This window comes from Pyxicephalus adspersus, chromosome 3 (assembly GCF_032062135.1).
Source record: "Pyxicephalus adspersus chromosome 3, UCB_Pads_2.0, whole genome shotgun sequence".
Lineage (NCBI taxonomy): Eukaryota > Metazoa > Chordata > Amphibia > Anura > Pyxicephalidae > Pyxicephalus > Pyxicephalus adspersus.
In genome coordinates this window covers 98,632,472-98,704,306 of record NC_092860.1, presented here as the reverse complement: position 1 = coordinate 98,704,306, position 71,835 = coordinate 98,632,472, and the positions used below count along the sequence as shown (strand labels likewise).

Here is a 71,835-nt window from a genome sequence, read left to right as displayed (position 1 = left end):
GACGTGGACAGTCGCAAGGTGGACGGCGGTGAAGCAGGTCCCCTGGGAGTTGCTGATGGGGCAAAAGGTGAAGTATACGTTTGTTTTGAGGGCCCTTTGGGGGCACACCTCGCCCAGGAGGTGCGGGACAAAATATGGAAAGGGGAGTATGTGGAAATCTTTTCATTGTTGCCGGTGGAGCGCTTTGGTGCGCGTGAGTTAAAACTTGGGGAGAGTAGGCGACCGGGGGAGGAAAAAGGGTTGTGGCGTCAGATTCCACGTACTTTTCAGAACTGGTTGCAGGCGTTTGCGATCATGGCAAGTATTGTGGGTGAACGGGCACCGGAACATTGTTCGGCGCTGTTCTGCTATCTGGACGCTATTAGTGAGGCTCATCGTGTCTATGGTGGGGTCGCCTGGCTTAGGTACGATGAGCAATTTAGGCAACGAAAAGCCATGCGGCCAGGTATGCGTTGGGATCATCGGGACATTAGCCTCTGGATGCGGCTGATGACATCGGCTCGATTTGGGACGCAGTCGTTTCCAGGAGCTGCCGGGGGCACAGGAGCCGCGGGACCCTTGGCAGGTAAGCGTAGGGGGCTCTGTTGGTTGTTCAACGAAAGCACCTGCCGTTTTGGTGCTGGATGTCGGTTCAAGCATGAGTGTTCCTTTTGTGGGGGGGCCCATTCAGGAGCGAGATGTTTGTCCAAAGGGCGGGGTCGCCTTGCCGAGCCTTCAAGTAAAAGGGAGGACGCCGGTGAGGCTGGAAAAAATGCTGCATTTTCTAGGTAGGTATCCAAACAGGGGGGCAGCGAAGTGTTTGGAGGAGGGGTTCGCAGGGGGGTTTAGGATTCCTTGTGAGTTGGAATCCGTTCCTAGAAGGACTAAGAATTTGCGGTCGGCTTTGGCGCATCCAGGTGTGGTTGCGGCAAAGTTGGCGAAGGAGGTTCACTTGGGTAGGATGGCAGGTCCGTTTTTGGAACCCCCTTTGGAGAATTTGGTTATTTCCCCATTTGGGGTAGTTCCAAAGCGAGAGCCACACCAGTTTCGTATGATTCATCATTTGTCTTACCCAAGAGGGGGGTCGGTCAATGATGGGATTGATGCAGAGTTGTGCAGAGTGGCCTATACGTCCTTTGACGTGGCGGTGGCTTTGGTACAAAAGGCAGGAAAAGGGTGTTTGATGGCGAAGGCGGATATAGAATCGGCGTTTCGCCTGTTGCCGGTGCATCTGGATAGTTTTCATTTGTTAGGTTGTGTATGGCAGGGGCAGTTTTTTGTTGACAAATGCTTACCCATGGGTTGTTTGCTGTCCTGTTCATTGTTTGAAACCTTTAGCACCTTTCTTGAATGGGTGGTACGGGAGGTGTCGGGCATTAAGTCGATCATCCATTATTTGGATGATTTTTTGTGTGTGGGGCCCAAGGGGTCTTCAGATTGCGCGGCTTTGTTAGGTACTTTGGAGCAAGTTACTGGTTCATTTGGCGTTCCCTTGGTACACGAAAAAACGGTAGGCCCAGTGTCTGCCCTTTGTTTTCTGGGGATAGTAGTGGACTCTGAAAGAATGAAGTGTAGAATCCCGGAAGATAAGTTGGACGACTTGAAGAGGTTAGTGGTGGGGGCATGTGGCTTGAAGAAGATTAGATTGCAGGAGTTGCAGTCTTTGCTAGGAAAATTGAATTTTGCATGCCGCATCATGCCCATGGGCAGGATTTTTTGTCGCCGATTGGCAGCGGCCACAGCTGGGGTTCGGGGGCCAGGGCATTTTGTGCGGCTGACGCAAATTTTAAAGAGAGATTTGCGGGTGTGGCTACAATTTTTGGCATCTTATAACGGACGGTCGCTATGGATGGAGCCTATGGTGGACAATGGGGTTTTGAACCTGGTTACAGATGCTTCGGGGGCTCACGGTTATGGGGCTTACTTTGCGGGTAGGTGGAGTGCGGGGGAATGGCCCAGGGACTGGCAGGAGCGGGGGTGGTGCATGAATTTAGTTTTATTGGAACTGTTTCCTATTGTGGTGGCCCTGGATTTGTGGGGGGGATTGCTGGAAAACAGGAAGGTACGTTTCCATTGCGACAACATGGGCGTGGTGGACGTTATTAATAATAACACTGCGTCTTCCAGTGATCTGCTTATTGCAATATTTGGTGTTGTTGTGCTTGCAGCGGAATATTTATGTGCGGGCTGTTCACGTTCCAGGGTGCGAGAATGTAATTGCTGACTCACTTTCTCGATTTCAGTGGTCTCGTTTTCGGGAGGTGGCGCCGGAGGCCGAGGAGTTCGGGACCCCATGTCCGGACAGACTGTGGATGGTGGCCTTGGGGTCCTTGCAGGTTTGATACAGCGGTCGGTGGCTCTTGGTACTTGGCGTGCGTATGTATTAACGTGGCGGGAGTGGTTCCGTTTTTTACAAAACGAAGGGGAGGGTTTGGACCCAAAAGGGGGTGTGACAACGGTTCTGGTGTTTTTGTTACAGAATTTTCAAACAGGAGTCTCGGGCGGCACAATGAGTAAAAAATTGGCAGCCTTGGCCTTCTTGTTTAAGCTGATGGGGTGGGAGGATGGGACTAAATGTTTTTTGGTTCGGCAGGCTATGCGGGGCTACCGAAAAGAGTGGGGGCACAAGGATTCCAGGCGGCCGGTGTCCGTGGAAATGTTAGGTGAGTTGTATCAAGCCGTGGGAGTTGTTTGTGTTAGTTCCTTTGAGATCATTTTATTTCGGACTGTTTTTGTTCTGACATTTTTTGCGGCCTTGCGGGTGGGGGAAGTGGTATGTCCCTGCAAGTCCCGAGTGGGGGGGCTCGGGTTAGGGGATGTGCAAGTGCATGCGAGCAGAGTGCTCCTTTGGGTTCGGAGGTCCAAAACGGATCAACGGGGTAGAGGGGTGCGATTGGAATTGGGGGCCTTGCAAGGGGCTGAGTTATGCCCGGTTCGGGTGGTGGGTGAATATTTACGGGTTCGCCCTAGGGGGGATGGTCCATTTTTCATTCATGCGGATGGGTCATTCCTGACGAAATTTCAATTTGGGGCGGTGTTTAAGAAGTACGTGCGGGCTACAGGTCGGAACGCGGGTGAGTATTCTTCCCACTCCTTTAGGATCGGGGCGGCCACGGAGGCTGCTAGGTGGGGGCTGAGCCCAGAGGTCATCAAATGGATTGGTCGATGGGAATCCCATCGTTTTCGGCTGTATATCAGGCCGGGGTTGCTCTGAGGGGGGGGGGGGTGTTTGTGTGGGCATGTTAATTCTTTGGCTTGTACATGCGTATTTGGTGGGCTGGATCGTTTTTCTTTATGTTACAGGAGCTGTGCCGTGCTTGATCTGGATTCTGGGCTATTCGTTTGTGTATTGGGGTGCCAGGAGGGCGGATGTGGCCAGGATCTGTTGGATAGGTATTCCGGGCATGCAATGGAGGAGGGTGGTCCTGGAGGTTTCCAGATTTGCAGCATTGGATAGACCTCCCAATGTTCTGCTTATTCATGCAGGGGGGAATGACCTGGGAGCGCGGCCCATGAGAGAATTAATCAAGGACATAAAATTTGATTGTTTGCGGTTGAGGGAGGCGTTCCCGGGCATGGTACTGGTGTGGTCCGATATGGTGGCTAGGTTGACTTGGCGCAATGGTCGGTCCGTGGACAGATTGAATAGGGCGCGCATAAAGGTTAACAAAGAGGTCAAAAGGTTTCTGGTGCGTATTGGGGGATTGGTTGCGAGGCATTGGGAATTGGAGTCGGAGCCTGGGCTCTTCTTGCGGGGCGACGGTGTTCATTTGAATGCGGTGGGCACAGATCTCTGGCTATTGAGTTTGCAGGACGGTGTGCAGCGGGCGCTGAGGGTGTGGCGGCGCTTGCAAACATAAGGTTTTATGTTTGCCGCTGGTGGCGGGGTTTTTTGGTACTAGGTCCATGTAGGGGTTAATGTTAAAGGGGGGTAGGGCCTATCAGGGGGAGGGCTCGGATTCGTTAGTGGTGGTCCTGCACGACACTTGGTTGTTGTGGGGGCTAGGTGTAAAAAGGGGGTACCCGCTAAATTGTCCCTGAGGCGGCGTAACTGCGGCTGGGGGCCTGGTTAGTGGGCGGAAGGTTTTTTGGAAAAAGTTTTATGAGGGGAGCAATGGTTACATGGACCTAAAGAAAAGAAAAGGACTGGCGTTAATGTTTTTTGTTTAATGTTTGTACATGTGTTAATATGAAAAGATTGTTATTATATTTATGGTTAATAAAATGAGCTGCTGTGGCCGATTTAACCCAACTAAATGGTGTGGTCTCCTTAATGGGAAGGCTTGGTTGGGTTGGAGGGATAGCAGTTCATGGCTTCCTATACGGTGCCCTAGTCATGAGTTTCTGCACATGTTCATGAAAGACACATCTGGTTTGCATGCAGCTGATGGCTACTTTTAAGTTAAATTCCCATGGAAAGGCTGCATACACAATGCTTACAAGTTTAAATGTGAACTGTGTGATTTGCCAAAAGAGTTCAGTCCAGCCAGTCTTGTGATCAAGACTGAACAGAACAGTCAGGTCTGCTATCTCACCATTACGTTTCAGCAATTCAGCTTGGTCAGCGCCTTGCCCCTAGCTTGATTCTACAATAAAACGGCAGAAACTCGGCAAGTTTCTGTTTTCATGACTTATACATCTGGTGAATAAATCTACCGGTATTTAGTGTTACTATACCATTTGCAGCCCTCCAAATTATTTCAAGTTTTATATTTTACTTTGTAAATTCTTTTACTCTGGGCTTGCTTATCTACAAGTTGGGTTTGATGAATATTGTTTTACCTGAAATCTTTTCCACTGGTATCCTCTTTATATGGTTACTTTTTTACCATTTAGCTTGATTGTCATTATTCTATTGTTGTGCCTATTATTGTTATTTTGTCTTATCCTTACTTTTCTGCATGTTTCTTTTTTTATGTATATCATTAAAAATCCTCAATAAAAGTATAATTAAAAAAATAGTTCAGTGTTATGGTTTTGTTTTAAAAAAAGCCATAATTTCTTAAACACGCAAGATTTTTCTATTCACAAATTAAAACACAGGATGTACATACCAAAAGGGTTATAATGGGGCAGATGCAGCGTTTGCTGGGGTTTTTAGGGTTTTTTTGTGCCAGGTGACCACATTACCATACTTGATATTATGTCACCTGTATTGTAGTAGAAAGAAGGGACAACTCATCAATAACAAATGTGGTATTCACATATCGGTGTGTTTATTTTAAGTAAACTTAAATGAGCAATGTTGTGCTAAATGTGGAGCTGAAAAGAACAATTCAATGTTCAATAATAGGTTATGATTCTTGTAATGGGTACGAGGGGTACGGCCCATGTTTACCAGTTATTAGTGTTGTGTTTACTATCATCCAGTAAATCTGATCTTTGTAGATAGTTTGCAAGAATTGTGTCATCCACATCCCTATTGAAGATTGTGTAGTGTATAAAACATGTCCGGTCATTACTATTACTTTTACTAAGAGCAGAGAGCCAGCTTTTTATGAAATATGTTTTCAATAGGATCTGCTTTCTTCTACCAAGCTTGAAGGCATTAGATTGCTGAACAAACAGCTCAAGACATAGACACGTTTAAAAGAAGGTTTAAGCCATTCTATTCCTTTATATGCGAACCATCACGGCTGGAGTCTGCAAAGAGCCAACACAATCCCAAACCTATACCAGATGTACATCTAAAATAGCAAAGGGGAAGCCTAAGCAACTAAGCTTTTCCTTTGATGCAGTATAATCCATTTTATTGATAGCTGATGATTGAAACATTGGACAGTGCAAACGGTAACTTTAGAGTTGTGTTAAACCAATAGCACTTTCAGCATAAGTCTTTCTATTAAATATATGGCAATACATATAAGTACAGCCAATTACAACCTAGGAGTTATAGAATTAGGAAAGTGAATATGTGCTTTGTATGCATTTGTATGCTTATTTAGAGATTAGTATAATAACTAAAGGCAGGAGCCTGTGTGTACTGAAATATCTTTTGGCAGATCCCTTTTAACAGTTTAAGTTACTGCTTGTGGTTACGCACAGTCAGCAATACATGATGCATTGCTGCAAATTATATGTATATAAAACATAAATAATTCAAATCCTTTCTATGACTGTGGTCTTCATTCAGCGACTTTCCATTTGTCTTAGTAAGGCAACAGGGATGTAGAAACCTACATTATGTGAACCTTATTATGTGAATTATGAGATCTGTTGTATTCCTGTGTACTCAGCAAAAATACTGGGCCTTTCTTCATGGTTTTTAGAGAAAGACCTGCAGTATATTCTGTGGGTGCCAAATTAATATATGCTCATGTATTGTTTTCTCAGGTTTTTTTTTATTTTGAAAGAAGTTTTTAATATGATGATGAGGTTCAATCCTTTCCCAATCTAATGCTAAAAATAAAATTGGTTGGGATACTATTAGAGGTACTTGCAGCAGGTTGCTCCATGCAGTCACTATATGTCTAGTGATGTGCCTGATGTAATTACCATATCTATAGTAATGAGTCCAATGCGGTTGGCACATTCACTGAATGCACCAAGAATTTATCATGCCCCTTGAAAGTTGCCCTATACTGGTTTTCATTTGTCTGGTGGAGTTCTTGTTGTCTCTTTCCTAGAAGGGTGACCTATGACATTCCTTGTTCATGGCAGAGTGGTGTATTTGGTTGTGAAGCACACATTGGGGTGATCCACATTGTCCCAGTAGGTGTACATACCCCTTGCGGATTTTCCCGACTTGCATTCTTCCAGTTTCATGTACAGATTGACAGACTATTAGACACCTAATATTGTCTCTGCTATAAAAGTCATATCACATGTATGGGTGGGCACAAAGCATGTTTACGTTATTGATAGGACTACAAGTGTCCTCTAATTGTTTAATGATTACATTAACTCATTAATAATAATGAGTGCACCCCATAGTAAATCCCACTCAGTTAAAAAGTGTCAATAATATAGCAGTTCAGCTTTTTTCAGCTCCCTGAACTAAAAGAGACCTATTCTGGTAAGGTTAAGATTTAAAATCATGTTTTTAACCTTGCATGGATGAATACCAGAAGGCTACAAGTACCAGAGGCTACAATACCTTTCCTATAGAATACCAGAAGGCTACAATACCTTTCCTATAGAATTGCTGCCTGCAAATCTCTCCAGTGCCCATCCTTTCATCCGGCTGAACGTAGTTCAACTTAGTGTGATCCTCTCCTTCTGCAGAGATCAAGTGACAAACACAAAAGGTTTTCATTACGCGATCAGCATTAAAGTTAGCCAGGAGCAGCATTTTCTTCAGGAAAACAATCCATTATCTCACATTATGGCCCTGATTTATTAAAGTTCCCCAGGGCTGGAGAGAATACACTTTCACCAGTGAAGCTGAGTAACTGAGCAAACCTGGAACGAATTTCCTAAAATCAAGCTATTTGTTAGCAAATGTTTTCAATCCTGGGCCAGATCCATTCTAGGTTTGCTGGATCAACCAGCTTCACTGATGAAAGTGTATTTTCTCCGGCCACTTTTACATCCCATCCTTAACATGGGCATGAATAATACTTGAAAGGCTCCAACAAAGCTGATCAAAGCTGTCTGCAAACTTCACTTCACTGGTGTTTAAAACCTTGCTGTTCCCATTGTTGTTATAAAAGTTAAAAACTGCATATACAAGATCTAAAATACAAAATTTTCAGTCTTCCTTATTCCTATGAAAAAACACAGCATGCTGCATTTATAAAACAAACCTCTGCTTGTACAGGAATAATGTGATTGTAAAATGAATTGAAGTGCATGTCCATGGGGTGACGTATGTCTGTTTGTAAAGCTTTTTTTGAGCAGGAACGTGACAGCATGGAAAACACTGGCTATTAAAATGATAACAAAACACATGTAAAATGTATAAAAAACACATTACCCTACATCATACATGTGTTAAAATATATGTAAAAGCATGCAGACATTGTGCATAAAGCCATAATAATGTGAATTTTTTTTAGCTTTGTTGGACAAATAGTTTAATGCTTTTTTCAGTAACCTAAACTGGTGTTTTAAAGGTTTCTAGCTCTAATGTATCTTGTCTGCTAGAAATGCAAGAAAATTGTTTTTCCTGTGTGAGTATCCCTATGATTTAATGTTTTATGTCAAGTGATAGTCATAAAAGCTGTAATTTATGAAGTTGAATCAAGCATGCTTTGGCTAAAGTACATATACAGACAAGTTTAAAAAAACACCCTTTAGTTCACTCATGTATTCATTTAAAAATTATAATATCAAGTTTTCTATTCAGGCAGTGTAATTACCTGAGCTATTACTTTGTACAGAGTTGCTATAACCCAGTAGAAAGTTAAAATAAGGCTTCTGGTGGGTGTATCTAGATTGTAAGCTCTTTAGGACAGGGTCCCCTCCATCTGTCCCACTCTCTGTATTCGTCTGTCATTTGCAACTCCAATTTATTGTGCAGCGCTGCATAATATGTTGGCGCTATATAAATCCTGTTCATTATTATTATTATTAATAATAATAATAATAATAATAATAATATCTACTGTGCAGAGAAGGGTGCAGCATTTAGGTTGGATGTCATTAGAGTGGGCATGATCACAAAAGCACCTTTCACACTTGAGGTGGAAAACCACATTGTTAGCTGCTCCCAGGTGCACTGCTCCTGCTGCCATTTACCCAGAAGTGGCGTTACACAACGCAGGTTAACACATTTGCACGCTTTGCTGTTGCGTTTGCAGTGGTGACAACCCCACCCCAACTGCAATGGCATCCACATGCACAATATGGTTCCCAACCACTTCTATTTGGTTGAAAAGGAAAGGTTAAAAGCCTGACAGAGCTTGCAGTACAACCCTGTGGTCAACCACAAGTCTGAAATAGGGCTGAGTTAACAGAAGTGCATCATCCAGGTGCCATGCAGCACGGCTGGGGTCAGTGGATGAAAAACACGCATGTCACTTTACATGTTTTTTAGTTTTTTTATAAGTACTGAGTAGATAAACAATTGACTTTTTTTCCTTTTTCCATCAATTTTTGCATTTCACTCCTGTTGTCCTCTTCTAGCCCTTTCTGCCACCTCCTGCCTACATGCACTTGCTACAGAGACTGTTGCATATATTGCTTATGGCAAGTGTCATCATTATTGACAATGGAATACCATGTTTGTGCAATAATTGTTGGCTTTGCTGCTTTTAGACTTCACTGGAAGCACATGTGACAAGGTGACACTAAAGGAGAGCAATTTGGAGACAGGGACGGGTGTAGTCACTCGATATCACAAAGTGCCTAAACAAGAAAATGTAAAAAAAGGTTAAAAATGTATTTTGAAATTAAATGAACGTAATAAATCTTATGAGATTTTCTTGATTAGCTTTACACCTACTTTACCTCAGAATTGTCTCGCTTTACCTTGTTATGTCCAGACAACTTTTTAGGTAGTAACGTTTCTAGTAGAAGGCATGATATTATCCAAGGAACTGAGATAATCTTATAACTTTATGATGCATATATTTATAACATCATACAATAATTAGCAGGATTTCCAGCACTTGGATGAGAACACGATTTGTCAGTTGCTAAGCAGCCGAGGTTACATCTTTTATCACCTCCTATAACAAGAACATGGATTGTTTAGTAAGTATGACACATAAACATTTTTTCTATTTTACCAAAAACAATATAAAGTATTTGACATTTAGTTTAAAAGAAAATTACTTACAGACTACACAGTTTATAATTATTTCTTGGTATATGTGCCACATATTGTAAAATACATTGTTGTAATGGCAGAAATAATAGAAATTTACGTACATTTATGCACATTCTCTGAACTTTTATTCCCAATGCTGGTAATTCCAAGGTCGTCTCTCACAATCATTTATACACAATATAACAGTACAGTTATAAATGTTGTAGTATGGCTATGTGTGTTTTGACACGTGATGAGGTTGTGGTGTGAATAATGCTTCCTTACACCTGGGAACTGCAGCCTTAGTAGAGATGCTATATGAAGGAGTGATGTGAAAGATATCCACTCACTCCCTAATGACTCCATGTTAGAGTAAACATTTAAAAAATCATTAGGAACAAAAATAAAATAAGCTCATTTCCTGGTATTTGATGGTCCCTAGGCACCAGTGAATTTACTGCCTAATAGCTGTACAGTATATCTGAAGAGTAACAACAAGGCTCTGCTGTCTCTAAATATTAGTCCAATAAGAATTGGAGTACTGCCCAGGTCACTGCAGTGCTCCTCATTGTTCTCCTTGTTGAAAGCTCTGATTTGGGGGAGCAAAGCTCTGCTTACCCCAACATGAGAGTCCCCACACAAAGACACAGTGCAGAACAAGGCATGGTAAATCAAGCTCAAGCTTAGTTTAGCTGCCCTTTAAGTTGTTATTTTCCTATGTGCCTTGTCTTTGATAAATGTATATTTATTTTCTCTGTGTCCACATCTTCTTTTCAGTGGTGGTTAGAGGACTAGTGTTTTGGCAGCAGGGTTGTTAAGTGGGGAATATTACTGCACAGTATGCACAGAGAAAACAATCTGGTTGCACCATATTTTTACATTTGGTGTGGTAATTTAGTTCATCTTTAAGTAATTATGAACTTATCGCTGAGTAAATATCTCTTAGATTGTAAGCTCTTCTGGGCAGGGTTATCTCCTCCATTATAACTGTCTGTCATTTGTAACCGCTATTTCTTAAAAAAGTATATATCTATCTATCTGGACTTTGGTAATGAAATAATTGCACACCTAAATATCTCTTCTGGACTGTGAACAGCATTAATTTCCAGTAAAATGGCGCCACCTGATGGTGTTTTGTATAAATGTTTCTGTTGACACAGAAGAATTGGAACAGAAATGCCTTTGTAAAACAGCGAGTGGAGAGCCATCTTGGTTCTTTAAGCTCATCACTCTATAATCTATGATTAAAGACAGGGATTCAAATGCAGTTAAAGAAACTTCAGCCCTTGCTAGTATGCATTGTGAGGTAAAAGTCTCTCAAAACATGTCCCATGTGGCAACATAAGTACATAAGTACTCATTTCCAAAATAGAATAGCATTTGGGTGACCAAATGGTGCTGCACTGTTGGCAGTGCTGTAATGAGGGCTTGATGTCTGTTTCCCCAACACTCACTAGGAATAAAATTGAGAGAAAATCCATACAAAAATGTCAGGTTTATTTCATAATAAAGTTATTTATTTGGAAAACATGATAAAAATATATCTTTATAAATAACCATATAAATACAACTCTTAAATGAGAAATTATTTGTAAAAGTGTTTAGATTTCATTCACGTCCCTTTTCCTAATCTTGTCTTCAGAAAGTTGGGGAATGAGATGGAAGAACTCCAGGAGGTTCAGCAACAGTCCCCTGTCAAAAGGATTGAAGAAATGTCCACTTTCATCCATGAGGTACGAGTACTTCTTCAAATTCATTCTCTCATTGGTTGTGATGTTCACAGCTGCCATATATAGCTGTTGATATACAAAGAAATAAGAGCGGTGGTTTATTTCTTCTGTTCAGATGCAAGAGAATGTGGTATGAAGGTCACATTTATCTCAAATGTTTATTGACCAAAGTTACCCCTAAAGTTTATGTGCAGCCAAAACTTATTTAAGGGCTTCAAAATTTAGGCATTTTACAAGATGTGAGGCAAACACTTCAACACAAAACAGAAATATTATATTTTAGTAGAGTTCTTTCGAATAGAAAATAATCTGTTTTATTTTTCTGTCTGGGGAAATAAAAGCCCCCAGTTGTTTGACTTGTATATTCAATTATTATTTAACAACACATCCAATCTATCTAAAACTGATGGGAACCCACAAAATCTTTCTCCTTAGATTTGCTTCCAATCCGATCATTTTATCAGATCAGAAATCAGATTGGGAATAATCTGCTGTCTCCTAAATCTCTGCAATGCAAGCAGATTATGGCTGGTGGGAGGCTCTGGTATAGTACTATATATACATTTCTTTAAAAACAGGAAGCTTTTATAATGTCCTCATGTGATGCTAACTCTCAATAAACTAAAATCCAAGGCGTGAAAAGGGCTGGAAAGGGTCAGTAAGGCTGGGGAGTAAAGAGCTAGATGATACTTTATATCCATCAGCCAGACCTGCTGCTATTTCTAATGCACATATGGGCCGGAATTAATAAGGTTCTTTAATGCTGGAGATGATAGACTATCAAAAGTGAATATGATGATCCAGAAAACCTGGAATGAATCCTAGAATATCACCCAGGTTCTCCTCTGACAGTCGTTCTTGCCCAGTTTTGGAGAGCACCAATAAATCAGACCCTAGGAGAAGATGACTGTGTGCAGTAGAATCAAAGTAAATTCAATACAGGAGAAAAAAAGGAAACAACTGTGCAATACTACTGATTCTGTTTCTATTACATGTTGACTTTGACACTACAAATTGCATCACCAACTTTTGTTATATAAATGGAAGTGCATACTGTAATTTTAGCAAAACAAGTTAAGACAGATTGCACCTCCACCCAGCCCCAAAAGACTCAGTCTTCTGTAAACTTGCGAGCTGTGTAATCATGTAGTAGTTTTTTTGTAAAATGTAATATGTGCTAGCTTTCTACCATTAAACCAACCATTTCTATCATTAAATAAATTGAATGCACCACGCATTTTACTCCTGCCATTGAACACCTTCCTCAGTGTGACAATGCTGCTCCTACAGTATCTTATTTCAGAAGCAGTTCTGCCAACCCAAGAATAAAAGGGTGACATGTAGTAGTTAAACTTGATGGACCTACAGTTAGGTCCATAAATATTTGGACAGACAACTTTTTTTCTAATTTTGGTTTTGTACTTTACCACAATTAATTTTTAATGAAACAACTCAGGTGCAGTTGAACTGCAGACTTTTATCTTTAATTCAGTGGGTTGAACAAAAAGATTGCCTTTTTTTATATAATCACGTCATTTCAGGGGCTCAAACGTAATTGGGGAAATTAAAAAGCTGAAAATAAAATGTTCATTTCTAATGCTTGGTTGAGAACCCTTTGCTGGCAATGACAGCCTGTAGTCTTGAACTCATGGACATCGCCAGATGCTGGGTTTCCTCCTTTTTAATGCTCTGCCAGGCCTTTACTGCAGCGGCTTTCAGTTGCTGTTTGTGGGCCTTTCTGTCCGTTCATTTAAAATGAATTGTGTTAATGTACAGAACCAAAATTAGAAAAAAGTTGTCTCTGTCCAAATATTTATGGACCTAACTGTATTAGTCTTTTTTCAACCTGACATGTAACTACGTAACTGACTTACTATGTAGTTTTTCTGCTACTTTCACTACTTTAACTGACAGCAGTACTGTCATTCCTGTGCAGGCAGCTGTGGGTCATACTAAAATGTGCATGACTCTCCGCTAAAAATTAGATTAAAATGAGTTTAAAATGCACTAAAAAGCACCCAGCATGTCTGCATATACAATTTTGTTCTAGAACTCTGCTTTAATGAATTCCTGTATTTTAGGATGGGATTGGTTCAGGTCTTGAGGTATGAACATTATCCTGGTAGTGAGTAAATGTTTATATGTAGCTATGGAGTAACATAAAATATAACAGAAAATAACAGAGATGGATATACATGCAGGAGACTACTATTAAGGTAGTAAACGTAGGAGAGCCAAATATATATATTTAGCAAATCTTTATGGGAAAGTAGTTCATTGCTTTTTTCAAAAAGAAAAATAAACAGCCGAGAACAAGATTTCAAGCTTTTAAAGATGGAAGAGACTCTATTTCTAAGGAGAGAATCTAACATACACCAGAGAGTCTCTGGTGAAGAAACAATCACTGCTGATAAAAACATATAAATATGGAAGATTCTCTACCAGAAAATGTTTCATGAATGTCAGATTCACTACTTTATTCAATTAACTCTCCTGACAAACAGTTTTTTTTTGCTCGCTATCGGCTCTTCCCCTTGTTAATTTGTGTACAGTTTCAAAGCATGGAAAGCATGGGCAGGACTTGTAAAATATACTTTGGCTTTTTTGTGCTGCTTTCCACAAACTAAACAATCCTTTAAAGTTTGGTAAAATTTTAGTGATTATAAGATTTTTCGGTGCCAAAGTTGTAAATCTGACTACTTACACATTGTCCAGTCATCATAGCAGAAACAAATCCAACCACGCAGAGGAACAAAAAGCCCATTCCAATTAGCAGGCTGCGACCTTCAATATATAGCCAATCCCAACACAGGTAGACTCCGGTAAAGCAGCTGATGCACATACTCAACAAAAACCCAACAAAAAATGTCCTGTAAAGTAAATATGAATTAGGATAAATAAATAATATAATACAAACACATTTATTAAGGACTGAAGTATTTGATCTTATCAGTTTAGAAATCCAAGGGCTCCCCCAATATTCTGTAACATAGAAGCCAATAGACAACACACCACAATTCCCATGGAGGTATATTGTGGTGTGTTTGGACAGGCATTAAAAACTAGTAAAGCACATGTATTACCAAATGCATAATGTGAGTGTGCCCCTAAAATAAACCTCTTATGAGCAAAATAAGGAGTCTGCTTTTGCTGAATTCCTTAATAGCATACATGTTTCTCATTTGTATTGTTGTAAGAGGATCAGCAAGACAGTCAAGCAGCTAGCATCTTAAAAAGGATAAGATTTTCTCATTGCAGGTTCCTATTAGGATGCTATAGCTATATATTTTAAAATGATTTATTTATTTATTTATTATCCTTCAAACCACTGCAATAAGTTACAGGATATAAAAGGAGCACCATTACAACCAATCATAAATATTTCTCATACATAAAAGCAATCAGTGTCAATCTAATGTAATGCTACAACACTTGCTATGGTATCATTGCTTTCCTTACTGAACAATATGAAGTCTTTTATTTTTATGCATTAATCAGTTCATGTAAAATGTTTTTGAAGCTATTGTTCATGTATATACAGTAATGGATAATTGCATGCTTTATCAGTGATTCTCACAGGACTACAAGAAATGTCTTGCAATGTAGTTCTCTAGGCTATGTAAGATAAGTACTTCCTGTTTCTTATAATGAGTACGCAATACTGTGATTGGGAAATCAATGTAAAACATTAGGGGCTCTATTTAAAAAACATGGAATCAGACATACCTTCAAACATTTCCTCTTGGGAATCTTTCAGGTCCATGTGTCCTAATGGCAGTAATTGATTCCCACCAATGTTTGAGGGAATGTCAGATTCCCTGTTTAAAAATAGAGCCCTAAGCATATATTGTCATATCCATATCCATGAATGTATACTGCAAAAAAAACAAAATACAGCAAACCTATTGCGGTGTCCCACATCATTGTAGACATAAGGACAATAATGGTCAAAATGTGCAACACAACGGTTAGTGACACGACAGTGCTTGGAACGAAGAGGTTTCACAAGATGACAAGTATGGCAGAGTCTGCTCAGGGGGTTTTTACCATTTTTCCAGTCATTAAAATTGATAGCCTATTGGAAAAAAAAATAAAACAGTATTAGATATTAAAAAATATTTAGTATGTTAAAAGTGAAACTTTTCATGTAGATAGATAATGGCCATTTGATCAAATAATTTTAACATAAAAACCAAACTCTAGGCAGAAATATTTGTGTTTTATTTTGCAAATAGTGAGTAACTGTAGATCTGCAGTTTTTAATGCTGTATTCGTCTCCACTGATGGACGGTTTCCTCTCACTTCCTGCCCCAGATGCTTTGCACCAATAAATAAAATAAGTGTGCTTGGCTTATTTTTTACCTCTCTCTTGCAGGCATCCTCCTCTTTCTGCAGCTAAAGGCATTACACACTTCATTGCCTGTCCTGTCATAGGTGTCTGATGTACTAATCAGGGCCAGCAGTCCTACATTCTATATAATGGCTAAGCACCCCACACTCTGGATTATTGGACAGCCTCTGCGAGGACCATCCAATAAAGGGGTGAAGAAATAGGTTAAGTTTTGTGCCGATTCCCTCCCCCCAAAGGAGGGGAAGAAAAGGATTCCCCAATGCGGGGGGTGTCACTGTATGAAACATTTAATGGCCCAGAGGTGTCCTTTGAGGTTAACATTCAGTTTTTATGCAAAGTAGATATAAAATACTCTTTTATCCTGATTGGTACAACTTGTATGATAGGGTTAGTTATTACGAATAAATGTATGAGCTTATCATGGTCAAGCTTTGTTGAAACTCCAATCATGAGGAGGTCACAGACCAAGCCAGTGTGACTCTCAAACAATTTACAAATTGACACTGAATGATCACTGTAGCAAGCTCCTGCAGCAACGACTGAAAGCGAAAGCCAATCCTAATAGCAGCTGGTAAACATCTTACAGCTTATCAATTTCCTCACTGGGCTCAATGTTGGTAAATTGCTCATTTTTGTAATTTAGAAATATACTTTGTTGTAGACAGTTGCTACCGTGTTTAAGTGCTCTAAACCCGAATGCTCTGTGAATTGACAATTTGTTTTATTTTTAATTCATTTTGGAACTGACTGCACTCCACACGTTACACTAAATTTCTAAGCTGTTATGTGTATCATATGCATGTCCCACTCCTGCCCATCATATGAACAGTTACCAATTTGAAAGTGTCCAGATACATGTGACAGTCTTTCATATGAGGTATGAATATCTGGAAGGTAAGGTCCTAAATGCCTACAGGGAAAGATGGCATAAGCCTAAAATCTCCTAAAAATTCAACAAGTATATTTATTGTTGATATAATTCTGGCATGGTCCTTACATACATCCTCTACACGGGTCAGTTATAAGCATTTATGTGTCTTATATATTGTAGTGAGCTTCTGGAGGTTTAGGCTAAGAATACAGTACCTGCCTGACAGCATTGTTATATTCTTCAGTGCCCCGTAAAAGGAATCCCGGATCCATGAGAGATGCTTTTAAGAAAAAGAACCACATCAATACATTGCAGAGCAGGAATGTGATATGCCATTCCCAGAGAGCATAATATGAGACAGGCATGATCTGTGGAGAGAAAGACAAGAGAGTGTTTAGTCAGCAATACACAATGGTTAAGTAACAGAAAATCAGCATGAGATTTCTATTCAATAAACGATACATATGTTAGTAAGGTGTGAGCACAACAGAAATGAGAATAATACACTATGGACAAGGATAAAGCTTTATTAATAAATACAGGCAAACAGTTCACACAAGTTATTTCACTAGCCAAAATTGTAATCATGGTATAGCCAACTTTCAGATCCACACAGACTGTTGGGCAGTACAGCTTTATCACTGACCCACCTCCACTTGCTGAAGTGGACCAGGCAGCAGGATTTGACTTAGGTCACAGGATCTAGGTTTATTATTATTTTAATTAATAATAGTATTAATATAGCGTCAAAATAATATGCAGTGCTGTACATTAAATAGGGGTTGCAAATGACAGACAGATACAGACAGTGACCCAGGAGGAGGAGTGGACCCTGCCGAGAAGTGCATATCTTTTAGGTTAGGTGTAGCTGCTGTGTGCAGTTGTCTGTTTTGCAGAGTGCACTACAAAAGATCTTGGTGGGGTTGTTCCTGACTGGGCAAAGCAAAACTAATTTTTTTTCTCGACCAGACCTACATTATCTATTGTTTATAATCTAGGTAACTACACAACAAATAAAAGGAATATACAGGTAAAGGACCTTTACCTGTATATTAACAAGTAGATGGTAGATTAGTTATCTGTAATTTTGTATTGCATATGATTCTATCAATTTACCTTAAAAAAGTAAGTTGGGTAACCCCACAGAAACAGATTGCCATAAAAGAAGAGTAGAGGTCCTTTAGATTTTCCTGGACGGCCAAACAACCATGTACTACAAAGTAAAACAGATATTGCATGAAACAATGAAACAAAAAAAAACACAATTTAGAGAATGGTTGCTACCTCATCCCTTTAACACTGAACATGTATAAGGTTCTGTGGACAGGTGACAATTATATTTACTCAGTGCCTTACTGGTTTAACTAGGGGACATAATCATGTGATTTGTTTTAAACAGATGAGGTGATAACCATATCTTAGCATGATATTGAAGTAAGCAGTAGTATAGTGGCTATGTGGATTGAGCACATCTTGTAGCATTTGCTGTCCTGAGTGCAGAAAATCTGTATCAAATTTATATGTTCACCCAGAACTAAATGATTGACATTCAAAACTACTCTAGGTGAGTATATGTTTCTATAAAGTTATGGTAAGTGTATTTGACTATATGGTTTAGGATAAACAGAATAATGTTAATATCTGAGGAACCTATATAGTTATAGGAACCTAGTTTTTATTACTATTCAGATTATTATGATTGACCATTCAGATAATTATGTTTGACCATTTAGAAACAAGGGTACCCATTACTTCTAAAAGGTTGCTTTACAGTACAGAATTTCCACAGCAAGTCATGCCAGTGTTCTCCCCAGCCCCTAATAGCTGGGCGCACCGCCCAGCACTTTTCAGTAACCACCCGGCTGTTTTTTGGGTGGTTACTGAGTAGTTGTCACAATACAGGGGTTGCCACCCACATACAATTTCCTCCCACCCTGCTTAAAATATTTTCTGGGTTGACCACTGCATGCTAAAGGTAATATCTAAAATGGTGAAAATAACAGGACTTTAAGAGCCAAGGCCATGTCTGTGTAATCATCTATGGGAAAACATTAAAATTGAAGAAATCACCTCCAATTAAACTTAGCATGTAGATTCTTTGACTGTATTATAGTATTCTGCAGAAATGAGACTATTTCTTTGGATTTCCGACCCTTAGCTAGCCGTAATGGAGTGTTCCTGTTGTGATCTTCAGCTTCCAGCTCCACCCCATCCTGTAAATAGAAAACAACAAATCCATGAAAGCCCCCATATGTGCTTCTTTCTGGACAGCACAATTGGGATTGAGATTTACATTCTGTTTTGAAGCTTTGGTTTTGCTAGATTGCCAGCGGAGCGAAATCCAAAATCACTAGCAATGCATTTAAATATTTTTTGTTTACATTATGCTTTTGTAAGTGGCATGTTGAACTGAAGTACCTGGATTACTGTAAACAACCCAATGTTAATAGCTGGCAAAGTTCCAGGGAGATTGGTGTTGATATTTCTTAGGATTGTAAATACAATGAGGAAACTGCAAAAATTCTAGGCGTAGTACTGCAGGTGACATTTAAATATCCTATATTCAGGTAAGTTTTAGGAACTGTGTAATTGTAAGGGGTCATATATAAACAGGAATAAGGAATCTTTAAGCCATGTAACTGATACACTACCCTTTTTAGCTTTACTTACTTGTCCGCATAGCAACTGGACAGTAGGGAGATTTCCACTTAATACTGCTAAGTGTAATGGAATCTGCAAGAAAAGAAGTTTACTTTTATTAGTAGTTTTTAGGTTTTATGGTGAAAATTCTAAATAAACACTGTCATTAACAAATCAGACATCTGAATGACCAAGAATAAGACTTAGCGTCAAGAGAGAACAGGGCCTAATATTTACTTGTAGGATCATCAAGGCCCCATGCTTTGTCTAAGCTTAGGACCCAGGTGTTCAGTGGGGGTCTTCTGACATCTATTACAAATAATTACAGATGTCCTAAAATGACTGAACTTTAAGACAAGGCCAGATTCACTTGACATTGTCTGCAAAACACTCAGTTGATGAGTTTTAAAACAATACTAATTTGTAAGTATATAAAATACAAAGAACTGAATGTAAAAATATTGCATAATCCCAGTAAGAGGCTTCTGGATGCAGTGTGTACACAATGCACACAATTGAAAATATTTAAATGCATACTCGAATATACTCTGTTGTCTATTACTGAAGTATATCCAGTGGAAGATGTAATAGTGAAAATACTACTTATTATGTAAAACAGTCTCTTTAGAACACACTTTCAAATTATGTGCCTAAAAGACTACCTAAAAAAACTACCTATGAAAGCTAATAGTGGAAAGAAACTGAGGTCCACTAAATTTACCTTATTCTGGTATAAAACTAAGTATAGATAGATCTGGAGGTCTCTCACTGGACTGTGTTGTTTAAATTGACTGCTAAAAGGCTGCCTGTATATTAGTCCATGAGCTTGTGTATGGGAGAACTACAAAAGGGTTGTGCAGCTCACTGTCACACAGGTAACACTAAGCTCAGATGACTGAAAAAGATTATGTACAAAGAGCATTGCAATAAGTCTTCCAGTTGATAGAATAAAATAAAAACTCTGATCCCAGATTCCAGTTATTTTAGTACCCCTCACAGGTCGGCTAGGGGTAATTTAACTCAAATTTACCATTTCTGTTTCTGTGTAAATGTCTCTAGTAGTTTACAGTACCAAGTGTAAAGGCTCTCAGGGTGTATCCATAATATTATGGACTGCATTGACATCACATACAAGACATAATTAATATTAATATAAAATATTTATAAATATATGTTAATAAAAATAAAAAGCCATTTACTTTTTCAGAGATGATTAAAAAAAAATCAAATACAACAAAACTGCCCTTACATGACAGTCTAAACAAGTCCCAAACCAAGTTACTATTAAGATGCCTCTTAAAGTAAATTTTAAAAAACACAACTGTTCCCAGACACTACAGCTTTTATTATAAATAAGTTGCTAAAAGACTACTAGACAAGAAAAGATGCCGAAAATATGCAGAACTAGGGCAGCACGGTGGCTCAGGGGTTAGCACTCTAGGGGTCAGCCTTTGCAGCGCTAGGTCCCAGGTTCGATCCCCAGCCAGGACATTATCTGCATGGAGTTTGCAGGTTCTCCCCGTGTCTGCGTGGGTTTCCTCCGGGTACTCCGGTTTCTTCCCACATCCCAAAAACATGCAGTTAGGTTAACTGACTTCTCCCTAACAATTGACCTTAGACTATAATAATCACATATGACTATGGTAGGGACATTAGATTGTGAGCTCCTTTGAGGGACAGTTAGTGACACGACTATGTACAGTGCTGCGTAATATGATGGCGCTATATAAATACTGTATAATAATAATAAAATGCAGAAGGAAACATAATGGACGCAGGAACATTTTCCTTTTTAAAAAAAAAATCAGTATCAGGGTCCTTTTTAAATGAAACAATTAAACTCTCTGCAGTAAAGATTGATAGCCGGAGACCATGTAATCTAACCCTTCAGGGAACTGGAACTGTGTTTTATTTAGATTTAAACGTGAATTAGTAATGCTTAAAAGTGTTCTAGTGATAAATGTCACATGCAGAGTATACATATGGCATTAGAAAATGTTAAGATGTCTTTCCATTTAGCATGCTGTTAGTGTACATTCATCTCCCGGGGAGGGGGTCTGCTGTATATAACAGGCAACAGTAATGATAATGCATTACATCTATATGTGTTGAAATAATTGCTAAGAATATCCAGGAATTTGAAAGAGTTCTATAGGGCTGTAATATTCTCCACATTGTTTGCACTTTGTTAACTCTTTACATACATGTAGTATATGTGTAGACTATAATTGTAATATACGAATAAGAGGGTTGTGTGAACAGGTACTTTTGCAGAGTGTTTATAGTTTGCATTTATTGTATTAGTGTGTGCTTTAGCATGGATCTGGTATAGAATGCAAAACTAGCTATCTATTTATTGTTACATCTAATGCCATCATTAGCCTAAATTATCCTAATTAATTAACATTTTCACTGAATGGATACATGTAACATCACCTCATACCACTGGAGTGGAGAATAAGGAGTACTGCCAACATCCTGAAACATGGTCCACAGGATAATCGTTCTCAGATCTTTTTTTAGTAATGGTTATAAACAGATGTCACCACTTTGCAACTTTACTTCCGACTATCACTTTACAGCAAACAGTTAGATGTACAGGAGGTACTGAGGATATTTGATTACCTGGGCATATCTTTCCCCATACAACATCTTTCTAATAAAGTTCCATATATCAGTATGCTGCATAATTCACACATAGCCTTAGTCTTCATTTAAATTTTGGTTTATCATAGCTGTGTCTTCATTTAAATTACAACAGACCTGTACAGGCAATTTAGCATTTTCCAGACGTGTAGTGTCTCCAATAATACTGAACTGGAGAGAACTCAGTACACAGTGCTCAGTACATAAAATACTGTTAGCTTTGGGTACTGGGTATTCAGTACTGACTTGGTGTACAAAGTAATTTTTAATGTGTAGCTTTGTCTATTTAATTCTATTTAGTAATATATTTATGATAAAAGAGCAGGTCATGCAAACCCTGCAATAGCTGGTATGTGGGGAAAAAATAGGACTAACCTAGAAGAGACATTGACACAACACAAATTTGTACAGTAAATGCAGTGCCCTTGTCAGTTGTAGACACAAAATAAATACAATACCACAAATAAAAGTCAAAAGTCTCTGTTTAGTAACCATATTGGTGAAAAACACAAATATTAGGCAATAGGATTCCACTCATTTACCAACATTATACATTTACTTTTCTTGGAATAGCCCACAAATTATCATTCTAGTTCTGGTTAGAATAAACTGACAGCATCTGTAAATCTTAAAAATCCTACTGTATGTCTGGGTTATGTAGTATATTTCCCTCTTTAGTCCATGGAATGTGCAGATTTAGCATGCAGCAGTAAATAAAATAAACATTTTATACGCTTTAAAGAACTTTTTGTTTTAGGTGCATTCCAGCTTTTTTTTAGTGTTTTTTTCATTGCATAACAATGTATAAAAAAGCATAGTGATCATTTTTGTGGTTACAAGCATATCTGAAAGCTAGCTGGATTTTTTATACAGTAAATTCCCATGACAGTGACATTTTTATTCAGGGACAAGTCTTGTCGCCTAATGTTAGATAAAATGATTTATGGGTTCAATGTGTTTTTTGCACAGTGGGAGGGTATTCTGACAATCACATAATAACATTTATTGTCCTTTGATTTTGAGTAAAAACAACATTTTTTCATCCTCTCTTGCCTCCTACCCAAAAAAAGAACACCACTCAGCTACTTAGTTACATCAACATGACAGCTGCAGCCACATTTGTGCTGCAATCAGAAATGTAAGCTGTACCTGCACAATGATCCCAGGTGGGCTTAAATGTTGTCATAGGCCTAGTTTCTTCTTCCCAGCACAACTATATACAAATCTGTATAGGGGGATCCAGGGATAAAAAACAAATGCAGTAAAAAAATATCTTTTTTTTTTAAATACCAGTCTACCTGAAAATGCTTTTCGTAGTTTTGGGTAGAAACTTGCAGGTGCAAGGAAGTTATCTTTCCATTTACATTTTTAATAATGTTACTACAGGAATCTGTCTTACCTGACCAAAGTTGTCAGTCTGTCCGGGGTTACAACCTGAGTTTATTAGCAGATGAGACAATTCACAGTGACCTGTAAATGAATAAAATAATAAATTATTACTAATAATTATATTTGTGTGTTGTGTGCATGAAGAACTGTTTTACTTAGTTTGAAACAGATTGGAGAAATGTTAGAATCTCTACATCAGTCACTGTGAGATCGATAATGGAGTATGCAACCTGTGAGTCAAGGAAATGCAGATTATGTGACAGGTTATTCAGACAGTTTTCTTCCAATATCCAATAGAGTATGGCCAATAGGCCATATCAATAACTACTGTTAGCCCTATAAAGGCACCATAATATTCAAAATATGAATATTTCAAATTCTCTATAATTCTTTCATTACCTGACAAGTTAATTTTTTTATAGGGAACAGCAAATATTTAACAAATTTCATATGCCAGTGATTTGCTTTATCTGCTGCTATAATTCACTTTTCAAGGATCCCATTTGCTGGTTTGCTAGTTTCATAAACTTTTCTTTGTTTGTTTGCTAAAACATTGTTTTACAGTTTGTTTTTATTGAAATAAACCAGTCTGGCACCACAAATATAGGGACTGATATTCACCTAGGATGAGCTCTAAGGAGACCAAAAACTGATTTCCCCCACAAGCAAATGTAGATGCTCATCTCCTATTTCAATTCTGCATTCTCAACACACAGTGGGGTTGTTGTAACAATTTACACATAATATAGCTGCTAGGACTCACACAGTCTACCATTAATATACATTAGAAAGAATCCTTACATTTATCGAACGAATCCTATTTTAAACAGATTTTGTCACAAACAGAGATCCAAATTACTCGGGAATGAATGTCCTACAAATGGGTTAAACGCTAAGGAACTTACCAAAGTTCCCTAGCTTGCTGTGACCCTGAAACACACTGGTACAGGCAGCCATAGAGCGATAAACCAAAATTTCAGACAATCTTAGTCACCAAATGCTGAAGTTCGGACAGCACCATAGTGGTGCATTGCTTGAATGAGTACACCTTTAAGTGCACCATTTTGGAGAGTTGTCCCCTGGCAGGTCATGGCACTGGTGGGTACAGAAGCATTAGGTGTGACTTTGTATAATTTAGTGCTAAGGCTGCATATTACAGAATAAGTAACATTAAGATACATTTAAAAGATAAATGGTTCAGATAAATATAAACCATTAAATACTTGCTAAAGTTTTTATGGGAATGCATAGTAGTCCAAGAATACCAAAATGATCGGTGTACATCGGAACTTTTTTCACCACTCTAAACTGAATTTAAATAAATTTGCAGTGTCAGTATACAAAGACATTTCCTCATCTTATTTGTGTAATTATATATACCCTAGACTGTGTATTTGACAATTCTTACATTTGAATTTTAAGTCTGTGAATTTACTTGGACTAAAGTCCGTGGTTCTGTTTTTTTTCATATATGACTGACTGATTCATTTTAGGAAAGTTCATTTTTCTTTTCCTCTGAGAGTTGCTCAGCTGCTGGCAGAAACAAGAGAACTATATATGGTAAGTTGATGGTAAATTTACTGCCTTCTAACCAGCACATATTTAGAATATCACTAGAAAAGAACAAATTATATGCCATCAAACCCTGTACATTGTCAGGAAATAAACAGTAAGTATGATATGGGATAACCTTATCCTGCCAGAGAAATATGGTTTTAGTTAAATAGTTTGTGGGCAGAACAAAATTTTCTTCCACTACAAATACACTGTGAAGCCCACACAAACCAAAGCATTTTTAGAACTCTTTCCAGCTATCATTTTGTCTTCCCATAAGACAGGTGTCAGGCAGAAAAAGTAAGGCAAAATCTCCTGAACAAGGACAAAGGAAACAATAAAAGCAGTTTTAGTAGTGTGGAATGGGTAAACACTGTTGTCATGTATCTCCTTAGAGATATTACTTGTGTCTAAGCTGATCTCCAAAAACATTGCCTTTTTTCTTGAATATTTACTGAAAAATGTTAGTGTACCTCTTGGTAAGCTAATGTGGCTAGATACCCCTGTAACACCTCATAGCTGTATATGTGTGGTGTGTGATCTAAAGCACTGCTGTCTCTGAATCCACGTTCTAGGTGATTTAGAGTGGGATTTGGTGATGTTATTACTTTGCCGCTCACTGTTCTTCTTGTTGGATGCTCTCACCTCAAAAAAAGCAACACCCTGCCCCTACCAGGATGATTAAAACAGAGAAACTGTGTGGAACAAGGCATAGCAAGTCAGTGATGATTAAAGGATCTCCAGCTGGGTGACCACTGGCAATACTGGTAATCCTCCAGAGCACAAGGGTCTATGGCAAATAATGCAATCTGGAATGAGAAAAGTGATGGTTTGCTTTATGGTGTCCATAAAGACCTTCCATACCATTCCATACCATACAGACGTCCATTTACCATGGCCTATACAAGAAATATTTTTTTCTGGATTTGCAATGGCTTTAAAAAATTATATGAAAATGAAAAACAGGTTTGTACATTATTATGATTTTCACACAGTTCCTACATATAAGCACCCATATACATTAGATAGCAGCCAAATCTGATGAAGATTGGGCCAGTCACATCTCAGACTCAGAGTCCTCAGACATCATGAACTAACCATATACTGTATTTGTGAAGTTTCAGCAAACTTTATTCCAGGACCTCACTGTTAGGTGTCTCTATGTGAGAATTCAACATACAGCAGTTTAAAGCTCAGCAGATGTCTGAAAAACCAGATCCCTTTGTCATCTAAGAACTAAATGGTACAACTTTGCATTGATTCTTGTAGGTTGTTTGGAACTATGGAGTAAAACAATTAAATTATTTAGGTATATGTCTGATTATGGGTTTAAAGACTTTGAGTGATGTGGCAAGGGGGAGTGCCAACCCCCCAGAGCTTTACATGTTAATATCATTGTTATGATTATTTTTCTTTCTAAAGTTTTTATTTTTTGTACTTTTGAACTGCCATCTACATAATTTCCTTAAGAAGCTTTTTGAAGTTTGATATAAGATTTATATATGCTGGCAGACTAATCAAACATAAGGTCGCTATGAAGGAAATATGAGTATATGTATTCTCATATTTTTATCCCTCACAGAATATATTAGAGTATATGATGTTTTTTTATACCTCTCCAGATATGTATCCACATATAGTGAAAAACTGAAATGAACATACACCCTGATGGGGCAATATGTTTCAATCTATTATCGGTTTTAATATGTTTGTTAAATAAATTATAATTTTGCAAGTATTACTTATTTATTCATTTGTGCCATTCTTAAGATCCTGGTAATTTGTGGGTTTGCCACTTTTTCTGTGTGAGTATGGGGTATGATACAGGAGCAAAGTTGTTATTTCCTTTGTAAGGCAGATCAGATCAACACTTGAATTGCTTATTAGTTGATTGATTTATTATAACTGTTTTCTTTGTGTTACTTTTTTATTTTGCAACTTCCCGGTACTTGGAATTTGTAATTTACTGAATCAAATATGGTAAAAGAATAGTGTATTTAAAAATATTGGTGTGAGAGGATGTTTTGATTTAATAGTGTTAATTAAATAGTAATATATATTTATCTTTAACTAATATGACTTAGATTTACATGTATGCATTTATCCAGAAACTTTATCCTTTTCTCACAACAGCATAATGATATCAATAATATACCAACTACACATGCCTAAAGCCCATGCACTTCATATCCCCAGCACTTCTAAGGTTTCATTGTGCTTCTTGTCCTTACTTTCATGTGACTGCAGCTAAATCAGTATTTTCATCACTGATGTGACTATATTGTATCTGTTACTTTCTATGTACATTGTTCCCATGGTGCTGATAGGAGGGTTAAAAGAAAAATTAAGTAGAACAAAAAACATACATACTCATCAGTTCAAAATAATTATACACAAACACACTATTCAAAGGTGTGATTATAAATCATAGGAGGCCATACGAAAAGTTGTAATGGGGTTCCTGGTTGATCTGTCTCTGTGGCATCTGGCATTTTTAGCTGTGACAATACTTTCATTGATTTCAATGTAAAATATACCTAAATAAAGGACAGGTAGCAGAAGAGTTAAACATAGTCCACACACTACTATGGACCAGTGCTACACATATAAATAATTGAAATAGTAGCTCTATGTATATTACCACTGATTTTCCAGAGACACTTTTAAGCAATTAATTTCAGCCTTGGAAGTAAGTGGGGATAATAGGCCAGTATAGTGACAGGCACTGCTTTTCAGGGACATGACTGAACTGGCTGTCCAGAAATTATTCTTGATCTTAGGTATTATGCACTACAAAAAGATTCTAGCAGTGACTGTCTCCTCTTATTATAACATTAAGCAGGCGTCACTCCTTTAATTCGTCAAAGAGTAACCATTATTATGACCCCATGCAAGTGCAGCAGGCACTTAAGAAGCATACAAGTAAGCAGATCCATAAGAACTTTGTTGTAACATATATTCTTTTTTTCTGGGGGGGGGGCGGTGGTGGAGGGGGTGTGGAAGTGTGTGGATTGTACCAGAGGATTTCTCAGTATTGGCACAGAGTTCCGTGGCAAGGAACACAGGAGAAGGTGTATGTGTCCTGTCTTATCCTGTCTTATTATACAGGTACAATATGCCTTGCTTCACTTTTCTACAGTGTTTTGTTGTATCTGCCTGGAGTTCCACTTTAATCCTGTGGAAATCTCTATAGACTTTAGCATAGTTTGTTCTATTGTTCATGTAAATGCTAACATAGAATATTTAGGAACCAGCTTTAAAATCAATAACTAAAAGCTGAACAAGTGCATCACTGACTGACAGCAAGATGCACTAATTGATTTTTGGTTACTAAATTACCGTAAAGGAGCTCCATCTAAAACTGATATGTCAGACAACATTATGGGCTCCTCTAGGCATTTGTACAATCTATTTAGTGTGTGAGGAGTCAGATATGTCTTCACATGTTTGCTGTGATTTTCCAGAAATCAAACCATATCATACCATAGGTTTGCTACACATTCAGATGGGAACTAAGATTACCACATTTATAAGGAATATAAGAAAAAATGAGTTTGGTTAAAAAAAAAAAGAACACTGTTACACAAATCACCAGTGTTATTACAAAATATATTTTATGGTCTATAGAGGTACTAGACTACTTATAACTCATACACAAGGACTTCCACATATTTAACCAATGGTTATTTAACATTAACAATAACATTATTAAATCTTTGCCACAAAACTCACATGTATTAGGAATGCCCTGCTTCCACCATGCCTACTAATCAATGACTCACTATTTGGAATGGCGCACTTTCTTCAGTCCAAAGAATTCCAATTTAAAAGGACATCCAGGGCCTCCAGATCAAATATTATAGATAAATAATAATAATTAGAATGATGCTCATATAATGAGTGGGAAACCCTGAGTTAAGCAGGACATCCTTGCTGTAATTTTTTTATTGCCATTACCTAAAATGTATTAAAATGACATCACGTAACATCCAGCTCTGAATTTGACTAAAATGAATGCAACACATATTTGTAAAGCCCAGATCCCATTTTATGCTAAGCAAATTTAAATATTTTTTTAATAGTATTAAAAGTATTTAAAAGTATTATTTAAATAAATGCATTGATTGTAACTTACCTTTAAATGCTGCCCAATGCAGTGCTGTGTCTCCTTCTAAGTCACATAAATCTACTTTTGCACCTTTTCCAATGAGGTAGCAGCAAAGTGCGGTTTGTCCATATTGTGCAGCTGTGATTAAAGGAGTGCAGCCTTTCTGATCTTCCACGTCCAATGAAACTCCTGCCTTCACAAGCAGGTCCACAACAGCAATGCACCCATTAACCGCAGCCCAGTGAATGGGGTGCTGACCGGATTCAGATTGGCTTGGTAGGTTCACTGGTCCCTTACAGTCCACAAAGAGTCCTATCAGCTCTGCAGATCCAGCCAGAGCAGCCCAATGAACTGGTGTGTGCCCCTTTTCATCATAATTTCCCAAAACTGAAGGACCTTCTTCATTAATAAACTGCTGGCATTTCTTTATATCACTGCAATACAAAGAAGCAAAATATAAAGTATAAAGTTCCTGTTAACATTTTATTTGTTTGTGATTACATTGCAGAGCTTTTCCCCTGCTTCCTGCCCGTATTTAACCAGTACAAGAAATGGGGATGAGTGTGACTGGAACATAGTTGTATAGTTAGTCAGGTTGTAGGCAAAAAACTCTGGTATAATCCAACAGGGGCAAAAACTCTCTGATTCCATGAGGCAATGAGATGTTTCCTGGATCAACAGTCTCTGTTATCTTTAATTTAAAACGGTAATACCCAGTTATATTCTGTGCTTTTAGAAAAGCATCCAGCAATCTGTAGAACTTTTTCCTGAGAGTGAGTGAGAGTGAAGAATCCCTTCCTTATCCGTAGATTACATTTATTTTCCTCCAGACCCAAAGAGTCCCCTCTTGTCCTTTGTAATGTCCTTAAAGTGGCAATTCAAGAAGAGAGTTCTCTATATGAACCATTTATATATTTATATATAAATAGGAGGCCTTAAACAAAAGTTTCAACCCTTCCTCACACCAGCAATGTGGTTGATTTACAGGTGGAATATAGGCCATTACCTCACCTGCACCAATTGAACAGACTATACTTTATGTACCAGTTGGAGAAACGTTGCTAAATCTCCCTAACAGGGACACTTGTGGCAATGAAATCTAGAAGAAGCTTTAAACCTTCCCTGCCTCCTTCTCTAGTGAAATAATTACTTATAGTGTACAGTGTTATTCAATCTAGCAGGTACACGGCTTCACATAGAAGCCCACCTAAAAAGCAGACATGTTACAGACTATTAAAAATAATTGCAACTGAAAGCATCATCTATAATTTCAAACAAAATACAAAAAGCAACAATTTACTTAGCCTAAGATGTTTCTGACTATATTATCATGAATTGTAGCTGAGTATTGAAACAGAATATATGTTCCAAGTATGAAATGAACATACCAGGTACAGCAGTAAATCCCATACCAATATATCCAAAATAAATGACAGCCAACTCTCTTTTCCCTTTCTCTCCATTTACTTTTTCTATTTCCTGCAGCTAAATATTCCATATTCTTACTCAGAAAGTGGTCTATGGATTTGTACTGACAGGGAAATCCTGTGTTCATAGATATATACCATATATTTTCTAAAAGGGGAAAGATTTATGTTGGCCAAGAGAACCTAAGCTTGTTTAAAAAGTCAAATCATGAAAAAATATGTTCTTTTTCCATTTCTCCAAGTCCACACCTACAGGCTTTACAGTGGACTTTTAGTTCTGCTGTAAAACTCAGCGAGCAGACAGGTATTTAATGCAGAAAGAAAGGTAATGCCCCTTCTACAATACCATCAAATTCTTACCCGCCTGTTTGCTGCATATCCTGGTCTCACTATTTTCTTATTCAGACAGTTCTAGATTTAGATAGTTTAGATAGTTATGCTTTAAAACTTACTAGACTGTATTAGGCTATACTTGCACAACAGTATCCCAATGCCTTTGTGCATGCAATGTATGTTTTATGGTGTGCTACATCCCAAAAAAGGGTTGGATATGGTTGTTAGTGTGATGAGGTGTGTGTTGGGGTGTCTCATTGTGAACAGAACCTCAAAACATAAAAAACAAACACTAACACATTAGGATTTGTGGTCCACTAGAATCCACAATCAAATGAAAGTGATATGAGGATATGTTGGAGAGAGGACGTATGCCTGAACACCTGGAAAATTATAAATATTACACAGACCTTATATAGCGATGACAAATTATGCAGCACTGTACAAAGTCCATAGTCATGTCACTTGTTATCCCTCAAAGGGGGTCACAATCTAATGTCCTTACCAGTCATATATATTATTAACATAGTCTAAGGTCAATTTTTGGGGGAAGCCAAATAACCTAACTGCATGTTTTTGAAATGTGGGAGGAAACCCGTACAAACACAGGGAGAACCTTCAAACTCCATGCAGATAATATCCTGGCAGAGATTTGAACCTGGGATCTAGTGCTACAAAGGCCAGAGTGCTCACCACTGCTGCCCATGACATTCATGACATTGCATGTGGTGATTCTTGCAATGGACCACCTTGGTGTAAATGAGCCCCTTAGCTTGTGCTCAGATTCAAGCTGTCATTGCCCTGGTGCAATTTAGGAACATGTGATAAGTAGCTATGGGTATGATCTCTCCTGTTATTTTCCTTTTTTAAATAATACACCCCTTCCTTCTAATGATTATCTTCAGATCTAAAAATGTCAGGAAAAGGGAGCATTCTTGTTTTCCTGGTAACATGGAGACATTTGGTGTGCACCATTCTTTTTTTTTGTTGTTTAAAAGTTTTTATTGAAATTTTCAAATAAAGTAAACAATAACATTACACAACAAATTTGCAAAGAATAACTGGAAGAGAAAAAAAATAAAAAAAGAAAGGGTGGAAGGGGTGAGTAGGGGGTTCAAAACAAAAGAATAAGAGCGCCTACTTGTTTGATTCCTATCCAGAACATGAATGGGAATGGAGGCCCATAGTATTTATCAAGGATAAACCATAAATGCCTATTGTAGACACTGGTTTACCTCTATTGTGGAATTACAAATTATTGTGATGTGTACAGGGAGCGTTAATGTGCATCTAAAACCAAAACATTTTTATTTCCAAGAGAATACGTAGAAAACATCTACAGCTATAATTATCTACACCTATCATTTTTTAATGTACTGACTTAAAGCTACATAGTGTGTTAGTGCATTCAATGAAATACATGGGAGAGAAAGGCCAAGTGGACGTATCATAGGAGAAATGATAACACTACACACATGTACAGAAATAAATACTTGGCTTTCATATGTCACAATATTCAGCCAGGCAAGGTTGTTGAACAAAATATTATTGCAGAAATTAACAGATGACAATCTATGGGGAGTTACAACCTGTTAGCCCAGATATGGACACATTTGTTGGGACAGTTACAGCTCATAATGATGAGTTTTTATAGTAGGAGGTCATTATGGATCATTATGGATTTCACGGTGGTGGGGGAGGGTGAGCTTCCGTCTAAGTGCTTTTCTGGTATAGAAAACTGCATACGAAGTAATTTTTGCATCGCCATTTGCAAATACTTTAAGTATGATAAGAACAGAGACATCTGGCATGAATTCCTATCTTATAGTCACAGGAACAGGTGCCCCCATCAGAGGATGTTTTGCTCTTATGAAAACTTATTTGTCGTAGTGGTAATATTCATCAGAACACACAGAGGGGTGAATCTCCCTATTGGGAACACACAAATATAGACCTGACAGGTGGTCGAACCTTTCCCTACTGTATCCAAAATTAAAAGGAAAACACATACCCTGCAGCATGCAATAGTACACTTTACACTGGTCAGCTTGAGAAGAGAAAATGGTAAAACCTGCAATAAAGAATGTATGAAGGTTATACACACACACAGTATGTGTTTACTATTTGTAAAACCTGGTGTTACTATTTATATTGTTAGGAAATACTTAGCAGTAGTAGTAGTTGTAGGATAAATTCCTGGCTGCACTTAGTACACATTAGTTGAAAGGAAGATGAGGACTTATTTATTGTACAGCAAAGTATACCATGCTTACCATTCCTTCACTGCCTGGAATATATGTGCTGCACTCCTACCCATGTGGACTGTGTGCCCCTCAGCTCCTAGATGGGCAGTGCCTGGGTGCTTCTGTGCTCTCTGGGTTCTGTGTGAAGTAGGTTCTGTGAGTCCAGTGGGTTCTGTAGATCCTATCTACTCTCTGTGATCTGTGTTTTGTGATCTCTGGGTTCTGTGTGTCTTGAGCTCTGTAAGTTCTGTTGGTCCTGTGCTCTTAGTTCTGTGGGTCCTGTGCTCTGTGCTTCTGTGCTCTGGATTCTGTGCTCTGAGCTATGTGGTTCTGTGCTCTGAGTTCTGTGGGTCTGTGCTCTGAGCTATGTGGTTCTGTAATTCTGTGCTCTGAGCTATGTGGTTCTGTAATTCTGTGCTCTGAGTCCTGTGCACTGTAAGTTCTGTTCTCTGTGGTTCTGTAATTCTGTGCTCTAAGTTCTGTGGTTCTGTAATTCTGTGCTCTTAGTTCTGTGGGTCCTGTGCTCTGTGCTTCTGTGCTCTGGATTCTGTGCTTCTGTGCTCTGAGCTATGTGGTTCTGTAATTCTGTGCTCTGAGTTCTGTAATTCTGTGCTCTGAGTCCTGTGCACTGTAAGTTCTGTTCTCTGTGGTTCTGTAATTCTGTGCTCCGAGTTCTGTGGTTCTGTGCTCTGAGTTCTGTGCTCTGAATCATGTGCTCTGTAAGTTCTGTGCTGCGTGTGTTCTGTGGTTCCGGTGCTCTGTGGGTTCTGTAGGTCCAGTGTCCTGTATGCTCTTTAGGTGCAGTGCTGCGTGTGTTCTGTGGGTGCTGCGTGTGTTCTGTGGTTCCGGTGCTCTGTGGGTTCTGTAGGTCCTGTATGCTCTTTAGGTGCAGTGCTGCGTGTGTTCTGTGGCTCCGGTGCTGTGTGGGTCCAGTGTTGTGTATATTCGGTGCTCCCCTCACACAGCACTTCCTGCAGTTGGCCCGGCTTCTGTGTGAGCTCCGGGTTGCTCTGTATTAGTATTGCGGGAAGTTAGTATAGAAGTGTATGGGGTGAGCTGTCCGAGCAGAATCTCCCGGGGAGATGATCACATAGCAACACTAACAGCTCCCATATAACTATATACAAGACATGGGGCTGCATTGTGTGCAGCTCCCACCCTGTTATTATATAGAACAATGCAAACACACACAACGCGTCATTCATTCTCCTGTAATGTACATTCACCTTATAGGTAAAATCACAGCATGACATTGATGGCTTCTCCTGATGCTTGTCATATTAACCCCCTGACAACCCTGCATATCATGGGTGAATGACAGGATTACAGCCAGGCAACTAGCATTGTGAAAAAGCAATGACAACCGAATTATTTGACTGAACACTGATTCTATTATTATTATTATTTTCTTAGGTGATACATGAAGCAAGATGACACTATTCTAGATCAGGCATGGTGCACAATGTACATTTCTTGTATAATAGGGTATTTCAATCAATGAATCCCATGACAGATTATATATATAACTTCTCCCAAAGAATATAAACATTCCCACCAAAGAAATGAATGAAATATTTAACAAGGCTGTGAGAAATGCAACTTGGAGGTGCCAACCCAGGACAAAAATATCTGGTTTGCATATGCTTGGCCTTTAAATATTCAACTGTAAGAAAATTCTATAGGGCGACTTCAAAGTCCTATGGCCACACATACAATGTATTATACAATGACAACACACATACTGCAATTGTATCTTAGTTATTCGTACATTTATATAGCACTGACATCTTCCGTAGTGCTGAACAACACTCATAGTCATGTCACTAAATGTCACACAACCTGACATCCCTCACATTGTCCCTCATAGTTATAAATCATTACTATAATCTAATGCCAATTTAGATATATTTAACATATTTGTTTGGAACATACAGGAAAACTCATATAAACATGGAGAGAACATATTAACACCATTCAGTGTCTTGGACTGACTGTTGTAGACTCTGGGGCAGTGAGACCAGAGTTCTCATCACCAAGCCACCATGCCATTCATCTATGGCTTCTCCTATGTTCCCAATCATTGACAGAGCTAGAAGGGCGGCAAAGTAAAAAAAACATTACAAAGCTCATAGTCCAGTGGTGGTTGTCGAAGGGGTTTACCTGGAAAACAACAACTGGAATATTAGAATATTTCTTTCTTTACATGCTGATGACACCCATCGATTTCCTGGTCTACATATCAGGCTAGATGAGGAGTCCAACACATAAGTTTGCAAAAAGTTTGTATTTACTTTCACAGGTTAGACCATTTAGTAAATTTATTAAAAATAAAAAAACTAAAATTTCCCATTTTATGAAGTATTTTGTTGAAGCTCCTTTGGCAGCAATTATAGCCTTGAGTCTTTTTGATTACGATTTAACAAGCTTTGTACACCTGGATTGGGGGTTTCTTAACATTCTTTTTTGCAAATCTTCTCAGGCCCAGTTAGGTTGGATGGGGTCTGTCGGTGGACAGCTATTTTTAGGTCTCTGCAGAGATGTTTCATAGGATTTAAGTCATTTCTCTTGATGGGCTATTCTAGGATATTAACAGAGTTGTCACTAAGCCTCTCCTCCTCTTCCCTTTGTAGTTTGAGTCATTGTCCTGTTGGAAGGTCAACCATCAGCCTACTCTAAGCTCCAAAGCACTGGGGAAAAGGTTTTCTTTGAGGTTATCTCTGTACTTTGCTCCATTTAGCGTTCCCCCAACCCTGATCAGTCTGACAGTCCCTGCTGCTGAAGAACACCCCCACAGCAGGATGCTGCCACCACCATGCTTCACTGTTAGAATGATCTTGGGCAGGTATTGAACTGTGCCTAGTTTCCTCCAGACATAATGTTTAGAATTGAGGCCAAACAGTTCAAATTTGTTTCTTCTTACCAGAGAATCTTGTTCATCACAGTAGGGTGAACTCCAAATGGGCATTCTAATGTTTTGCACTGAGGAGAGGCTTCCATCTAGTCACTCTCCCAGATCAGTGGAAGGATGCGGTTATGGTTGTCCTGTCCTATGTTAGTCCGATCTCCACACAGGATCTCAGGAGTTCAGTCAGGGTGACCATTGAATTCTTCGTAACTTCTCTCTCCAAGGCTTTTAATTGCTCAGCTTGGAAGGGCAGACAGCTCTTGGAAGAGTCCTGGTTATGCCAAACTGCCAAATTTGAGAATTTTAGAGGCCCCTGTGTCCTTGGGAACCTTCAGTGCAGCAGAATTTTTTGTAGCCTTCCTCAGTTCTGTGCTTTGCAGCAATCCTGTTCTTGATCTCTGCAGGCAGTACCCATAACCTTATGGCTTGGTTTTTGCTCTGGTATGCATTGTCAGCTAGGCCTTCTATGGAGAGGTGTGAGCCTTTATGTGTGCCTTTTCAAATCATGTCTGATTAATTTAATTTACCACAAGTGGACTCCAATAAAAGGAGCAGAAACATCTCAGCAGTGATCAAGTTGAAGCGTTGTTGCAAAAGATCTGAATACTTATGTAAATGTGATATTTCAGACTTTTTTTTAAACATTTAAAAAAAAATCTGTTTTTTGTCATTTTAGGATGAATGTAAATTAATGAGATCAAAAGAATATAAACAATGTAACTTTAGGCTGCAACATAACAAAACTGAAAAAAGTGAAGGGGTCTGAATACTTTCTGATGGTTACATGTACATAGAATAGGGAATGGTTAAATTGTTCTGCATTTGTGCCATCTGTGTCTTATTTTGAGAGATTTCTCATTATTTCCTTCCTACAAACAAAACAGAAAGGGGTAGGAAATGCTTCAAAGTGAGGCTAATCCCCTCTTGACAGTTGTATGTTACATAAAGCAGCAAAAATTGTTAATGGTTGTAAAAATGGGTGCATTGTCATGATAAAGCCTAGCAAGTGTCAGGGCCGGCAAAAGTAGCCCCATGAAGTGTCCAGGCCAGCAATAATAAGCCTTTATCATAACCCCCCAATAAGTGTCAGGGTCAGGAATGCTAATGCCTTGCCATACCCCATATTAGTGACCGGGCAATCAATAACCCCCCCCCCTCCACACACCTGTCAGGGTCAGAAAAAATAGTGCCCTGACAAAAACCAAAGTTTTTTTTGTTAAGGTCAGTCATAAACTCCGCCCGTGTTTGGGCCAGCATTGATATCCCCCTTGCCATAACTCATAGTAAGTATCAGGACCAGCAATAACCCCAGCAAGTACCATGGTTATGAATAATAATCCCCAAATAAGTCTCGGGGCCAATAATGATAATGATTATGTTTCCATAACCCTAAGTAATTGCCAAGGCCAAAAAAAAAAACAGACAAAAAAACAACCAACCATAGTCCCCAGTAAGGGTCATGGTCAAGAACACAAGAACAAAGACACCCTTCTATAACCCTCATAAGAGTCAGGCCCAGCGATGTCATTTCCCTTATAAAACACACAGTAAATGTCAGGGACATCAATAACCCCATCATATGTCATGGGCACCAATGCAAAATTCCCACCATAGCCCCCAGTGTCAGGGCCAGCAATAACCCTAGGTTTTAAGGTGGCTTCCCTAGCAGTGTGGTAAACTGTACTGTATTGAAAAATTTCCCCACCACTCTGCTATAGAATTGGAGTTGGTCTGGCGGTAGCATAGGCATTGCTTCCCTCTGTCACCTGCACACCCAGATCCTGCAGGCATTTGCATCTGATCGTGGCTGTTCCCACCGCAGTGGGTGAGTGGGCTCTAGGTTGTGTGACTAAGTGAGGGTGGGAAATCTCTAAAAAATGTGGGGACCAAGGAGAGTTCACAAAAGTCAAGAAGAAGGAACTGCAGCTTTAATACTGTTTTTTTAGTTTATTAAAAGTTCAATACAGCAAAACAGTTCTGTGATTGGAGGAGAGCATGCCATGTGACATGCTGTCCTCTGCACATGGAGACCCCCTGCTCTGTCCACCATATCTGTGGTCCGTATAAAGTACAGGCAAGCCATATATTACATATTTATAACATACTTCTGATAAAAATATTATCCAGACCTGATTATATGTTTGAATGTACAAAGTTGCTACAAATTTTATTCTCCTGTAGATCACAAAAACTACATTGTAAAGCATCCTAAAGGCTTGAATAATGCCGGTAACGTGAAAGATGAATGGATGTAGGGGTGAGAGTGCCATCTAGTGTAAAAGATATGCACTGCAGACACTGGACATAAAGCTATATAGCAATGAGGATTCCATAGATAAAAAGTATCCCTTGCCAAGCCAAAAAGAAAAAAAAATACATCTATTGGAATGGGCACATCCTTTTTTTTCCCCTCCTGTAACGTTCTTCATTGATCATGTCATTCTGGCAGAAGTTTTGTCCAACAGATCAAGTTGTTCAGCAAAACTATCTGTTAAAGGGTCAGGAAAAAAAACTAATGTGCTTTCCCAGGAAGTTTTATGCATATGACCAAAAGTCATGTAGCTGCATTTGCAAATACTTTTTAAGTACTCAGATTAAGAAATCTGCCTTTACTGTGTCTTTCCTGATCTGCAAACAAAGTTCTTAAAGTGTACCTAAACTCAGAAATGTCACTTTACATAAAAGCGTAGACAACCCTTTTATGTTAGGAAAAAATTCTGTTTGTTTTTTTTTTAATGTGCAACACCCCTTTTGCAGCACCGCCCCTAATTCTTGATCGCCTAGGCGATTGAGAATGAATAGGCGCACAAAGCCTCCCAGGATACAGGGGCATCTCGGGCATGTGCAGAAGGAGCCTTTTCGCACAAAGAGAAACATTTGCCAATCTCACGCACGCGCAGTGAGATCGGCAAGTTTTTTTCCCCATCCTACGTTACCCATTCTAACTCCTAGGTCGGGTGAGGTAAGATGAAGAACCTGGGAGAAGTGACGAAGATAAGCGGGAAGCGGGACCTGATGCAAGACCCCCCCGTATGGATCAGACTGCCCTGGGGGATTTAAGGTAAGTATATATATTTTTTTTAGTTTAGTTCAGTTTAGTTCTTTTTTAAGGCAGACGAAATATCATTTTTAAAACAATCCTCTCAAACACCATATGTCATTTTTACACTGGTTAGAGCCAGTGTTGTGTTTACAATTCATTCTTATCTATAGTTTATCATTCTTATTTAAGGGTTCCACACTTTTAATTATTAAAAATTCAAATCAGAAAAAATAGAGCATGCTTTTTTTGTGTTCAAAGATGATGATTTCTGTTTAACAAGCTCCAGTACTCCAAGCTCCATAACTCTACCATTGATCGATTTCCTGGGAAAGAGGAGATGGTTAGCTGATTTCTCCCAGCTGCCTCTACAACACAATCCTAATATATTCTGCTGGTGAGTTCATTCTCATTAGGTGAACAATATAAATATGCCCCCACACAGTCCCTGCTAGTGAGCACAATGAACCTAAAATACATTTAAAGGCTCCTGTGTGTAAGTCCAAACAGGTCTCAAATCTACTGCTACTGGCCACTTTGTGAAGCAAAAGACTAAAAAAAGTAATTATTGTAATTACTACAATTTTAGCCCCTTGTGGTCGAATGTAAAGCAGCCCTTGAAAGGTTGAGGGGTAACACCATTAGTGAAAATGTTACGGTAGCGGTCAATTGCAGTAAAGAAAAATATGACAAAGTTCCTTCTGCAGAATGTGCAGATTAAAGGCCAGATATCATATTATATTGCAATAAAATACAACTTTTTAGTGCAGGTCCTTCATGCATATTTTGCTGCTTTTTATTGAATGTAAACACCTGCTGCCGAGATCTGTGAAAAAATACTTTATCTTCAAGTTCCGTCCCCAAGCTGTATATATATATATATATATATATTGATGAGCACCTGTCTGCCAGAGTGCAGTACACATGATGGCACAGTATAATACCAAAGGTATTGCAGAGGCTCAGTCATGCTCATTGGGAAAGTGAATCCAGTGACTTCTGTGAATTGTTGCAGTGGCTATTAAGACTATTATGTGTCTATTTATATACAATCACATAAGAGATAATCACAGAAGTGACAATCACATAACAGATCACAGTGGCGATCTAAACTGCTGAACAGAAGATTCATTACCTTAAATGGGGATCTGGAACAGAATGAAATAAAGTAAGTTTTGCCTGGATCAGCTTTAATAATTTTATGTTTTATGTGATTTTCACTGATTATAATAGAAACAAAATATATGTTGCTATATAAGGAATAAAAATAATAAAAAATTTTGTTCAAGCTGTTTCGCACCTCTTAGAAATACAAGCTCGCCTTTTTAAATGAACCTGAGGACCAGGTAAAGAAGTTGGTGCCTGCAGCAAAGCAAGGGAGTTTAGTTTTACTTTTAACATTGGGAAGTAAATTTTAAATGATGTGGGTTTGGATGGATGTTTTATTTTTTAGCTTGTTTTTTAAAAATAATTGTTTTTGCCAGCAATAGATTTACTTTACAAAACACTGAATTGATAGTTATGCTTATTTCCTCTGCCATGTAAAATGATTCTATTTCAGTAAATCAAAAGGGAAGTATTTTTTCAAGGAGTTTGTATTTAGATTGCAATGCTATTATTTTTTTCCTTTCTGTTGATCCCTAATCAGGACTGTAATATAATATGATTAGATCTTACCTACTAACTGTCATTAATTGGATTCCAGTAGCTAAATGAATCAAACAGAAACATAATCAGTAGTGAAAGTGAGGTCAAAGGTTAATAAACTAACCAGATGAAAGTCACTTCCCAGATGCTACAAAAGAACTTTGTTTTGCATCTATGATGGTAGTACTGAGTGCTCGACATGTTGTATAACTCAAAGGAAAACATTATTATCAGGGGGAGTTTGCACATCAAAGTACAAGTCCTAAATAAAGGTTTTACCACATTGGAAATGTTGAAATGTCTTTTTTGTTACTTACTAAGTAACTTAGGGCTACTTGTCCTGCCTTTATTGCTCCCCCACACACATACACAAATCTCTACAGATTTACTCTAATATTCTAAATGTTTTACAATAAAAATACGCAAACTAACTGATTGCATAAGTATACAATAAATATATTTTCTAGATGCACCTTTGGATATAATTACAGCCTTGACTCTGTGTTGACTCTATGTAGTTTCAGCTACAAATATCATGTTAGACCTGGACTATGACCTAACCATTTCAGGACATTTTTGTTCTTGATCTATTTACGTGTAGTTTTGTCTTTATGCTTAGGATTAGAAGAAAAATCATCACCTAATCTCAGGTTTCTTGCAGAATTGATTAAATGTTTCTCCAGGGTTTTCCTGCATTTTATATTAATTCTACTCTTACAAGTCTTTCAGTGCGTGCTTCAGAGAAGCATTCCCACAGCATGATGCTGCCACCACCATGCTTTATTGTGGAGATTGTATGTTTATTATGATGGCTTAAACATAGCATTCAGTCTGAGGGCCAAAAAGATTTATTATGTTCTCATCAGAACCTTTTTTTCCAGCTACCTTTACAGACTTCTGGCACGCTGCAAGATGTCATGTGAGTATAAAGTATTGTTGGCTTTTTATGTAACTCGACCATAAGGAACTGGTGAGTCATCACAATAAACTGTTATATGTTCAATTGTTCCCTTCTCAGCCATTTAGGCTCTTGGTGGCCTCCTTCACTAGTTTTCTTCTTGCACAGTTACTAATTTTAAAAGAACTGTCTATCCTTGCAACGTTTATTAATTTGTTTTTATATAGCATTGACATATTACCCAGCACTTTACAAAGTCCATAGTCACATCACTACCTCTCCCTCAAAGGGGCTCACAATCTGATCCCCCTACCATAGTGATATGTCATTAACACAGTCTAAGGCCAATTTTGAGGGGAAGTTAATCAAGCTAACTGAATGTTTTTGCTATGAAACCTGAGTTCTTGGATAAAACTCACATAAACACAGGGAAAAGAGCCAAACTGCTTCCGGATATGTGCAGGCCGAGATTCAAAGCTCTGCAAAGGAAGAAGTGCTAGCCACTGAGATAACCAAACTGCCTACAGTGCTTTACTTTTCATTTTCAGCTGCCACTTTTTCCATTTCTTACTGTTGAAATGAGAATTTTACATACACTTTGGGAGAATTCTTTACATTCACCTTGTACCCCCTGCACAGGTTTTTTACTAACAAACTGTAAATTTGGCATATCATTTAGGACATCTACTTTGTTCAGGACAAAATCAATTTCTTCCAACAATGTTTACAAGTGGGTTATTTACTTTGAAAGATTGGGAAAATCAAGAGAAATCAGCCAAGACTGTGGACCTCCACAAATGCTTGGACATAATTTCTAAGCACTGGAAAGTTTTAGAGTTATCTGTTCAAACAATGATATACAAGTATAGTATATATGAAATAAATAAAAATGTATTTTGACATCAAAAACCAAAAATCAATCCCAGAACAGTAGAAAAGGACCCTGTGAAGATGCTGGAGGAAACAGATAGACAAGTATCTATACCCACAGTAAAACTAGTCCTATATCAGCATTACCTAAAATACTGCTCACCAAGGAAGAAGCCACTGCTCCAAAACTGCTAAAAAAAAAGTCCAGACTGTTGTTTGCAATGGCACATGGGAACAAAGATCTTACCTTCCTAGAGAAATGTCTGATGAATCCAAGATTGAACTATTGACCATAATGGCCATTGTTATGTTTAATGGAAAAAGGATGAGGTTTACAAACCAGAGGATACCATCCCAATTGTCAAGCATGGGGGTGGAAGCATCATGTTGTGGGATTGTTTTCTTACAGGAGGAACTGGTGAACTTCTGAGGAAAGAACACTATGTAAAAATACTGCAGCAACCAAAGAACCAACATGAAAGAACATTTTCTAATGCAACACTATATGGTCCAATCAAAATGTTTTCACATATGATTTACACTCTCACACAGAATGTGCACCATTTTTCTAAGTTAATGCAATTGTGAGAATCTTGGGTAAAGGTGTTTGAATTTGTGTAGAAATATTAATTAATAGACCCCTTTGTATCTCATGATGGCCATACATTTTGCTTGCATTCAAAATGTTAAAAAAAAGCACATTACCCAGTGAGAATAAGGATTTTATGTTTTCTGAATAGGAAAGTCAAAGAAACCTTACCAGAGAGAAACATGGAGGGAGACTTCCGGTCATAAAAATCAACCACTATCCTCATCTATTTAGCTTTCAGTTTCTACTTACTAGCAATTTTAGTAAGATAATTGTGCTACAAAAATCTCCTATATAACTACTGTAGCATGGCAGCATCTAGTTAGGTTTCCCAGCAGTAAGCAAATAAAGTTGCCATCTCTGGTTTAGCCCAAGGACTTTTTGTGGCATCTTCTTCATGTCTCTTTAGTTTTCTGTTCACCACTGTTTAGTACTGAAGACAAAGCAAGGACATTCTACCCATTGTTTTCATAGCCTGTGCAATCTGTAACTAGAAACCTCATAGGAGGGATTAGAGTAATATACTCTAAGAAAATCAAGCAACATCATTGTACAATGATTATAAATTTGGGCCTCATGCCTGCATAGCACACTAAAAATCCTGGAATTGGGAACATATTGTGGCATATTTTGACATGTCTTCATGTAGGGTTGTTAGTTTCTACTTAACACTACAATCTTTAACACCTAAGTCTGCATACTTTGCATGAGATCTGACCACCACCATTTGTTAATTAGATTCATATGGTAATAATCTGAACCATTAACCACCTAGGCTTCATTTTTGAGCAGGTGACCCAGAGGTTAAAAACACCAGGCTCTAAGACTTACAAGCTTTGCTGGATTGTTTATGAGTTTTCCAATTCAGCTTGAACTTGAGTAACATCTGTAACTAATTTATCTGTATACAGGAATTACAAACTACTGCATCTTTATGAGAGTACATAAGTTGACCTTGCATATGTTAAATTGGTAATTCACTTGCAGAGTGCTACACAGAGATAAAGAAATAAAGATTTATATATATGTAAAGATAATAATATTGTTAGGTGAATGAATTACTTTTTGCATACTGTACACAGATAAATGAATTACATTTGACATACATATGTAGCCCTATACTTTGAAAGGTGGTATGACAACCCACAAAATGCAAAGAAAGAATGAAGAAAAACAAAGAAGTCAGTGACAAGTACCATATAGTACATCACATAACACTATGGTGTCCAATTATAGGGCAGTGAATCTGACATTCACTGAAACATTCGCTTGTGGAGAACCAATTTCTGCCATTTAAACACATAAACTATATATATATACTTTATATTCTCCACTAGGGAATGTTTCAGGGAATGTCAGATTCACTGAAAGCAGCACAAAGTAGATATTTTCTAACTGTAAAAAGAAGAGCAAAAAAACAAAACAAAAAGGAAATAATGTTAAATGTACAAACTATATGGTCAATAAACAATGATGTGCTGGGGTATTAATTTGGCACCCTAAAGCTTTTAGGTCCCATTCAAACTTCACATTGTGTTGACATGTGTTTTAATGTTTTGAGGTGTGCTGCAACCACTTTTTCAATGGGTAGACAGTGCACTTTAATGCATAAAAAAATCTTTCCTGGGCCAGTTTATTTTAATGACTGGCACTGCAATACACAGGTTGTTTACAGCAGCCTTAGGCACTGGGCAAGCAATTTTATAAACATCATAAAAACCTGCTTTCTTTTGTAAATTGTTTAAATCATTACAGATGTTTTCCGTGTAAGTAAATATAATAATCAAATAACAATACAAAGTAATAGGAAATAGGTCTTATTGTCCCAATAAATCTCAGTGCATGACCTTATGTGCTGTATAAATGATATTAGAATTTTCCATGGTGATAAGCCTGATTGGAGACTGGGAACATGTTGACCATTGCATACCACATTAAAAAGCAACACATACTCATATCTCCAGGTATGAATTGTTAATGGGACATGTTGTTCAGGTTCCAGTGCATTTTACTCACATATCACTCTTACCAAGTTGTTATATCCCTACTTTCCCCCCTCATTGATTGGAACTGTAAAAGATAGACTGCTAGAAATGTCATTTGCATGCAATAACACTCACCTATAAGCGACAGTAAACTTACACCATCTGTGAAATATGTAATGTAATCATCACTGCGCTTACCCAAAGATACAAAGCTTACCTCTCTTCGATGTGGTTTGAGTGAGGTTAGAATAACAGTGCCAAGTAAAAAGGAGAGCTGGCCACAAATCTGTGACTGTGCTATAGTCTTAATTGTTTCTTGCTGTTAAGGTTTCTGCTGAACTGCATTCCAGTTTTTTCAAGACAGCTAAACAATATCCACTTTTGTCTTTACAGTCTCCCATCATGAAGGTCATTACATAACATGATCTGAAGAGATGCAGGTCAAATATAAAATGTGTTTAATGGTTTGTAAAAAGACTCTGGAATTTTGGAAAAAGACTTTTAGTATACAGCTGGACAGACAAAATATTGTCTACATTTATTGTAAACTGCTAGTGTAAGTGGTGGAGGTTAGACCAATATAAGAAAGTTTAGGAACAATAGGACATTTAGATGATATGATGTTTGTTCTAGATTTTCTACTGCAAATGTTGCTGTTGTGCTTTTGCCTAAATACATCAACTGTATTGTAAATACATCAACATACTGTAACTTGAACTTGTACCGTATCTTTATGTATGGTAATTAAAACCTTGTCTTCCAATAGAAGATGCCTCCCCACTGACACTTTTTTTTCTTATAGAAAATGTCTATGATCTGCAGTCCATTTGTTGATATATTAGGTACTGTATTGGCACTCTTGCTCTTATTCACCATTATTCTTCATGTTTCAAGTTGACACTCACCTATCAAATCCTATACATGCAAACGTTCATAACGTAGAAATAGCTGTTGCTTCTTCACAAGAAGTTGAACCAAATGAACACTCACATCAACTGTGAACTGCAAATATTAAAGGCTACTGTAACGTGTTAATGTGTGATGAGTTATTTTATTAGGCATCATAATTGGTGTACATTGGACTTTATTGGGTATTTAAAGCAACATAAATTCACTTTGTTTTTTAAGCTCTGTGAATATTCAATGAAAGTGACAATCTCTATTAAGTTAATCAACCCCAGTATATCAGTTTATTCTCTAAATCAGGGGTGTCAAACTCTGGCTCAGGGGCCAAATCTGGCCCCCAACACCCTTTTTTTTGGCCCCCAAAGGAATCCTAAATATGAACTGCAGCTGGCCCACCGCTGCATTGAAATAGTGTCGCTACTACAATTCCCGGATCACTCGCGTCTATAGACCAGCGGCCTCTCTGCCTATCCGTGGCCCCGTATTGGACGGTTTTATAGATGCAAACAATACCGGGAATTTTAGTAGCGGCGCTATTTCAATGAAGAGGGAGTTTCAGCCGCAGTAACTCATAAGATTTGGCTTTGCATTGACAGCGTCTGGCATTTCTAGCACCCCTCAGCTGTACTTTTCCTTGCTACTCTGGGGCATGGACTTGAAGGGTTGGATTTTCATAGAAGAATATTGTTATTATTATTGTTAGTCTGTGCAAAAAGGTTACCATTGAAATTTAACTCAGAAGGCTACAAATAGAGAAAGAGGCATAACATTTTTCCTTCAATAAAATTAAAAAAAAAAATTTATACCTCTTTCTCTATTATAAGCTTGTTCCAGATTGAATGTGAAGCAAAACCTCTTTGTTTCCATATGAAAAGGGTTTATATCTAATGAGAAGGAAAAAATATCCTCTATTTCCTTTATTTTTTTTTTTTTAAATTTCAAGGTTGGCCCGTGACTTTGTCTAAGTTTTTAGTTTTGGCCCTCTGTGTATTTGAGTTTGACACCCCTGCTCTAAATACAGGCTAGCTTTTCCTTCTGTATAGTCATTTTTAAAGAAAACCAGCAGAGGTCACTGTAGCTCCATTCTCTCTATCTCACTGTAAAAAATGACATTTATTAGCCTAAATCAAGAGTTTAGCCTGCCCTGGGCAGTTTTCATTTTGAGTGAAAAGTATTACATGAATAAATTGGCCTAACAAAGTGTGTTCTGAACCAACAAAGAAACATGTTTGAAAAATCAGTAGAATATGCTTAAAGGCTTTTTGTAGAAGTCAAGCCACAAATATGATCATATGTGGGGTTACAGACCCCTATGGCAGTTTAAAGGTTTTTAGTGGAAAATTCAGATACATAAATACTTTTAAATTAAAACCTCTTCCATGCAATTAGTGTGTTAAAGTAATAGAAGATCCAATGTATTTTGTCTAATGTTGTGATAAAATCTCCTACTTTGTTGAGTTGAAGGCAAGTAAATCACAAAAGCTCCTAACCTGTATGAATGTATTTCATGTTAAAACAAAAAATAGCATCAACTGAGTTTTTCCTGTGGGGTTACATCCCGGCCAAAATATACATTCCAGGTCCTAATGTATGGAAATTCCTTTTGTTTCCAGAAATGCAACTGCTGTCTGATTTTCTAAATACTTCCAAGTAAAGATGTTGCTACACAGAAAAAAAAATGCAGATGTCTGTTTTGTCCCTGTAACATATTAGGCCTAATGCAGAGCTAGTTGGAATATGTCAACTGCATATTACATTGGTTAAAGGAATAAGTACCTAGTGGCCCAGTCCGCTACCTCTTTTGAGTTGAAACATGTACAATACCTTGTAGGACTTCAGAATTCTAGCAAATAGGGCAGTTCAATTTAGCTGTTCACCTGGGTCCTTTTCATGTAACTTTAAGGACAACACTCAAAATACAAAAATCCTTTAAACCTTTATCATGCTTGGTATGCCTTAAATCTGTATATGGTTTATATTGTTTTTGGTCATTGGTTTACGAGATTTCTTTACCTTACTGTTGCAGCACAGGGATCTGGTGATTTTTGTGTCTGAGATGTGACAGTTATTAAAGTCGGGTCACCATGACTGGTGATGGATTTACGTAATTGGATGATATGATCAATGCTTGATCAAACTACTTCTGTGGACGTAAATACATTTGTTTTGATAAAAACTAGTTTAGTTTTTTTACTAATTTACTAATAAACTAATTTACTAATATTACTAATTACTAATAAAAATTAGTAATTAGTGTATAAGTACGTGTTTGTGCTTTTTATAAAATAAAGGACTTTTTCACAATGTCAGTGTTTTTATTTTATTTTTGTGGGCATTGGTAATAATGTACAAAAGGCAACACGGTGGCTCCGAGGTCTCTGGTCTTTGCTGCACTAGGTTTGAATCCCAGCCAGGTCACTATCTGCATAGAGCTTGCAGGTTCTCCCCGAGTTTGTGTGGATTTTTTCTGGGTACCCTAGATTCCTCCTACAATAATTGGCTTCCCCCCCAAAATGACCTTAGACCATGATCCAATACAGCGGTCACCAACCAGTGGTCCGCGTGAAAATTTTGTTTGTCCACGGCTTTGGCTGGTGCACCGGCCAGAGCTGTGGACCATGTCTCCCATACGGATCGCAGGCTCAGGGTTGTAAGCGGGTTGTATCTCTCTGTTTGACACACGGCTCCCAGTGCATGGGGCGGCCCGGGGCCCAAAAGTTTAGTGGTCTGTAGGTCCGAAAAGGTTGGCGACCACTGGTCTATGACATAGGTTCTAGGGATGATAAATTGTGAGCCCCGTTGAGGGACAGCTAGTGACATGACTACGGGCTTTGTAAAGCACTGCATAATATGTTGGCCCAAAATCTGATTTTTCTTCTGCCACTGAAGGTCCCTCATAACCCCATTTACAACTTTTACTCTAACTTTATTACAGGCAGCAGAGGTTATTTGTGCAGCGGGAGGGAGCTGGGTGAACCACTTGCTCTGTCCTCTCCTGACAGGTAATAAATGTCCCATTTTAATTTGCTACACTGTGATGAGTCTTGTAAACAGATCTTGAAAGGAAGGTAGGGAGGTTAAAGCTGTTCCTATGTACTTCTGTTAACGGATGAGAATGGCCCTGTGCTAATTTGTGACCACTATGATGGGATCATTGTTGGCTCCCTTTGCTAGGATGTTACTCCTGTGCATTTTCCTCTTCTTTGGCCATCTCTCTGATGATTCATGATTTGTTGTTCACCATATGTCACCAAAGTGGGGTGGCACCTCTCTTTGTGAATGTTTTGGATCCCACTTCAGACATGTGGAGGGATGACCACACACACTGACACAACCTGTTCTTCCTTTTGCCACTTCCTACATCTCAGGGTAAAGTAAAGGTGCAGTGCAATAGTGCATGGAATGTCTTTGTCCTTTCCTTTTGGTTATCCTTTTCCTTGGTTGTCTTGAGTCTATTGCCAACAGCCCTGAAACAGAAAACTAAGTAACCCCTGTCAATAACTCAAATCTCCACCCCCTGTGTAAATCTTATCTTTGCAACCCCCCCCCCCCCCCCCCCCCCCCCCGTCTCCCCCGCCACTTCATTCACAGGTTATCTCTGTACTCCCACCAGTACCAGCTTACCTGTGATTAGTCCTCACATCTCTTCACCATTCTCTTGACCAATACATCTTCCATTCGTAGCTCAAATTCTTTTCCTTTCTTCTTCCTTCCAGCAGCCAGCATAACTTTGGGTTCTTCCAGCTAGCACAGTTTAACATAGCTGGTCATAACAGAAGGACATTTGGGAAAACAAGAAAAAGATCCATGACCATGATCCAGCTATGTAAGTGTTTATTATATGTGGACACTCTCAAAGTTTAGAGCTATAGATAACATATGTGGAAGTTTGCCTGGGTGCACTTTGCTGTTACAAAATGCCCAGCCTGACCTTTGAGCTATGATCAGCAGCGTTACAATAGCCAATAGTGGGGGCTATGGCCATCCCCCCTCACTATAAAAACTGATGTCCCAAACAGCCATTGTGTGTTAGGGAAAGCTCTTTTTTCCCATTTAAATTGTATCTTTTGTGTTTTTCATGTGGGCTTTTTGTCATGTACAGCAGCTCTACCAACTCCTACAGCCACCCATGACTGCATTGCATAGAGCAGCACTCAAACCAAGTAATGATGTCACTGGGTTTAAAATCAGGTATGTAACTACAAATAATGATTTAACTATTTCTCTAGCACATTGAAGAGGAGGAAAAGAAGGAACCAGGGATACAAAACTTGAGTTTTAACCCAGAATGTGTATGAAGTTTACACATTCCAATGTAACCTGGTGCTAGTTGTTTAATTGCTTCAAATCAGTGATGCACAAAGTATTAAAGTTGAAAGTACAAGGAAAAAACAAGGAAAACAAGTACAAGAAGAACAATTCAGAGGCTTTGAATTCTAAATACACAGGTAAAAATATACAGTGTCTGGGAATATTTTTACCCTCTAAAAGAGTTTTAATTTTATCCTGCCAGTCTTTGATCCTATAAAAGAGCATAGCTGGGTCGCTAACCCTATTTGTTCTCTATGACAGTCAAACATTATAGCCTGGTCACCAACATGCCCTTAATCTACAATTGTGCTCATACAGTAAGTTTACATACCCAGGTAGAATGTGTAAGATGTGTACAATTCTTTAAAGAAAACACAACAGATCAGCCAATTTACATTTAGTTTACTTTTGATCCATGGGATCCATATAAATTATAGGGTATCACAGAACAGCAATAAGAAAATAATAGGATTTGCGTACCCTTTTTCCTAATACTGTGTATTGCCCCCTTTAGCCTTAATGATGGCATACAGTCTTTTGTGATATTTGTGGATGAGGCCCTTGATTTTCTCAGTTGGTAAAGTTGCCCATAAAGTTGCTCCATATCCCAAACTCTTGGGCTGTCTTGCATGAGCTACACATTTGAGACCCCCCCAAAGTGGGTCAATGACATTGAGATCAGAAGACTGTTATGGCCACTCCAGTAACTTTACTTTTTTCTACTGTAGTCATTGAAGGGTTGACTTGGCCATGTGTTTTAGATTATTGTAGTGGGCCTGATTTATTTAAGCTCTCCAAGGCTTGAGAGAATACACTTTCATCAGTGAAGTTGGATGATCCAGCAAACCTTGAATGGATCTGGTCCAGGATTCAAAACATTTGCTAGCAAAAAGCAAATGACTTTGAAGAAACCCATTCCAGGTTTGCTGGATCACCCAGCTTCACTGATGAAAGTGTATCTTCTCCAGCCTTGGAGAGTTTGAATAAATCAGGCCTAATGTTGGTCCAAATGCACAGCTTCCAGACTTGCTGCATTAATTTTGCCATCAAGTTTTACGTGTCACTGTAGTTCACACAGTTCTACGGTACTATATCAAAGATCCACCTCCATGCTTTACAGTGAAGATGGTGTACTTTTAATCATAGGCCTTTCTCCCAAAACAAATTGTTTATGGTTGTGACCATAAATTTCAATGTAGGTCTTAGTATTCTAAAGGACTTTGTTCAAGACATTCTGAGACTTGTCTAGATGCTGTTTGACATATTTTAAGCAGGTACAATAAAGGCTTTTTCTTGCAACGCAACTGTGCAGCCCATTTTTGTTTCTTCAGAACAGCTACCCCACATGTTTTCAGAGAAGCCTTTATTTGTTTTTTGTTTTTTTTGCATGTTGACAAAGAAGTTTCCTAGTGATTGGGACGAAATCTTGGTTGATTACCTGTTTGTGGCTTGTTATCAACAGAACCCCTAACCTTCCATATTTTTATCAAAATTTGAACACTACTGACAGACACTTGCTCTTTTCCTACAGGTTCATGGACATTTCTTTTCCTTTCCTCAATGGCTCAGTATTCAGTAACATCAGTACAGCTCTTATTGAAAATAAATTTACTATGATACAAAGACATTGATTACATGACTGGACAATTTCTTAATAGGAACCTATGTGTGTCAACTTGTATAATATCATTTCCAACATTCACAGGTATATAAATTTTTGATTAAGGTAATTCAGGTGATTTCAGTTATCATTATGATTTAAAAAGGACACATGCACACAATTAAATGATGATATATTTCTATATCTGAACCCCCACTCTAAATAATGGAAATAATGGAAAATTTTACAAACAATTTACAAATTCTTCCAGAGTATGTAAATGTATGAGCACAACTATGTGACTGGACAATGAACAAAAAATAGCAAAAATAAAGCACACTGTTAAGGTCATCACTTTGTTTTCATCTCCTGCAATCATATTCAAACTTTTCACTGACAGCACTAAGCAAAACAATCCTGATCCTTCTTCAGTTTGAGTGTTACTGTAAATGGCATTTTAAGAAGCTGAATGCAGAAAGATTTAGGAATGTAAGCGAATTCTGCATAAAATGCATACCTGGATTAAATGCTTATTTTATATACCTGCTTGAAGTTCAGTTTGATATTCACATGGAAAGATCTTTAAAGAGCAATAGTTGAACAATTCACTGCCAGGGTCAGGACTGACATACAGATAATATGTTTGGAATGATTTGAATGCAATGCTTAATTTACAGTGTCTGAGCTTTGCTTGTGCAGCCTTTTTATGAAAAGAGATGTCTCTGTAATACTAGTTCCATACTGACAGGCGGCTTATGGTTGAAGTGCCACATTACCAGACAGGATATTGGGCAAGCAATTGTTCTGTCAAACCCTCCTATTCCTAATTAGCTTTGCGTTCTTGCTTTGTTTTTTCAAAGACCTTCTACCTTATCCAATGGATTTAACAAGGACTGCACAGTTCACATGCTGAACTTTTACTGCATATAATCTGATTACCCTTTCGCCATGGCATACTTCTTTAATTTTTCTTTCCATATAATACTGTGGTTCGAATGTAAATGAGCTGTTCTGAGATGTTATTATGCTAGTCCCAAAACGCATCACCGGTTACGGCAGAGCACATTCCTCTTGTTAATTTAATTTCTGATACTAGTAGCATGTTGAATCAGTTCTTTTTTCCTCTTTTTCTTAGCACACTCGTGACAGACTTGCTGACATGTAGAAATTGGCCCACTGAGGTAACTGAAATGCTGTATTGAATGGAATAGTAGACTTTTATGGGTCAGACAGGCCAGATATTAAGTGAGAAATGTGAGTTTTAGTGTAATTACTCCAGGTTTGCCTCCAGTCTGCTCCAGGCACTTGTCCAGCTATACAATAAGTGATTTAATGACCACTAGTCAAGCTGTCCTGATATAATTTCTAAGTAAGGCAGATGGAGGAGTGAAATTGGGAAGAAAAAAAACATAAAAAAATAGAATTCAAACCACTAGAAAACTATTTTGTTCCCATATAATGGTGAAAATAAAGCTTTACTGTAGGCCTCATCCAGCTGCTTTTTTAGGTGTTTCGGTGAATATACTAATAAACCATGTTATTTGTCCCTGTGGTATTTCAAAGCACTCTATCCATGAATAACTAGGGAGAATAGTCTGTTTTTTTAGGACACATCCACATTTTGGGCTTTTGTAAAAAGGAAAAAAGTGATAGGCCTTTCTGTAGATTTTTTCCTTTGGCTGCCATTGACTTATACATTATCTTAACATAAAAGAACACAAAACATATTTTTTTCTTTAATAACAATTAAAGATGGGCTCTGGGCAGATATAAAAGACACAGCTTCGGCTCTGTATTCATTAATACGAATGTTGTAATACAGGCACTGTAAATACCTAAATTTGACTTGTGTCAGCTTCTGCAGTCCCTTTAGTGCAAATTTCAGACTGGATGAAGGAGCCAATATATTGTGCTTGGGAACACGGAGGGGCTGTATGAGATGGAGATGAACACATCAGTGTGGTACTTCTCCTTTAAGGTAGAACTCCAAAGAAAAAAAGATGCAAATGAATACATATTAAAAATAATTTTCCAATAAATTTAACATTAACTAATAGATTCCTGCCAGTGTCATGCAGTGCTGTGTAAATCTCATAAATGGGTTACCAGGAATGTAAATTCTTTGTGTAAAGCTGTACATTTTTATCATCCTAAAGCAGTGTTTGTGATATTGTTGAAGCAGGAGGGTGCCATTGCCTAGGCTAGAATGATATCATTAGTTTGCTGCAGACAGGGCAAAACATTTTTTGTAATAGGTCATGTTTTGTTGCAAGTCACAAGCATTGCACCTTATTTTATTTTTTTCAATTCAAATTTTTATTAAAGGTTTTTACTTTTTTTAACAGTACAATAACAGTAACAATAAAACAGTACAATTTTGCACCTTATTTGAAGCTTGTCTATGCCATAGAGTATGAGCACAGTCAGCCGAAATGTCATGATCGTGTCATCAGAATCCAAGATGTAGGTGGATAATATCTGAACAAAGATGGCATGGTCCTTCTGGAAAGAAAGTGAATAAAGGTATTGCTAGAACTGTAAGGGTTAACACCTGTAAGAGTTACAATTACACTTTGCCTGGCCATACATGTCAGCTTTAGAACTTGAGAAATAGGAACACTTTGGGACAGAGACGACTAAATGCTAAATTGAATTGAGGGTTATATTGGGGGTGGATTAAAGTAGCATAGTCAGATAGAGTTTGAGATTACAGTGTGCATTCCTTGTACCCACAGAATAATTCATAATTACCGTGCTATAGGGTTGCCTTAAATTATTCCATAACTTCTGTTCTATGGAGTTTTCCATAAAGTACTCCATAATTACTGTGGTATAGGGTTGCCACAAAAAATTGCTGTGCTTTAAGGTTGCTACAAAATATTTCATAATTATTGTACTATGGAGATGTCGTAAAGTACTCTATAATGAATGTGCTATTGGGTCACATTGAGATGACATTTCCATGGTATGATAGTCATCTCAGAAAATATCACAGCTTTGGGGTATCATGGTATATGGCATTGCACAGTTATTATCAGTAGTTACCATTACCCTGTGGGTTGAAAGGAGAAGTTAGTATATCAAAAGGCAAGTCATCTACTGTAGTTGTCTACCATGGCTTTGGAGGAGGTATAAAATTATGGACAATGCTGCTGACTATTCCTCTATCATCAAGCTGCCAATTGTAGAAAAATGTATATAGCCATGTAATCCGTGGTAGCGTACTTCCATGCTTTTTCTTTAAAATTTCCTGGCGCCTATATTTTTGAATGCACATAAACACCCTAGCCAGGATCATTTATTGGGGATATTGAGATAATGTGCAACAGAACCAGTTTCTCTGGCTCAGAATTTTCCAGACTAGGTCAAAAAGAGGTTACATCAATGTGATTCAAACATTGCATCTGAAATCCCAGCACAATACATACAGTAAAACAGCTGCTGCTAGATTTGGGGATAAGATACGCTGAGGCAACAGAAATGTATGCAAGTCACTGGAAAATCTTCTTTGGGATTGTGAGGATTAATTTGCTATTACTAAGCTTTATATGATTTTTGTTGCCTTAAATTAGTTTAAAATGTTACATTTATAATAATATGGCATAAACAATAACTCAGTGACTGCTAGATGCAGCCAATGCATTAGCAGCAGTAGTTTATATACTTCTATGAATTAAGAATAAGTGGTGCCGATAGGCCCTTTACAGTAGAAACAAAATGAAAGTTCAAAAAAGGACAGAAAGATTTTGAGTATATGTTAGGAGGTAACTTTATGCTCTGTAATTGTTTCAGTGGATGATCAGATACAGTTTCTCAGACCATGGATTAGGGAGACTCTGTCATACCAAAAACGCTGTAGGTTTACTGAATAAAAGGAAACAAAAACAGCCTTCTAAACTTTGTCACTGTGTCTGGAGGCTCTGTAACGTCTAAGTAGTGTGGATTTTGCTGTTACTACCATCTCCTTCACATTCCTAGTTTGCCATTGCTGAGAGACAAGGAGCAGTTTTAGTAAGGTGGAAATAGGGGTTCTAGCTCAGCTCCCAGCAGCTGGCACCATGCCAGCCACATGGCCACCAACACGGAAATGCAGGTTCCTAAAGATCCAGGGTGGGTGCATTGAGGAGTACTGATTCACTCACTGCCAACCCTATTATTTCCTATTAGGCTACTGCGGATAGATGCTACATGTAGGTAGATGCTACCCCAAGACCGTGGTTTAGTGGTCCGAGGCAGCATAAACACTACCACAATCTCCCCGCCAATCTAAATGAAACCTTACTGGCCAATAGGAATGTGAAAGAGGCAGCAAGATCAGCCTGAGCAGTACAACAAGACAAAAACAAAAGAAACATTGTAATATACAACTCCAAGTTTGAGGCTAAAAAAAAACATTTTTTACCTCTGCCATTCCACTTCTGGCAATAAAAGCCCCCTCTGAAGCAAGCAAAGTTTACAATTGCTCGGGAACATAAGAGAAGCCTAGGCATGTGACCTAGATTCCACAATATAGAATGCATTTTACAAATGGAAGATGTGGAGTTATGCTGCATATAGTAATATCCACTCTACGTTAAAAATAGGCCCCTAAGTGTAGGATAGAGAGTAGTGAGTGACAACATGTTTAGAGAATTGCTGTTCTGCAACTACCTACACTGCAGGCTTAATAAATGTAACCACAGATCACATGGAAACACAGTGTGATACATTGCTTTGTTTCCACAGGATTGCTGTGGACAGATGATATAATTATGTGCTCATGGAGAATCCGACACGTTTCACGTCTGGCAGAGACAAAGCCTCTAGCTGTACAGCCAGCATATTAAAATGTGGCTATTTTCAGGATTCAGGCTTCAAATATTTCTCTTTTTTGTCCCTTGCAGTGATGTAATATTATTCTTAAAAATTGCAGCGCTTTCATTTCTTAAAGGTGATTTCAGTTGTTAGTGTATACAGTCAATCTGTGTATGAGCCCCTCCTTGTCTAGAGCCCTGTAGTAATCTAGTGTGACCCTCCCGGTACAATGACTGAAACTAAACTTATGTGTGTAAAGTGATGTATATGACTGTGGCCACACAGCAATTTATTAGTCTATTGTTATTTATAGTTTTATTGTATTCTTTTTATTAGGTACTTTTATATTCTTTTATTAAAAGTCTTAAATAGCCCATGCAGAATAAATGAACAAATTCAAATAACTGTTGCTCTCCTCAGGTGTATGTGTTGCCCCATTTCTCTATTGACTGTGGGGAATTAAAAGAACTTTGTGGTCTTGGCTGATTGGCTGCTCAGACACATAACAATATCACATGGGGGCAGAGAAAGTCCGCAATCATGTGTAACCCTGCATATATATGGAAGTGATGCAATTGCATTTTTTGTGCTTCAGTGGGCATATGCAGGACAAGTATATTTGGAGAAACAAGTATATGGGATGTCAAAGTGGTCAGCCTAAAATATCCAATAATATGGGAGGAGATGGTAAACATAAGTTTTTTATTCCTCTGAAGATTGTTCATGCTCCAAGTTCCTTAGAAATACATGTTTAGGTGATCACTTTTCACTATGGATTTGTTTTTGTAGGCCTTGTTAGAAAACTGATTTGATAGATAACTGTGTCTTTCACTTTCAGTCTATGTTGGCAGGTATACTGAGAAAACATTGAAAGTTATCAGTACATTAGATGTCTCGCAGGATCAACTGATTTGTTTGCATTTGTTAAACAAGTGCAACAAAACACTTTATTGATATATTTAAAGTGGACAATAACACAACATTTTATTTTGAAGGGAAGGACCCCTCCTCTTCAGTCTTTATTGCCGTGGCAGTGAAGACTGAATGGGAAACCTGCAGCCTCCTATGATTTATATGTCATGTATGCCAGGAGCCTGTGGCTGCGGGCTGCTCCCTCTGTTCATGGAGACGCTAGGGGCTTTCCTGGAATGTAAAAAAAAATACCCAAATCATGCATGTGCAGTGAGTGCAGCACTTTTTAAATTTTTTTTCAGTAAGATATGTCACCTGGTCTTGTGCGTGCCATTGTCAGATTGGGTGATGTAAGAGTAAAAAGAAAATTGGGGCGCCCAGTGTCCAGTCTGCTCCAGGAAGAAGAAGGAAGAAAGACTGGGAATGACTGGACTAGGTGGAGGGAATGATGGCTTTCCACCTATAAAGGTAAGTGTTATTTCTTTTCTTTTTTTTTTTTTTTTACTGAATGTTCTGCTTTACCAGCCTATAATGGAGCAAAAAAAGAAACAACTGGAAACGTAAGTAATGTTTCTGAAAATAATTGTTTTAGTTGAATAATCTCACAGTGGAAAATCAGCTATACTTGTCGCATTTACATTATATGGAATCTATTTAAAAAACAGCGAATCTGACATTTACTGAAACTGGTGGAGAATCTTCCAGGTTTATATGTTTCAGTGGCAGTAATTCGTTCTCCACCAAGGAAAGTCAGATTAACTGCTTTATAAATATGTATTTTGCATTAAGAAATTATTAGTGTTATAGCTTTGATATCTACTGTCCTGATTGCATGGTTATAGATGATCAATGACAGCCTGGTCATGGACACAGATAGACTGGTTGATTGGATTTTTTGGGGAAATATTTTCAGTCATGGCAATAATAAAATTGAAAAAAAAAATAAAATGTTAGGGCATTTTGGAATTTGCTGAACTGTATTAATTAGACTCCAAATTGTGTTAAGCTTTGCAGAGGCTAATACATTGAGAATAGATTCCTGTTTTTTCAGGTATTACTTGTACTATGCTAAGTGAGAAATTGTTAGCAACTGAAAAAAAATCAAAGAAGGAAAGTGATCAACTTCAAAAACAGAAAATAATTAAATATTATAAAAATATAGGCACCTGCCCTTTAAATAATTGCGGCACTTGAGGTAGCACTTTTAAGAAGATTGGGTTAGGGCTTGCAAAGACTGTCAGCTAATTCTTCACAAGCTATACCTTGGTTTTGCATGCAGAAGCTGGGATGAAATCTAATGACAATCTATATATCTCCCCTGCCTGTACCTAGACTGCAGAAGTGAAGGTTCATTTGTAATTGGATTGTAAATTTGTTTGTGGTTTGATGTATGTACTCTATGAACGTTTTTCCTGTAAGTTATTGCATTTTTGTTCTCACTACACACAGCAAGACACTGCAGCTAACATACGTTTTTGAGAAAGTTTGATTCTGGAATACTATTTTTGCATTTGAGGATTAATGAAACTATGTAACTATTTTATCACAATGACCATTAATGTTTTTATGGCCTTCTCACACACGCAGCATAAGGCATGCATTTAATCTGTGTGAAAATGCATGTCATGTAGAAATCCCATTCTTTCCTTTGTACCCAATGATTTACATGTGCTGCATAGTGTGTTTAGAAATAGAAACTCTATGGGCCCATTCACCCGTACACTTAGGGTTCGCACACACGCTGCCTTACTTTGGGGAGATTACCTCTCACTTCCTTTTGTGTCTCCAGGGCATGAAGTAAATCTTCTGAACTTTCTGTTCACAGTCAGCACAAACCCTTCCGTACTCTATCCAAAACTAAACAAACAGAGCAGGGTCAATATGAAATGTATGTTGCAGACAGATTTTTCAGCACAGTCAAGTTCAAAAAAGAAAAAAAAACAGCAACATTATATTTTAATTATTTAATGTATTTATTTTATGAATATTTCCTTTTTTAAAAAAGTGTTTTTAATTTTTTTAAAACGTGTTCATTAATGTCAGTCAGTCAGTTTAGAGGCTGCTGGTGGTTTTTCTGGCTAGATGACAAATGTGCAGCAGAGTAGCTGCAATGACCTAGGAAAATTCCATGTACCATGAGTCCTTGCGTTGTACATCATGGATGTGAGTGTTTCTATTCTATATACAGCATAACTGAGTGGCTACAAATGAAGACATTTTAAACAGACCATGAAATATAACCACAGGCATTAGGAATTTGCAGTTCTCAGCAAAGAGTATAGGAATTTATGGGGACCCATTGAACACAAGTTTTTAGAACAACATTAAGACAGAATGTGTCTTTAAGATTCCTAATTAAGTGGAGAAACCACTCTCCCAATTTGTCTCTGTATCCTTTACCTATAGTCAAGCCTCTGCTCAGACTTGAGAAGCTAGATGCTCTGTCCCAGCACAATGTTACCCTACAGACTTAGGTAACCCCTAGGTGTTGGGCCAAAGGAAAGAAAAACGACCGCGGAAGATGTTAGAGGTAGGTTGAGATCTGAGTGGATGGTCCGACGTAAGAGAGTTTGTAGTTTGGGAAAAAAGTTAGGGGGATGTTAGTCAGTTAGGTGGATAATCCAAAAGAATCAGAGGGTTTGTAATTGAAGGAGAACAAGCCAGGGATCATGCATGCAAGGTCTGTTAGTCAACCAGAGAATCCAAACCAAGTCAGAAGGATTGTGGTCAGGAGAGAAAATATAGTAGGCCCAGGCTGCGAATGGAGAAGAGTTAAATGATACTGAAGTTAGCAACAGAAAATAGCAATTGCTACTCTATCAAGACCATATTGGCATGGCTGCCATCTCCAAGTGCAACTTCATATAGATTCTGCTGAATCAAGGGTGAAGATGCAGGGTCAGGTGGGGTTAAGCAAGCTGAGAGGCAGGCTCCCCGCAGTGCCCAGTTTGGCTGCTAAAGGTCAATAAGGTACTGCTGGTGAGATACATTGCTGGAAAGGATGTGGGTGTGTGTCCTTCCAGCTTGGCAGGCAGATAAGCTTTAATTCTTTTGTCACCTGTAGTTTGAATAAGTTGGTAAATTGGTATTGGAACCACAGTGTGTGGTGGGGTCATACTATTTCATAATCCCACAGGTGTCAGATAGGATCAGCTCTGTATCTCCTGAAGAAAAGAAAGATTTGACTCAATCTACATTTTTTTTACAAGCACGCATCTGGTCTTTGTTTTTCAATGTGGTGACAAGTTTGCATTTATTACATCAGACATATTTTTACTACTGCTCATGTAAAACCTGCTACCTCCATTCTTCAAAATGATGCTGCTATTTTCTGGCTGGGCTGAAATGGGGACAATGTTCATTTATAAGGTCTTTTTTTAAATATACAATTTAGGTAGAGTTAGAAGCAACCTATATGAATGTTTACATGTGCAAACAGTGTCTGTAAAACTCAAATCTGTTAAAAATATCTCTAATATGGTTTCTTTTGTTCTGTTAAATTTATCATTGAAAGCATTTTGTAATATCTGTTTGAAAAGCTGAAACAAATACCTGTTGATCGTTCCAGAAATATTCCTGCACTCTTTCCCTGTGCTGACTGTTTTTATTAAAATGTTATTAGTCATCTTCAGAACTACAGAACCACATCCCTCAATATCATAGTGAATAAGGAAGGTGCATGGTTTCATAGTCCTGTCTTATTTTTTGTTGGCCTGATATAAAAGGGTATTAGTGTGCTATTGTTTGAACAATGGAAACAAAACCTTAAAAGCCTGCAATATATTACATTTATTTTTGGTTTACATATGCATAAACAGGTAAAGAGATTGTGATTCTATCTTAAGTTTGTGTTACACCTAGACTTAATCTGAAATGATGGTAATGTCGTTCTTATGACAGACACCTAAATATCAATATTTATTGTTAACAAAAGACATGATGGTTTCATCATTTAGGAAAATTTGAGAGGGAAATTAAAAACTTGTTTTTTGTAGTTAAATAAATTGAAACCTATCATTACTGTCTACTATGTAAAAATACTGACTCTTTTTGTCTTCTTGACCTTGAACCATCATGAATATTGGAAACTCAGAGAAATACAAGAACTCCTGATCTGCATATTTCTTCCAGGTAAGTAACTCAGAGGGTTCCAGAGCCATTTCATCAACATCGCAGCCAAACAACAAGCTGATTCTAAGTCAGCTCCATATCGTCTCACTACTCATTTCCTTCAACCACTGCTAGGACAATGCTGACAAGCAGCAACAGAACTTGGCAGTATCTCAGAGGACAGGCTGAATTTGTAGCCATATATGAGATTGCCGGTGGACATCAGTCTTGTATATTGTAGGGAACAATGCCAGCTGATTGGTCACTTGGAATGTATACACAAGGGTATGCCAAAACTTATGAGATAAAATAAGAATCCCCATCTGTTTTTAAGTTTAGAATTAAAGGTCGTTAAATCAAATGCAAGTCTTTTGAGCTTGGTATTCACTCCAGTTATTTATCAAGTGCTGTTCTGTTTCTCTGAAACACAACCAAATTTCTAAGTAGCTACTGGAAAGCTAAAGCCTTTAATTTGTGTGTAGGAGAGATATTTAAGTCCAGCCTTTTCATCCTACCTCTCAGCAGCAATGTGTTTAATTAATCACAGCTGATTCTTGCCTAGAAATATCAAACATTTTCCATTCTCCTTTCCTATCTGGAAACACACAAGGTAGTCTCACATTTGGCCATAACTCCAGCTCACATTTCATTTCCAGATCTGGCTTTCATCTATCTGGTATGTATAATGCACTGTGTTCTTTCAATGTGCTTCCTGTTCAGTTGATTCAATAAGGTACATATATAAATACTGAATCTTAAGTCAAGTAGATGAAACTTGGAGAATGTCTCAAGGACCTAAATTTATATGGTTTAGGTGACATTGGTTGATATATATTACATTTTTAGCTTCTATATGTGTTTCTATACGTGTTTCACAAAGCAAGCATTAACAAGAGCTCGTAGCTCGTCCTCAAATTTAGATTGACAAACCAGACATGGATTGCTGGGATAAGAACCACAATATGGTAGGATGCTTACAAATTAGCATAGTTCACTCTTGATATATCATAATACATCTACCAATGACTTGTACTCTCTCTCTTTACAAGATACAAGCAGTAGCAAGTGTCAGACTGCAAGGTGATCCCATCTTCTCCTTAAGTTCATTTCAAAAGTCATATGAGAAGGATACTGTCAACATTATATGCATCGGCAGAACTAAACATTATTCAGTACACTTTAGTTTTTTTTTTTAGTTTTTAATTTAACACCTAATAAAATACACATAACAAATAACGTAAAAAAAAAAAAAAAACATAAAAACCAAAAAACTGACTGTAAAACAGATACACAAATGGACACCAAAACTAGTGCAAAATTCAAAACACAGATTTAAAGCACACCTCCAACAGTAGAGAAACATAAAACAGTGGTGGAGCCTACCTGGTCGTGGTGGGCAAGCTTATAAGCTTTTGCCTAATAATTTGTCAAGAAGTGTAAGAGTCATTTACTTGTCCTTGCAGAGTTTTAGTTTTGGCCACTTGAATAAACCAATGATTTGTTTACTTGTAATGTTTTAAAATAACTGTGGCAGGAAAGGATATCAATATTTTATATATCTGCAGGAAGATTTCCACAATGGAAAATCAATAGGTTTGTACATAATAAGAAATAAAACCTAAATATAATATAATTGATTTAATAAACACTGAAATACTTATTACAGTTAACTCTTGCACTTTCTTCCTTTCTTCTATTGTGCATTGTTTTGGAAGACACAAATATCAAATATCAAATACAAGAGTTGCCTAAAGAACCTTAATCATGACCATGGGGCTCGCTGTCATCATTACAATGTCCCTTTGCTCTAATCTTTGTAAGGTTTCCTCCTGAAATAAAGCAGCTAAATCAATGTATATTTTTAAATATTTATGTAAAAGATTACAATTATCTTCTATCAATCTAAAATAATTGACTTTTTTAGCAATAGGCTTCTGTACAGCAGAACTTTGTAACCAGAAGTAAAAATGTTATGACTGACTAACAAAGATCAGCAGGGTTAGGATTCCTCCTTAGGTTGAATATTGTGTTTCTGACAACCCTTAGATCATAAAAAATAAAAGCACCAACAAAAGATTGAATTTATATTCATAAAAGAATATGAATCAAGCAGGAAAAAACCACATGGTAAAATGTGTCAGGGGACAAGATTGCTATCTATTTCCTGATACTGACTGCATCTTCTCTCCTGTATATTTGGTAATCAAATTTTATGTAATCATTTAATGGTTCAGCAGTTAAACTATGTATAAAAAAATCTGTTTTTGCTTCTATCCTTTAATAGACAAGTTTTGCCATAGTAATAACAATTTGATTTCCAGAAAAAAACCTTTTTTTTCCTGTTTGATTCCTACTTAAAAATTTCCTAGATTCCTACTTAAAAATTTCCTAGATTTTTAATCTAGATTCCTAGATTAAAAATTTCAGTTGAAGTGTTTGTTCTTTTAGGTCATGACTGACTAGACATTGCTTTTCAGTCATTTATATCATAAGTACATTCTAAAAGAAAAGACTTAATCATAGTATATACCATCAAAAACTTCTCACTGAAAGCAGAATTTAGGAAGAAGAAGCTATTGTACTTTCTTCAATTCATACTAAAGACTAGTTACAAGGCGTGAGCTATCTAAAAAAGTATACCATTCTATTTTTTCTCTATTAGCATTCATTGTTTAGATAATATGTTTACAGAGTTGTGGTGGTAATTTGGACTGTTCAACTTTTGCTGTAATGGAACAAGATCTGTATACAAGTTTTCAATATGGCCATTTGTCTTCCATGAATGAGTCACCTGAGAATGTAGTTGAACAAAACAAAAAGGCAAAACTATGAATATGCAAAAACGATCCATGAACAAAATCCTGGGGAATAAAAGTATGCATATAATTTGAAGAAAATGACTTTCTTAATCATCCAATTTCCTACATTTTATGGATTGGTGACCATAAATTTATGACCTTCATTTTTGTTTATTTTTTAAGCACAATAGATGGTGTATAATAAGTGTCACCAACACATCTGACAAGTTTTTTTTTTTTAAGTAAGGACTAAGCTAACTTTTAACACTTATTGACAGTGCTGCCTATGCAATATTGTGTTCTAGCAACCGTCACCTGTTGCCATACTACATACAGCTCATGCAGTATGAAATAAAAAGACTACATGTATCCTTTGTTTTTGGACCAATAATACAGTGCATAACACAAATGACTAAACTAAATCTCACACAATTTTTGCTGCTAGGTTTAACCTGTTGGTAGCCAAGTACAGTATTTCGTCACATTGCTAAAGTCATGAGAGTTTTATAAAGCAGACCTAACATTAAAACAGAAACATTATGTAAAATAGTGTCTATCCAATTTGCATAATGAAAAACAAAATCTATTTTTCTGTATTACCTTCTTTACATTTCTTATCAAATTTGCACACAACTTATATCTCCTTTATTGCTGGAGGCTGCGGAGTGCTCTTCCCTTGCATGCCCGAGACTGGGCACTGTGTCCTCAGGAGTGTGCCTCAGATGCACAAACTTATGCATAGAGAGATCATCACTTGTTAGAAGACACATACCATTGAGTACAGTAAGTAGATTGATAATAACAGTTCTGCTTAACCTGTCATTCTTGAATCCAAGAAAAAAAATACCTCTGTATGGTTGCTTATGACAAAATAAAGGATATCATGTAAGGTATGATGACAGGGTAAAGATATATGTATTCCAAAAATCAAGATTTCTTTGATGATTATGTCATCAAAACTATATTTCTAGAATAATAGTGGAAAGCTTATTTTCTAGTACGATATTCCTTAAGTCAGTCTTTATCAGTTGTGTTCCAAAGACTCATTCATGACTCCATCTTCTGCGTTAGCAGTTAAAAAATTACTTTTCCACTTGTGCATGCCTTGGAGTTCCGTCCCATGAATCTACTTTCTTCAGCTCAATTTTATATGTTTAGTTTTTCAAGATCTAAGCTGTTCCAACCATATGTCATACTGTAAGACAAAGATTGTTGTGTGTGGATATGTTATTAATGCACATAAATGGAGGACATTATGCAGTTCTAATCCACGTGGCAAATTAAAGTAACAAATGTGATCATTATGTTTAGTATAACATCATTGGAAAAGAAATTACTTTTCATGAGATTAAACTGCTTATTCCTGCCTCTTCAACGATATAGAGACGGTTGCTTTCAGTATTCCAGGAGCATATTGGATGTCAATTAAAATGTCACGCACTGTGGAAGTTGTGACTGTACATTACCTTTATTTCAGTAAGCTTTAACAGGTAATATTTTTTGACCAGGGAATTGTAAAAGGAATGGTTAGAAAGAGAAGCTGAATAAATAGGTTAGAAAGAATGGCAGCTAGACTCAAAAAAAAGTTTAAAAACAGAGACATTTATGTACACATTGAGCAAATGTATAATTTTGTCAAGGCTGAAACTTTAAAGTTGATGAAAACATTTTATTGGAGATATTAAAGCAATTCTTTAACTTTACTTGGATAGCTTTCTTAAGACTGGTGACCAATGGCAGGACATGGCAGAACAACTTTAGGCAATCCATGCAAACAAGTAATTCCTGTAGCTCTCAATAGGACTGCACTTTTCATTTTTTAGGTTCACTGAGCAAACTGCTCCAAATGTGTCAGGTTTGAAGGGTGCCTTTTCCCGATTGCATGTTTCATATCTTTTTATAGATGTTCTTTAGAATTCAAATCAATGCCTATGGTAGGCCTCTTAACAATAATCCAATAATTTGTTCTTAGCCATACTTGGGTGCTTTGAGCTTAAAGCGGACCTAAACCTAAAATGTTTACTTCACCTAAAAGGGTAGACAAGCCTTTTATATAAAGCACCTACTTTTTTTTAAATGCAACTCCTTTTTTTTTTAAAAAAAGGGGTAAAGCATATCCCCTTTATGTCTTGATTGTTGCGGCGATCAAGACTGAATGGGTGCGCAGAGCCTCCCAGGATGCATGTGTATTGCATCCCAGGAGACACCTGGCTGCTTCTCCTGTGCATGCCCGATATGTGCAGATGAAGTCTTTTCTTTAATGGAGGTGGTGGATGGGGGGCACGGGATGCCGATCTCACATATCAGTGAGATTGGTACTATTTTTTTTTCCCATCTTCGTCACCTGATCTCGAGCCTGTGCAATGTGAGATTGGATGACGTACAAAGAAGGAGGAAGAAGGCCAAAGAAGATGGCGCCCCTGGTGAAGGAGGATACCAGGAGAAAGCAGGGCCGATGGAGGAATCCTCTTGATGGTTCAATCGATCCATGGGATTAAAGATGAGTGTGATTTTTTTATTTTTGGTTTAGTTCCACTTTATTTTTTTGAAGGATCCTACCGAAGAATTCATTATCTATGACAGAGCTTTAAGATTGTGGAAAGTGGTTTTACTCCAGAATGTTTTTGTAGTCTTAGTATTTAATTGTTTACTAAACTGAAGGCACCCTGTGCCAGATGTAGAACACAGCCCCCAAACATTAACCAAGCCCTCTCAAAGTTACATAGTAGGTATGTTATTTTCTTTGAAAACTTCACTTTTTTGCCTCTAAACATAAAGCTGATGTGACTTGCCAAAAAGTTTAAGTTTTTTGCCTCATCTGTCTAAAGGACATTCTTCCAAAATTATTTTGGCATGTCAGTTTGCATATTAGCAAATTACACTCTGGCTTTTTAATGTTTTTCTTTTAACAGTGGAATCCTCCTGGGCTTTCTTGCATTGAGCTCTATATCATCTCAAAACAAGATTAATTGTGCAATTAGACACTGAAGGACCTTGACCTTGGAGTTCAGCTTGTATCTTTTTGGAAGGTGTCCTTGTTTTTTTGTCTGTTTCTATCTTTTATGACTTTTGTCATTCTTATGATCCTTCTGCCCATTTATATGTTGAATTTCTCTTTGTGGCTGCATCCAGCCCCATGGACCTTAACTTTCTTAAAAAAATGATATTTGCTGATCAATTTCTCAGCAATATTTGCAACTGCTTGGATTATTCTCATATCCTTTGCCTTTAACATGCTTGTCCATAATATCTAATTGTTTAAAATGATCTCCTCAGACAACTTTCTTTTTGGTTTGTTTGGTTCATGTTTAGTGTTGGACTGACAGTGATACCAAACAGCAAAGTGATTACTTTTCTCTATTCAAATCGGGTAAATGAGTAATTGCATGACTGGACTGTGTGACGTTGATTAGGCAAAGCAGCTAGTTTGAAAAATCACTGTAATCCAATTATTTATAATCTTTTCTAAGGATACCTACACATTTGTCTAGGCCAATTCTGAATATCTTTGCTTTCTTGTTACTTCCCTTGAAGAAATGTATCAAAGTAAAGGGCATTCCGCTTTTCAGTTGACCTCAGAACAAGTGTCCCTATTGAAATATTGTTACAGGGGCAAATCTAAAATTAATACAAATTTGGACTCCACGTATGTGGCAGATATATGTTGCTTTTTCAATTCAGCTTTTTCTACACATCCAGGATCTTGATTCTTTTTTTTATTACTACTTCTTTTTATTGTGGCTCTGTAGTACTGACCAAGTGAAAATTAACAAAACCTTATTGTCACATATATTACAAAAATTCATAGAATGCCTTATATCTGAATCAATAGACAGTAGATAAAGGCACCTACAATAAATTCTAGTGCTAACAAACACATTTGTTGTTTTAACAAAAAAGATCAACATTAGTTATAAACTCAAGATGTTAGCAGTAGTAATGGTATTTATTACAAATTCCCATGCTGATAATTGAATTCCCAAGTGCCACCATAAATACCACAATCTAAATACAGTACATTGGCCTGCAGTTAGGTCAACAGTTTTATGGTATGGTTTAAAGCTAAACTTCAAAAACATTTAATGTTTACATACATTACTGTCTTACAGTAAACATATTAAAGACAAGGTAGTTTGTAGATCACATCTTTCAAGCACAGTACTACCACCCATAAATAAACCTAAAGGAATTTCAAAGGAATCCAGATTGATGTAATGGTGAGATAAAATGGTGATAAAATGGTGAGACATTCAGCTAGAGCTAAACTTAAGTAGTTGAAAGTTTATGCCACTTTCTCTTAACGAAATGTGATCTTTATTATACCATTACAGTGGCCACCAGCAGCGGAAAATACAAGCTGAAAGAAGGGTCAAATTCTGAACTGTGCACCACTGATTTTCATATTCTGCTGCTATATTTGTTAGATATAGGATATGTTAGGGGGCCATAAACTGCAGATTTATACTGCTGTCGTGATTGGGGGGCTTACTGGTATTGTTCTCGTTTAGAACTCATCACACACCGCGATGGTACCAGGCAAGGAATGTGCCACACCAGGAGTATAGTGTTAATGTGTAAAGCTGTAAAGAAGTCATCAATGCCATCATTGCTTTTTGCTGTCACTGTTGCTTATTGTACTAAATTATTTTCAAGTGCAGCATATATTACAGCAAGCCCTGAGAAGGCATATATAACCCATTACATTAACAGCATTGTTTTCTGCTGTGACTGGATATGTCAATATCGGAAATTCTGAGCTGTCTTGTTTTTGTATCATTTTTAGGGAGTCTAATTAGCCTAATTATTATTATTTATTTTTAATATTATTAAACAGGATTTATATAGTGCCAACATATTACGCAGCGATGTTCATTAAAATAGTGGTTGTAAATGACAAACGAATACAGACAGTGACACTGGAGGAGAGGACTCTGCCCTGAAGAGCTTACAATCTAGTAGGAGGGGAATTAAAACACAATAGGAGGGGAGATATGTAGTGGTGGAAAGTAGTGATGGTTTCAAATGAAAGAGAAAGTTGGGTAGGCAAGTTTGAAAAAATGTGTTTTGAGTGCTCTTTTTCATGAGCAGAAAGTAGGAGCAAGCCGAATAGGAAGGAAGGAAGACCATTCCAGAGAGTTGGGGCAGCTCCAGAAAAGTCTTTAAGCCGTACGTGTGATGAGGTTATGAGTGAGGAAGTCAGTATTAGGTCATTGGGGGAGCGGAAAAAGCGGCTGGGGGAGTATTTTTTTTACCAGGTCAAAAATGTAAGTGGGACAAGAACTGTGGAGGGATTTGAAGGCAAAGCACAGGAGCTTGAATTTGATTCTAAGGTGAAATGGAAGCCAGTGTAGAGATCTGCAAAGAGATGCAGCGGAAGAGGAGCGGTAGGAAGGATGGATCAGTCTGATTGTATAGTAGATTGTAGAGGAGAGAGTTGGGTTAGTGGAATACCAGGGAGGAGGCTGTTAGAGTAGTACCAGCGAGATATGATAAGAGAGTATACAAGGAGTTTGGTGGTCTCAGGGGACAGGTAGGGGTGGATTTTGGACATGTTGCGTAGATGAAAGTGGCCTGGAAGTGAACCTGGAAATGTTCTGAATATGGGGGGTAAATGAGAGGGCAGAGTCAAAGGTGACACCAAGACAGCGTGCCTTAGGGGAGGGATGAATAACAGAGGGGAGATTTGGAATTTGAGGGGGGAAGATGATGAGTTCTGTTTTATCCAGGTTGAGTTTCAGGAATCGGTCAGACATCCATGATGAGATGGCTGACAGGCAGCATGAAATCTTATTCAGGACTGAGGGAGACAAGTCAGGGGTGGACAGATAGATTTGAGTGTCATCAGTATACAGATAATAGTGTAAACCAAAGGAGGATATGAGACTACCCAGAGAGGAGGTGTACAGAGAAAAGAGCACCGGTCCAAGGACTGACCCTTAGGGACCACCAACGGGGAGGAGAGTAGCAGAGGAGGAGTTACCATTGAAAGAAACTTGAAAGGAGCCGTCAGACAGATAGGAAGCAAACCAAGAGAAAGCAGTGTCACTGATACCTATGGAGCGCATGATTTGTTTTGAAAGGGGGTGATCAACAGTGTCAAAAGCGGAGGAAAGATCAAGGAGGAGGAGCAGAGAAAAGTTGCCTTGAGACTTGACTTTTATGAGGTCATTGTCCACTTTAGTAAGGGCTGTTTCAGGGGGGGGTCTATTGAGGGTTTCTTCAGGATAGGGATAATTATGACATGTTTGAAAGCGGAGGGGTATTTACCAGTGGAAAGGGAGAGGTTGAATAGTTCGGTTAGGGCAGGGGCCAGAGTGGAGGAATGGGCACGGAGTAGATCAGAGGGAATTGGGCCAAGCGGACAGGTAGTAGATGGAGATGATGAGAGAAGAGGTAAGACTTCGTCCACAGTAACAGTGCTGAGGGAGGCCAGTGATGATTTACAGGTGGAAGGGGTGGGCATGGTTGGAGTGGCTCGGTGGGCAGAGACATCATGTCTGATTTTGTCAATATTATCTTTAAAGTAGGTGGCTATGTTTTGGGCAGAGAAGGTTGTTGTGGGGGGAGCAGGTGTAAGGTTTAGGAGAGAGTCAATTGTTGGGAAGAGGTTGCGTGGGTGGGACGCTTGAGAGGAAATGACAGCTGATTAATAATTTTGTTTGGTGACAGTGAGCTCTGTGTTAAAGCTTGTAGCTTGCCTTTATAGTCCATGAAGTCAGCGCTGCGGCCAGATTTCTTCCACTTGTGCTCAGCTGCACGAACAGTCTTTTGTAGCTGTTTGGTGTGATTGTTGTGCCAGGGTCGGGGGTTGGCTGGGTGGGGGTAGCAGAAGGTGGCAGGGGCAACTTTATCCAGAGCCAAGGAAAGAGAGTGGTTTAACTGGGTGGCAATTATACTGGATGGCTAAGAAGTTCTATTAGGTAATACATTGGGATGAAAGCCTTTTTGTTGAGAATGATAGGCTAGGTGGAAGGTTTGAGTAATTAGGAAAACAAAACAGGGCAGGGCTGACCCCACTAAATCAAAAACCTGGATACACATAGGAAAAGATTACATTTTGGGCCTGATTTATTAAAGCTCTCCATGACCAGAGAATATAGACTTTCAAGGGAGAACCTGGGTAATCCAGCAAACCTGAAATTGATCTGGTCCAGGATTGAAAACATTAGCCAAGTAATAGCAAACGATTTTCAAAAAATTGATTCTAGTTTTGTTGGATCATCCAGGTTCTCCTATGATAGGCTCAGCACGGTGGCTCAGAGGTAGCACTCCGCCTTTGCAGTGCTAGGTCCCAAGTTCAAATCTTCATCAGGACACTATCTTCATGTAATTTGCAGGTTCTCCCCGTGTCTGTGTGAGTTTCCTCTGGCTACTCTGGTTTTCTTCCACATCCCAAAAACATGCAGTAAGGTCAATAGGTTTCCCCTTAAAAATTGACCTTAGACTACATTAATGACATACGACTATGAGAGGGACTTTAGATTGTGAGCTCCTTTGAGGGACAGTTA

The 71,835-nt window shown here is 38.0% G+C and overlaps 1 protein-coding gene across 1 annotated transcript; it reads right to left on the bottom strand.

Moving 5' to 3' along the window:
- Positions 1-11,266: 11,266 nt before the first annotated feature.
- LOC140327441 (uncharacterized) lies at positions 11,267-35,959 on the bottom strand. The gene is made up of 10 exons (XM_072406826.1): positions 35,883-35,959; positions 28,987-29,393; positions 23,308-23,378; positions 19,293-19,355; positions 18,693-18,835; positions 17,739-17,835; positions 16,838-16,990; positions 15,303-15,475; positions 14,105-14,270; positions 11,267-11,466 (listed from the first exon to the last, which is right to left on the bottom strand). The coding sequence occupies exons 1-10, from the start codon at positions 35,957-35,959 to the stop codon at positions 11,272-11,274; spliced, it is 1,545 nt and encodes a 514-aa protein (XP_072262927.1). The 3' UTR covers positions 11,267-11,271.
- Positions 35,960-71,835: the final 35,876 nt, after the last annotated feature.

Bases quoted from the DNA above. Each gene is read 5' to 3' on its own strand.
- LOC140327441 (XM_072406826.1), bottom strand. From the start codon at position 35,959: ATGGAAGCCTCTCCTCAGTGCAAAACATTAGAATGCCCATTTGGAGTT. The intron at 29,394-35,882 runs GTAAGAAGAAAC...TTTGTATTGCAG, and splicing joins GTGATGAACAAGATTCTCTG to TGATATAAAGAAATGCCAGC. The intron at 11,467-14,104 runs GTAAGTAGTCAG...GTATATCAACAG, and splicing joins CTATGATGACTGGACAATGT to CTATATATGGCAGCTGTGAA.